This window comes from Hypanus sabinus, chromosome 22 (assembly GCF_030144855.1).
Source record: "Hypanus sabinus isolate sHypSab1 chromosome 22, sHypSab1.hap1, whole genome shotgun sequence".
Lineage (NCBI taxonomy): Eukaryota > Metazoa > Chordata > Chondrichthyes > Myliobatiformes > Dasyatidae > Hypanus > Hypanus sabinus.
The window spans coordinates 47,013,818-47,073,512 of record NC_082727.1 but is presented as its reverse complement, the minus strand read 5'-3'; the positions used below and the strand labels follow the sequence as shown (position 1 = coordinate 47,073,512).

Below are 59,695 nucleotides of genomic sequence, written 5' to 3'. Positions count from 1 at the left end.
GGCCATAATTGTACCATGCTCACTACCAAATATAATTATCTCATGTGAACTCTCTTCAGTCATGTTAAAAACAATGGTAAGTCCACATTTGGAGTACTGGATGCACTTGTCATCATCCTGTAGGAAGAATGTCATTTCATCTGGAGAGGGTGTAAAAGAGTTTCATGAGGATGTCAGTGAGACTGGAGAGTTCAAAATAAATTTATTATCAAAGTACATACATGTATATTACCTTTCAATTCATTATCTTGCAGGCATTTACAGTGAAAAATTAAATACAATAGTTTTATGAAATACTTTTTAAACAGACAAAGACTGACAACTAATTTGTAAAAGAATCCAAACCGCAATAAAAATAATGCTGCTGTAAAGTGAGTGTAGGTCATAGAACCAGTTCAGAGTAGTGGTGAATGAAGTTATCCATGCCAGGGCTACGCCATAATATTAATCCCTGGAGCATAGGATGCTGAACAGTGACCTAATAAAGGTTTGTTACATCACAAGAAGCACTAATCGATGCAGATATTGACTCAATGCAGGCAAATTGGATTAGTTCATTTAGAAAACTTGATCGACGTGGATAAGTTGAGCCAAAGTGCCTGTTTCTGAGCTCTATAACTATGTCAACACGCAAAGTGCTGGAGGAACTCAGCAGGTCAGGCTGCATCTATGGAGAGGAATAAGCTGTCAACATTTTGGGTTGAGATCCTTCATGAATACTGGAAAGGAAGGGGGAGAAGCCTGAATTAGAAGGTGCAGGCAATGGAAGGAGTAAAATTAGACGGTGATATGTGAAGCCAGGTGGGTGGGAGAAGGGAGGGGGATGAAGTGAATTGAGGTAATAGGTGGAAAAGTTAAAGAGCTGGAGAAGAAGGAATCTGATAGGAGAGACATGTGGACATGGGAGAAAGGGAGGAGTGACACGGGAGGTGAAGAGAAGAGGTAAGATGGGAGTTAGAAGGGGGAATGGGAAAAATTATTGGAAATTAGGAAAATCACTGTTCATGTCAAAAGGCAGGAGCTGACCCAAATGAGTATGACCAACCTGAGAGTGGCCTCATTATGGCAGTAGAGGGGTCCATGGACCGATATATTAGAATGGGAATGGGGATTAGAATTAAAATTCTTGGAAATACTACTTTTTGCAGATGGAGCTAAGGTGCTTGACAAATTGGTCCTCCAATCTACCTCGAGTCTAACCAATTTAGAGGAGGCTGCATTAGGAGCACTGGATACAGTAGATGACCCCAACAGGTTTGCAGGTGACTTGTTGCCTCACCTGGAAGAACCGTTTGGGGTCCCGAATGGAGGTAAGGAAGGAGGTGAATGGGCAAGTGTAGCACTTCCGCTTGTAGGGATACATGACAGAAGGGAGGTTAGTGAAGGGCGGATGGACAAGTAATCAGAGAATCTCTGCAGAAAGTGGGGAGTGTTGGTATTTGGTGGTAGGATCCTGTATGCTCTATATATCTGTGCTGTTGATCTATGTCCATCTAGTGTCACACCTGTGAATCTCACAATGGAGCATTCTAAGTGTTAAGATACATGCAGTCTTAAGTATTTTAAGCAATGCAGTAAAGCAACTGAAGGGACCTGCAAGTGTATGGTTAATTGAGAACCAAAGTTTCAAGAGTTGAACATTTGAAATTGCATATGTAATAAACTATAAAGAAGTGGGTCAGAAGAAGAATAGAAACATGAATGGCAGCAAGAAATGGCAGGATCTGGGCAAAAACATGATGAAAAAAATTAGATAGAAATTTAGGTTAATAGGTTTATTGGTAGGAAAGAGTTTGCCCAGTTGAAGAGTTATAAAACTCTTAAAAGAATTTTTAAAAAATGTTAACAAGGAAGTAAAACCATTTGAAATCTAGAACAAATGGCTCAGAATATTGTGAAGCACAGTATTCTTCAATGTGTTAGTTTGTTAGAATATTTCCTTCATTGTCTTGCTCTATTTTTTCGACAAGTAAATTGTTACAAATTTGAACTCAAGGAAAGGTGACATGCTAAATGACATCTTAGGACTGAACGTCTTAATCATTAAAGAGGAGAAATGATAGAAGCAAGAAAGGAGACCGGTGAAAATTATGGAAAAGGTGCACACACTTGTTGGATTAGAATATTCAGGATTTAGATTCAGATTTCCAGCATAAATGTTCTGTCAGGATCACTTTTCCTGGTGGAGCATTACTAACTTACTAGAAGGGGGCAAGTGTGTCAGTATATCTGACATAAAACAAGCTTGATCAACAATCAATGGACATGGCGCCACGGTAGTGCAGCAGTTAGTGTGATGCTATTACAGTTTGGTGTGTTCCGGAGCTTGGAGTTCAAACCTAGCACCATTCTGTAAGGAGTTTGTATGTCCTCCCCATGGAATGCATGGGCTTTCCCCAGGAGCCCTGGTTTCCTTCTGCAGTCCAGGACATACAGGGTAGGTGAAATGGTCATTGCAAATTGTCCCATAATCAGGGTTAGGGTTAATGGTGTTTGTCAGGGTTCGATGGGTTGGTACGGTTGGAAGGGCCTACTCAGCACTGTATTGCTAAGTAAAAAAGAACAACAAAAAAAAGTTATTTGGTCTCAGTCATCTATGTTCAAGCCAAAATTAAAAAAATCAGAAAATGCTGGAAATACTCACCAGATTTGTGGAATGAGAAATGGAATTAAGGCTTCAAGTCAAAGACCCTTCAGAAAGTTCTGAATTCTCTGTTCTTACGAATGGTCTTCAACCTAAAACATCATCCATTTCTGTTTCCAGCATTTCTTTTGTTTTTGTTCTGGAGACCAATAGCACTGTTGTCAGCTGTGAGCTTCAGAAGGGTAGGGTGAAATCAGACAGAGCAATAACCATGGGGGACTGATAGGGGGACAGATGGGAGATTCTGCAGCAGCAAAAGAGAGCTGGTCCACGATAGTATGTTGCCTCCCAGGTGCAAGGGTCCAGGATATCTGAGCGGTTGCAGGATATACTTGAAGGGGAGGGTGAGCAATGGAAGGTCGTGGTGCATGTTGTCTTGTCCATACCGCACCAACCACCACCATTGGGCTACAAACGTGCAGGAGCAGTGTGTGGTTAAGTGCCTTGCTCAAGGACACACACTGCCTCAGCTGAGGCTCGAACTAACGACCTTCAGATCGCTAACCCAAAACCACTTGGCCACATACCAACACGCGGAATCTCCCATTCTGTCCCCCATGATCATTGCTCTGCCTGATTTCACCCTACCCTTCTGAAGCTCACAGCTGGCCATAGTGCTATTGGTCTGCGGAACAAAAACAGGGTTGGTACCAATGACATAGGCAGGAGAGGAGTAGAGGTTCTGCACAGTAAGTTTAGGGCATTAGGAAGGAGGTTGAAGAGCAGGACCTCCAAGGTGGTAATCTCTGGATTACGCCCAGTGCCACGAGCTAGTGAAGGTCAGAACAGGAAGATAGAACAGATGATTGAGTGGCTGAGGAGATGGTGCAGGAGGCAGGGTTTCAAGATCTGGGATCATTGGAGCCCTTTCTGGGAAAGGGGTGACTTGTACGAGTGGGACAGGTTGGACCTGAACTGGAGGGGAACCAATATCTTGGGAGGGAGGTTTGCTAATTCTATTGGTGAGGGTTTAAACTAGATTTGCAGGGAGGTGGGAAACAAAGTGAAGAGGCAGAGGATGGGGCAGTTGGAGCACAAGTGGTGACAGCTTGTAGGGAGCTAATGAAGAAAGATAGGTAGCTGATAGAGCAAAGAAGCACTCAGCCAGATGGTTTGGGATGTGTCTATTTTAATGCAAGGCGGATGAATTTAAAGCATGGATCAATACATGGAACTATGATGCTGTGGCCATTACCAAGACTTGGAGGTCTCAGGGGCAGGAATAGCTGCTGAGTGTGTCAGGCTCTAGATGTTTCAAAGAGGACAGGAAGGGAGGAAAAAGAGGTGTGGGAGTGGTACTGCTAATCAGGGATAGTATCACGACTGCAGAAAAGGTGGAAGTCATAGAGGGATTGTCTACTGAGTCATTGTGGGTGGAAGTCAGAAACAGGAAGGGAGCAATAACTCCACTGAGTTTTTTATAGACCCACCAATAGTAGCAGAGACATCAAGGAGCAGATAAGGAGGCAGATTCAAGAACGGTGCAATAATAATAGGGTTGTTGTGATGGGTGATTTTAAGTTTACCAATATTAACTGGAATCTTCTTAGAGCAAAGGGTTTAGATGGGGTGGAGTTTGTTAGGCATGTTCAGAAAGGTTTCCTGGTGCAATATGTAGTTAAGCTAACTAGAGGAGAAGCTGTACTTGATTTAGAATTGGAAAATGAACCTGGTCAAGTGTCAGATCTCTTGGTGGGAGAACATTTTGGAGGTAGTGATCACAATTCTATCGCCTTTATCATAGTGCTGGAGAGGGATAGGAGCAGACAATTTGGAAAAACATTTAATCGGGTTGGGGGAAATATGATGCTATTAGGCAAGAACTGGGGAGCATAAATTGGGAGCAGATGTCCTCAGGGAAATGCACGGCAGAAATGTGGCAAATGTTCAGGGAACATTTGCATGGCGTTCTGCATAAGAATGTTCCATTGAGGCAGTGAAAGGTTGGTAGGGTAAAAGAACCATGGTGTTCAAAGGACGTAGAAAATCTAGTTAAGAAGAAATGAAAAGCTTATGAAAGGTTCAAGAAACTAGGTACTATTAGAGCTCTAGAAAATTACAAGGTTACCAGGAAGGAGCTCAGGAATGAAATTAGGAGAGCTAGAAGGGGCCATGAGAAGGTCTTGGCGAGCAGGATTAAGGGAAACCCCAAGGCATTCTGTAAGTATGTAAAGAGCAAGAGGATGAGCTGTATGAGAATAGGACCAATCAGGAGTGAGAGTGGAAACATGTGCATGGAGCCGTAGAAGGTAGCGGAGGTACGTAATGAATACTTTGCTTCAGTATTCACCAGTGAAAAGGACCTTGGCAATTGTGAGGATGACTTACAGCGGACTGAAACACTTGAGTGTATAGACGTTAAGAAAGAGGATGTGCAGGAGCTTTTGAAAGGTATTATGCTATATAAGTCACTGGGACTGGATGAAATATACTGTGGGAAGTGAAGGAGGAGATTGCTGAGTCTCTGGTGATGATCTTTGCATCAGCAGTAGGAATGGGAGAAGTACCAGAGGATTGGAAGGTTGCAAACGTTCCCTTGTTCAAGAAAGGGAGTAGAGGTAATCCAAAAAATTATAGACCAGTGAGTCTTACTTCAGTGGTAGGCAAGTTGCTGGCGAAGATCCTGAGATGCAAGATTTATGAGCATTTGGAGAGACATAGTCTGATTAGGGATAGTCAGCATGGCTTTGTCAAGGGCAGGCTATGCCTTACAAACCTGATTGAAATCTTTGAGGATGTAACAAAACATATTGATGAAGGTAGAGCAGTGGATATGGATTTCAGTAAGGCATTCGATAAAGTTCCCCATGCAAGGCTCATTCAGAAAGTAATGAGGCATGGGCTCCAAGGAGACCTTGCTTTGTGGATCCAGAATTGGCTTGCCTCCAGAAGGCAAAGGGTGGTTGTAGATGGTTCTTATTCTGCATGGAGGTCAGTGACCAGTGGTGTTCCACAGAGATCTCTTCTGCAACCCCTCCTCATGGTGATTTTTATAAATAACCTAGATGAGGAAGTAGAAGGGTGTGTTAGTAAGTTTGCTGATAACACAGAAGTTGGAGGTGCTGTGGATAGTCTGGAGGGTTGTCAGAGGCTACAGCACAATATCGATAGGATGAAGAACTGGGCTGAAAAGTGTCAGATGGAGTTCATACCAGATAAATGTGAAGTAGTTCATTTTGGAGGTCAAATTTGAAGATGGAATATAATACTAATGGCAAGACTCTTGGCAGTTTGGAGGATCAGCGAGATCTTAGGGTCTGTGTCCATTGGACACTCAAAGCTGCTGCAAAGGTTGACAGTGTTGTTACAAAGGAGTATGATATATTGGCCTTCATCAACTGTGAGTCAAGAGCTGTGAGGTAATGTTACAGCTATACAAGACCCTAGTTGAACCCCATTTGGAGTACCGTGTTCAGTTCTGGTCACCTCATTACAGAAAGGATGTGGATACTATAGAAAGAGTGCAGAGGAGATTTACAAAGATGTTGCCTGGATTGGAGAGCATGCCTTATGAGAATAGCTTGAGTGAACTTGGTCTTTTCTTCTTGGAGTGACGGAGGATGAGGGCTGACCTGATAGAGGTGTATAAGATGATGAGAGGAATTGATTGTGTGGATAGCCAGAGGCTTTTTCGCAGGGCTGACATGGCTAACATGAGGGGGCATAGTTTTAAGGAAGTAGGTACAAGGGGGGTATCAGAGGTAAGTTTTTCACACAGAAAGTGGTGAGTGCATGGAAAGCATTGCCAGTGAAGGTGGTAGAGGTGGATAAGAGTCTTTTAAGAGACTATAAGATAGGTACATGGAGCTTAGAAAAATAGAGGGCTATGCAGTAAGGAAATTCCAGGCAGCTTCTAGAGTAGATTACATGGTTGGCGCAACATCGTAGCCGAAGGGCCTGTAATGTGCCGTAGATTTCTATGATTCTATGCTTCTGTTTAAGGTTTACCCTGACTTACTTCAAGGTTTACCCTGGAGAGGAAATATAATCTCCAATTTCATTACAACCAACATTTCCTTTGTACACCTACCCAATTATTTATGCTACAGCTGATCTACATAAATATTAAAAAAATATTGCAGCATAAGATGTCAGAAGTCTTCCTGCAATTATTTAGGTTTTTGGGAAGACCACTATTTACAGTTTTGTGTGAAGTGCCCTACCTGTAAAAGGATAGAGAGTGTGTGGGAATATCAACAGACCAAGTCTTGAGATAAAAGGGTAGTACTCTGAAGAGTGGTTGAATACAATAAGCACATTTTTGAAGTTCTAAAGAGTGAAAAGTGATATCATTGAAACATTTGACATTTTTGGAAGATTTGACAAGATAGATGCTGTTTTCCCTGACAGCCTGGCAGGACAGCCACGGTCTTACTGAATGCTTGAGCAGGACTGAGAGGCAGAATGGCCTATTCCTGTTCCTATTTTTATGTTCTTCATTTATTTTGAGAAGGGAGTGGGTTAGAGTTTGATAAGGTTTGATGAAATTACACTCATTTTTTTCTCACTTAAGTATCTGCAATTTTTATAACACATTTCATCATGCATATGACAGTGTGATTGCACATAGTTTTAGAAAGTCTAATTCAATGGTTATTAATTGCATTGTTTTGCAAATTGACTATATGGCAGATAAATGAAATCTGCATCGAACTTGTCAAGATATAGATGCTTGTTCAGAAGTTGGAGAACGTAATCCAAATGTTACCCTATTTACAAAATCACATTTGCACAAATTACAATATCATTGGAACTTTTGAAAGACTGGTACGGTAGTGCATCGCTTCACTGCACTAGCTTTCACCAGAGCTGAATCTCCACCACTGCGTGTAAAGAATTTGTTCCTTCTCCCCGTGACTGCACGGGTGTCCCCAGGTGCTCCCACAATCCAAAGATGTTTATTTAGGGTTAGTGAGTTGTGGTCAAGCTATGTTGGTGCTGGAAGCATGGTGGTGTGAGTCCTGAGGCTCTTGTACCTTCTACCTGATGGCAGCTGTGAGAAGAGAGCATGGCCTGAGTATCTCTGATGATATATGCCGCTTTCCCACGACAGCGTTTCAAGTAGATGCGCTTAATGGTTGGGAGAACTTTTCCTTCGATGGACTGGGCCGAATCCACTACCTTTTGTAGGATAAGGCAGGAATAACTATAAATCTAGCAGAAAAGGGTCAGCATATACAGACATATTACAGAACATGCAGTTGGTGAGATTCAGACAAAAGCAATCACGGGATTACAATATTGCAGCATTATTAGAACACTTTTCTAATAATAGTGGAATAATAGATACTTAAAATGAAAGGCTCCATTGATCCATGAAAGATAATTAAGAGAACAATAGTAAGAATGGGTTGAAAGGAGCTGACAACACTGGCCATAATTTCTATCACAACAATGTAAAGACAGATTATTAGCACTTACTTCATCCTAAATCAGTACTCTGAATACAGAGACAGTATTGTGCACAAGTAACAGGCACATATATATAGATAGGACGCCCAAGACTTTTGCACAGTACTGCAGTTATTTCATGTATTGCACTCTACTGCTTCTGCAAAAAGAAACCCAAATTTCATGACATATGTGACTGATGATAACCTGATTCTGATATGGGTCTCTACTGTGGACTGAGAGTGGGAAGAGGGCAGAGATAGGGGAATCATGGTAAGGAGAGGGGAGGGAGCAGGAAGCACCAGAGGAACATTCTGTAGTGATCAATAAATCAATTGTTTGCAATCAAAAGACCTTGCCTGGTGTCTCAGGGCTGAATGTGTTGGCACTCTTACCACAGCACCCACCCCGGTACTCCTTCTCTGCCACCTGTTCCACGCACCTCCCACGGCACTTCACCCTTGGCATTTCCAACATTCTTTGCCCCTGCCATATTTACAAACTCGTGCCCCATTCCACGTTGACAAATACAGTACTCTGCAAAAGTTTTAGGCACTCTAGCCATATGTATGTGCTTATGACTTTTGCACAGTACTGTATATTCATTTTGGTTTCCCTTGCATGTAGGCCTCTCTTTCTCACTCTTATCCGGTCCTCTACTCTCTCCCACCCTGTCCCTTTCTCTTTGCTTCTCTATGTTGCTTTGTCTTTTTTGCTTTAACAAATAAAAAATACAAATTTTATTAATAAGCCAAATTATTCAGCTTGCTATTCATTAGTCTATTAATGCAGGATCAGTCTTCAAGACTTTTCATTCTCAGTAAAGAATTAGAGCCTTTTCATTTCCTACAGAAAGTGAAAATGAAGATCTATCAATTAATGTGTGAAAGGGGATCTGTCACCTAGAGTTAATAGTAAATTCATAGAATTCTTTAGTTCATCCTTCAGCAGGTATCATCAATTCCTTCAAGTAGATAAGTAGACTTAAATCTACTAAACTGTAGTAGATTGTACTTTCCAACTTTCAAAGCATTGCTGCAAGAGTACTGTTATATATCACATAGAATTACAAAATTTTGAAGATAACACAAAGATTGGTGGTACGTAGAAGTCCATTAAAAGATTCAGCAGGTTATTGATTATTTTGAGACATGGGCAGAGAAATGGCAGATGGAATTTAATCAGAGTAAGTATGAGGTGTTTTTGAGGTGAAATTTGATGGATCTCTATTGCTTTTCCTTCCCTTTCTTTCAAATCTCCCAATCCCACAAAATAGTTTTTGTTTTCTTCAGGGGATTATGTCACTATCTCTATCTAAATGGATGGGATAAATAGTGAAAATTCAATCATTCCTTGATTGCTATTCTTTAAATTGCACTGTACATCTCATGCTCAGGAAAAATCTGGAATCCATTAAAGTGGCAAATGCAATTCCAGTTTCAATCAGTCCATTTCAAAATGAAGTGTGTGAAGTAGACAATAAATGAACTTTGCAACATTTTGTAGAAAGATTTTTCCCTATTATTGATGAGAAAGAAGATCTTCATAAAAGTAAAATCTCCATATTCATAAGCTAAACTTGATTCTGCAGAAGTCAGCTATCAACTTTGAGTGGAATTGTGTTGGATTATTTTTACTGAATGAATACTTTGTGAGCAATGACCAAAATTAAAACTTTTGCTCTTCGTTCATCAGAAATATTAAGTTTTAGGTGTTTTTTATGTTATTTTCATTTATGATCCATATTTTCAACTCAATTTGTACTTTATAAAATCTTTACCTTCTTTTTATGTAAGCAGGTCAATATTAAAACCTAAAACAGTATGCATTTCAATTATTATTTAAAATATTATGAAGTTTATAGATTGTGAGAAATAGCTTGTCATGGCATTGCGTTTATTATGCTAAATTACAGACCTTGTCTAATTTAATTACTTTTAAAATGCTCTTCCCTTTATAACAAAATTCAGGTGTACGATGTGGCTTATATTTTAGATACGATTCTACTTGTGACAGAAAAAAAGGCAGAGACCTGCAATTTGTGTATTAAACCAGAAGATGACAGTGTGTACCACAGAAACAAAAATTGATGGCCATTTTTAAGTTCGCAGCCTAAACTCTGAGGGGCAGAATTGTAAAATCATTTGTGGCAAGCAACTTGGATTTATTTCTATCGATGAAAACTTGCTTATTCTCTAACAAAGATTATTTTTGAGAAAAGATATGTGATGCATCTGGTCATTTTGAGCTTGATTGCTTCATTACACTTAATTTAAATAAATCAATATTTACATTGTCTATCTAAAATGCAATAGAAATTTCTCAGAAAATGTCTCTGTTTATGCATGAGGTCCTTTATGAAATGTATACTATTATATTATAAATTATTTCCTAAATGGTACACATATAGCTCCATTTTGTTGCCTGCCACAACTTATAACTCGTGCATTCTATTTGAATTTCGTTTGTTTGCAGATTCATTTTTTTGAAAAATAAACAATGGACACATATGGATAATAAACCAAAAAAAAAGATACCTGGAGAACTTCATTCCCAGTTTTTCCATAAGCTTACTAAAAATAATGATTTAGATCCTTCCGTTTCTTCCCCCTCTCCCCCAATTCATTCATACTCACTCTCTAATAGAAATGAATACAAATTACTATAGTTGCTTTGTGTTGTGTTTTTCTTTTAACTGGAATCATAAACTTGTTCACTTTGGCTGAGTTTCTTTCAAAAATTAGTCAAGTTGAGTCAAGTCACTTTTATTGTCATTTCGATCATAACTGCTGGTACAGTACATAGTAAAAATGAGACAATGTTTTTTCAGGACCATGGTGTTACATGACACAGTACAAAAACTAGACTGAACTACATAAAAAACAACACAGAAAAAAAACTTCACTAGACTATTGGACTTCTTTCAAAAAAATCATTGGACTCTGGCATGGTGCCAGAGGAATGGAAAATTGCAAATGTCACTCCAGTCTTTAAGAAAGGAGGAAGGCAGCTGGAAGCCCAGTTAGCTTGACCTCAGTAATTGGGAAGATGTTAGAGTCAATTGTTAAGGATGAGTTGATGGAGTACATGGTGACACAGGACAAGATAGTTCAAAGTCAGCCTGGTTGCCTTCAGGGAAAATCCTGCCTGACTAACCTGTTGGAATTCTCTGAGGAGATTACAAGTAGGATAAATAAAGGGGATGTAGTGGATGTTGTATATTTGGACTTTCAGAAGGCCTTTGACAAGGTGCCACACATGAGGCTGCTTTTACTAAGTTAAAAGCCCATGATATTACAGGTAAGTTACAAATACGGTTAGAGCATTGGCTGATTGGTAGGAGGCAGCGAGTGGGAATAAAAGGATCCTTTTCTGGTTGGCTGCCATTGACTAGTGGTGTTCAGCAGGGGTTGGTGTTGGGACCATTTCTTTTTATGCTATATGTAAATGTTCTAGATAATGGCTTTGACATGGCTTTGTTACCAAGTTTGCAGATGATATGAAAATTAGTGGAGGGCAGGTAGTATTGAGGAAACAGGAAGGATGCAGAAGGACTTAGTCAAATTAGGAGAATAGGCAAGAAAGTGGCAAATGAAACACAATGTTGGGAAATGCATGGTCATGCGCTTTGCTAGTAGAAATAAATGTGCAGACTATTTTCTAAATGGGAAGAAAATCCCGGAATCTGAGATGCAGAGGGACTTGGGAGTCCTTGTGCAGAACATCCTGAAGGTTAACTTGCAGGTTGAGTCAGTGGTGAAGAAGGCAAATTCCATGTTAACATTCATTTCAAGAAATCTAGAATACAAGAGCAAAGATGTGATGCTGAGGCTTTATAAGGCACTGGTGAGGCCTCACCTTGAGTATTGTGAGCAGTTTTGTGCTGGCATTGGAGGGGGTCCAGTGGAGGTTCACAAGGATGATTCCAGGAATGAAATGGTTATCATACATGGAACATTTGATGGTTCTGGGTCTTTACTCACTAGAATTCAGAAGGATGAGGGGGGATCTCATTGCAACATCTCAAATGTTGAAAGGCCTAGACAGGGTAATTGTAGTAAGGATGTTTCCCATGGTGAGAGAGTCTAGGACAAGAGGGCACAGTCTCAGGATAGAGGGGTGCACTTTCAAAAGAGAGATGCAGAGAAATTTCTTTAACTGAAGGGTGATGAACTTGTGATTAATGTTGCCACATGCAACTGTGGAGGCCAGGTCATTGGGTGTATTTAAGGTAGATATTGATAAGTTCTTGATTGGACATGGCATCAGAGGTTACGGGGAAAAGGCTGGGAACGGGTTGAGGAGGAAATAAAAAAAAAGGTCAGCCATGATTGAATGGTGGAGCAGACTCGACGGGCCAGATGGTCCAATTTTATGGTCTTATGGAGTTAATGTGTCCTTATATATAATTGACTGGAAATATGAAGAAAGCAAGATGAATGTTCCTGCAATAATGCCATTGACAGTATTTTACAATTAGAAGTTCTATCATTGGAAATTTAAATGAAACCCCTCCCAATTTCATTTTACTTAACATAAATCAGAAACCCACTGATACAAGCCAAAAGAGCTTACATGTACACTTCTGGAGAGTATCAGAGGAAAAGTGGGAACTGTGGGAGGAAATTTCTGGCTTGTGCTTTCTTTTGAAAGCATTGCGATAAAAATCAAGGCAATAAATGCAACCCGTTCTGCCATGTTGGTCCATGGCCTTCTGTTGTGTCACAACAAAGCTACCCTCAGGGTGAAGGGACAACACCTTATACTCCATCTGGGTAGCCTCCAACCTGATAGTATGAATATTGACTTCTTCTGGTAATTTTTTTCACTCCCCCTCCCCTCTTTTTCTATTCCCCATTCTGGCCTCTTACCTCTTCCTCACTCACCTATCACTTCCCCCGAGTCCCCTCCTCCTTTCCTTCCTCCTATGGTCCACTCTTCCCTCCTATGAAACTATTTTCTCTCTAGTCCACCTGGCTTCACCTATCACATTCTAGATCCTTCCCCTCTCCCACTTTATTCTTGCGTCTGCCCCGTCCCATTCCAGTTTTGAAGAAGGATCTCGGCCCAAAATGTTAAATGTCCTGTGTTTATGATACAACCTACGGTTATATTTGAGATCTATTTTAAGAGGAATATAGAACATAGTGTATAGTGTAGGAAAAGGCCCTTCTGCCCAAGATGTCTAGGCTTGAACAATTAAACAAAATCTCTTCTGCATGTACTCCATTCTCTGCATATTCATTTGTCTATCTAACAATCTTTTTAACACCATTGTGTTTTTACCAGTATACCTGGCATTATCTTTCAAACACCAAACACCCTCTGTAGATAACTTGCTCTGCACGTCTCCTTTAGACTAGCTCCCTCTCTCCTTCAATTCATGTCTTCTGGTATTTAATGTTTCTACCTTGGGTATATGATTCTGATGATCTACCACATCATGCCTCTGATAATTTTATAAATGTAGCCCTTTGGCTTCCAAAACTCTGCAGAAAACAAATCAAGTTTGTTTAATCTCTTCTTGTCACTCACACCCTCTATGCCAGATAACATCCTGGTGAATGTCTTCAGCACCTATTCCAAACCTTTCCTGCAATGAGGCAAACAAAATTACACATGTTACTCCAAGTATACCCCAACCTTCAAAATGACATCCTACTCTTGTACTCGATGTGTCAACTGACAAAGGCATACCACATGCCTTCTATACCACCACAGCAGTTTGCAAAACTGTTTTCATTGTGCAATGGATTTGGACACAAGATCCCTCTGTACTTAAATGCTGTAGAGTGCTGTCATTAGCTGCTTACTTTCTCCTTATGTTTGAGCTCTCAATGTGTAACAACTCATGCTTGCTCTGATTAACGTTCATCTGCCATCTCTCTGCCCATGTCTGAAACTGATATATAATGTGCTGAATCTTTCAGGAGCCCTCCACACTCCAGCAATCTTTGTGTTGTCTGAAAACTAACTAACCCAAGATATCTCCTTGATGTTTTTTATACCATGAACTGAATGTACAAAATGCTAAGCAGAATTTCTTCTTTTGTCCATTTTGCTGCTGGATTTTAGGGCAGCTACGAAGGTCCTTTCCATCTCTGGTGGCATTTTCGGCTTCCTTCATTGTGTCAGTTGCTTCTTCTCAGTTGTCAGTCCTGCAAGACTCAGGATGTAGAAGGATTCTTCATTGCTGGTCCCGTAACAGTTTTGTTTTATCGGTCAGGGTTGTTAGCCCTAAACTGAATCACCGAACCTGGAGGTTTGGATGGACGACCGTTAGTCTGGCCTTTGCACTTTGACAGCTTTGGCATGGGTGACCCTTCCAAGAGCCAAAGCACAAGTTCCTGACACCAGCCAGCATAGCTTTCCAGGTCACTGGGGCACCCAAGCCTCTAAACCACGATAAGGTTGTGGTCTTCTTGGAGGTAAGCAGAACTTAGCCTCAGGTTAAGCTGATGTCTGAGATATACAGTAGGGTAATATACAGTATGAATGTCTATGGGAAATTAGGTTAAAAGGCTGACTGGAGATCCCTTGTTTTGCTTTTTTGTTTTTCCCATATCAGTATTAATAAGAGATAGTTTTCTTCAAATGAAACCTTCTAACACAAGAAAAGCAATAATTGTCTTACCAACTCTTTGCACTATCAAGAGTCCAAGTATTCAATCAAGTGAAATAATAATTTTCCAGTACTAGTTTCCAGTTCAGTTTTGTTTCATTGCCCAAAAATTGGATTCATAGCAGTAACTTTTTTCAGCATTAGACATTTGAAAGTATTTCTATTCTGTATGAAATGGTGTTTGTAACTATTGTCAGGTCAAATCCTACCAAACTTTTGTAAATTTGACAATATTTGGTATCATACAAAAATGAGGTGAATTAATTCTTTGTGTCATGTTCCTATTTGGAACATTGTCACATTTGGTAAGGTCGGAGTCAGAATTGTATATACCCACAAATGCACTGGCTCCCTCCTTTCTCTATCAACAGAGGCTGTCTTTTACATTGAATAATTCTAGATTTTTTTGTTTATTGTACAGAAGGGAAGCAAAAATACATAGTATATTTTTATATTTTGTTTTTCACTAGAATATCTTCAATATAAGTATTCAAATTTTATGTTAAACAGCATAAAGATCAAACATTAATTATTCATTTTCTGTCATTATTTAGTCAGTCACTTTCAAATTATCCAGCAAAGTAGCACAGAGCAGCACATTCTTTTGAGAATATATACATACCAATTTAATGCAATTCTTTATGCAAATTGGTATAAATAATACAAAATGCCAGCTTGTTTAACCACAGTCCATAATCTTTATTTATTATTTTCTTTTAAAATACTTACATAATTACAGTATACTGAGTTAGAATCAAAGGACCACAAAATAATGTGTTGCAGATGACACCACTTGGCCTATTGTGCCTGTGTCAGCCACTTGCAAGAGTTATCCAATTAGTTCCACAATCTTGTTCTTTCCTCCAGCTCTGCACCATTCCTCTTCATTAGTATTTATCCAGTTTGTTTTCTAAAGCTGCTACTGAATTTACTTCCTTTAGACTTCCAGGCAAAGTGTTATAAATTGTTATGAATGTAAAAATAAAATAAAAATTTCTCTCTTGCATTTCAGGTTCTTTTGTCAATTATCTTCCACTGGTATTTTCTGGTTACCAGTCTGCTACCAGGGGAACAGTTTCTCTTGTTCATTCTGTCAAAATCCTTCATGATCTTAAACACTTCCATCAAATCTCCCCTTAATCTTATCTGGTCAAAAAGGACAACAACTCCTATTTCTGAAGAATTTCCATGTTCTTTCAATTCCTTCATCCCTGGAAACATTCTTGTAAATCTCTTCAGATTTTTTTCTAAGGCTTTGACATCTTCCCTAAAATCTGGTGAAAGAATTGGCCAGCTGAGGATTAAACAGAGATTTACAAAGGTTGGAACTTTTACACTTAGTGTGTCCAAATATAAACCAAAGGAATTTGTATAGACTTTCAACAGACTTCTCAAAGTGCCCAGATACTTATAAGGACCTGCATATATTTACCCCGGTCTCTCTGACTTTTGACCTCCTCTTAAAATTCAGCATTTACGCTTGTAACCCTCAGGTTTGGCCAGCAGCTTAATCCAGGGGATTCTGGCCTCCTGTCCAGCCAAACTTGAGAAATCTTATTTGGATGGATGCTGCGTGATGTGTCCCCTGTTACAAGTCAGTATCATGAAATAACAAACAGTACACAATATGCAATTAAACGATTGAGCTTTATAATTCTTAATTTGACTACAGGTTAGTAAAGAAACAAAACAGAAAAAGGGCCCATTCTCATGAAACAAACTAATGTGCAATATTGGGAACTCACGGTTTTCCTGCCTGTCCGTTCTCCATCGATTTCCCCCCCCAGCATCAACTCCTGACCCCATTCCAAGTCCACTCCATCCTGCAGACTGCGACTTCCCCATTGTGGCATCTTCTCTCCTTTTTCTGCCAAGCAGAAGACCGTGAAACCTTTGCTTGGGCACATAAGAAAGAAAATCTTCTCCCCTCATTGGCCAGCGCACATTCCAAAGTCCCCGCTATCTCTAGTCATAACCCAAACACTGCAGCTACAGAGAAACCATTACATTAGCAGGGAAACCTCTCCCAGGGCATTACACTTTTCCCCCACCAAATTTAGACATGTCCTTATGACTTCGACATAATTTGCCAACCCTTCCTACAAAACACAAAGTCCAACCAGGTGTAAAAGACAGTGACATAGCTTCCCAAATTGGTAGGGGCCATGCACTCTGTTCCCGGTGCTCTATGGGCCAGTCTATCTGGTGGTCTCCTAATTCTCTGAGACCTCCATTCCCCCTCACCTAACTCTTCAGATTCATACACTACTGGGGACACCTGGTCTACCTGGCAAGGTCTCCCCTGGTCTCTCACTCGTGCCCACTGGCAACTTGGGCCCCTCTGTCCCATGGCCAATCCCTGCTTCATCCCTCGCAGGGTCTCACTGCAACTGCGGCTGTCCACAGATATCCACCCCCTACACCTCAATTTCACCTGAGAACAGGAGAAGGGCTGGGAGTCTCTTCCTCAATCAATGGGGAGTTAGCAAAAGGCAGCATATACCACACATCTAGGTCCTCATCCTCCGAAATCAGTATCCCTCTCAGGAGTGGGGGCCTAACCTCTCCGGCTGTTGGCCCTGCAGTCGCCCCACGTTTCCGCAGAGTCCTCATACTAGATGTAGGCTCCAGTTCGGGCTCTATATCTACCTGCACCTCTTGTTCCAGGGGCAGCGGGTGGTCCCAATGGAGAATCTTGACAGGCCCATTCCCTGTCCATTCTCTGGTTTCACCCGGAAAACTGGTAGGTTTGGCATATGGCTCTCCACCACATAGGGTGTAGCTGCCCAGCGGTCAGCCAACTTATGCTTCCCAGGTAGCTCCAAAATCCTTACGAGGACTCAGTCTCCCAGCAGGATTTGGGAGAAACTCACCTTTTGATCATACCTCCTCTGATTTCCATGATTCTGCTTGGCAGCTGCAACCCCAGCTAATTCATAAGCCATTTTCAGCTCTGTTCTCATATCTGAGTGATTCAGATAAGTCCTTGGTGGTGAGTCATCCTCATCAGTCCCAAAACAAAGGTCAATGGTCAACCTCACCTGGTGCCCAAGCATTAGATAGTGGCTTCATTTTGGGTACAGTTGTAACTGTGGACCATATATCCAATATGTCGACTTCATCTTCTTTTTCTGCTGATCAAGGTCCCAAGTATGTCTAGCAAGGTCCGATTAAACCTCTCAGTCTGGGGATCACCTTGCGGATGACAGGGAGTGGTCCTCAGCTTCTCAACTCCAAGCATTCCCAGTAACTCACGAATGAGTCTGCTCTCAAAATCCCATCCCTGATCACTATGCATCCACCTGGGGAGGCCATAATAAATGAAATACTTCTCCTGTAACACTTTGACCACCATGGACACCCTCTGATCCTTGGTAGGAAAAGCCTGCGCTTACCTGGTGTAGTGCTCTGTAATGAATAAGACTTTTGCCATGTTGCTGGCATCGGGTTCTATGGACAGAAAATCCATACACACCAGGTCCAGAGGCCCCAAACTCTGCAAGTGGGACAAGGGAGCTGCCCACGTAGGCAGTGTCTTCTGCCATATGCATTAATGCATGACTTGCAGTATTCTTTGACCTCCGACTTCATTCAGGGCCAGTAAGACCGGTTTCTGAGCAATCAATGTCTTTTCAACCCCCAAGTGTCCAGAATCATCATGAAGTGACTTCAATGCGGTCCTCCTATATTTCTCCGGCAGAACCAGCTGGCAGTGCCAAGGCCAGTCTGGGGGCGATGTGACCTGGTATAGGATCTGGTTCCACAACTCCAAACCAAGGCCATTCTCTCAGTATTGGAGGCATTGCTGCATGTTTCATCTTCTCTGCCTGAGCAATGTCACCCTTTTCAACCACTAACCAAATGGTACCAATGCCTGGATTATCTCGCTGAACAGCTGCTACTTCTCCAGAACTCAAATCCGGCAGCTGACTTGTCTTCAGAGCAGTCAAGTTACAGTAAGCTTGTGGAGTGGCGTCTTCAGAAGCCCCAAATTGATCCAACATTCGATCCTGCCCCTCCTTTCCCTTTGCCTTCAAGGTGATGGCAAATTGACACATGGCCCGGGGCAGGAACGCTCTCTCACTCTTCATCCCTGTCCAGTCCCTCATGTGCCTATCGGGACAAAGCATCAGTGTTCCTGCTTCCCGGTCGGTACTTCAGGCTGAAATCACAGGCAGACAACGCCGCCAACCACCGATGGTCTGTGACATCCAGTTTCGCCGAGGTCAGGATATAACGGGCTGTCTGTCCTCACCTCAAACTTGGCCCCGCAGAGGTAGTCACTCAGCTTATCCCCCACCTCCCATTTCAACACCAGATATTCCAACTTGTGAGTGAAATAATTTTTCTCAGAGTGCGACAGACTCTGGCTGACAAACGCAATGGGCCTCAACCTGATCCTGATACAGGACACCCTGTAAACCCTCTCGGCTGGTATCCATGTGCAGTACATATGCCAATCTGGGGTCCGCAAGAGCCAGCACCAGTGCCTGGGTCAGCAGCTCCTCCAGCGTCTGAAAATCCTCCTCACATTTTGCATCCCACCTCAGTCCATAGGGCTCTGTTGGGCTAAGATACTCTCCACCCTCCCTTTCTTCCCCAAAGGAGAGTAACCACACAGGAGCTGGTTCAACACTTTCGCGTAGCCCTTCACGAATCTCTGATAGTAACCACAGAACCCAAGGAACAAGCGCAGAGCTTGTTGGGGTCTTGGCCAAGCGGTCAGCACCTCTAACTTAGCCAAATCTGTAATTACTCCATCCCGTGAAATTATGTGCCCAACATAGCTAATAGATGTTCTGCAGAACTGGCACTAGTCTAGGGAAAGTTTTAACCCTTCAGCTTTCAGGCAGCCCAGCACCTTCAGTATCCTCACTTCATGTTCTTCCAAGGTGGATACAAATACTTTGAGGTCATCCAGATATACCAATACCTCAAGCAAGTTCATATCTCCACCGTCTTCTTCATAACCTGCTGGAAGGTTGCAGGGGCTCCTGATATGTCCTGGGGCATCATTTCAAAGTAGAAGAACCCCAAGGGACAAATAAATGCCATCTTCTCTTTGTCATGTTATGAATGTACCACAGCTCTGAGGGGCCGAAGGGGTGGGAGCAGCCCCCTCCTTCCGGAGAATCGCAAGATCACTATTAATTTGGGTTTCGGACCCAGGAAATGAGAGACAATGCAACGGTTTTGACCATTGTTCTTAGAGACACCTGTGTGAATTGCAACTCCCAGCTACGTGCCAGCTACCAGGGACGTGGACACCCTCGGGCAATGTGGGGGTGGGGATTGCATCACCCTACTTTGATGGACATCTACAACTCTGCAAGTCAAGCTAAAAGGGGACTGCAGGAGGCGGTACCCCAGCGACGCACCAGAAGGACAAACCATCGGTCAGCGCTCCTGTGCTAGCGGGAAGCCATTCAAAGCCACGTGCGTTCTGTTCACCTTTGCCTGGGGAGCGGGTGGCTGATAACACCGAAAAGGACTTTGAACTAACAACGGGGAACCAACGCTCCCCTGATTCAACGGAGTTGCTTCATAAAGACCCGGGCAAGTTTTCCCTTTCTCACCAATCTCTCTCAAACACGTGAAACCCAGCGATTCCCAAAAGGCTGAAGCCTGCAGACTTCTGAATGACTTTTATATCTCCAACGGACAATATATTATCCCCTAGACAACAGTAGAGCTTATTTCTTAATGATGATTATTACTATACCCGTGCTTTAGATTGTGTATTGACAAAGTATATTATCTGAATTAACCTTACTTTTGTGCCCCCTTTATAAATAAAAATGTTTGAACATAGTGCCATCAGACTTCAATGGACCTCTCTATCTTTGCTGGTAAGTTATCCAGTTATGGGATACGTAACAGTCAGCTTCACTCACAGGGATCTGGTAATATCCATTCCTCAAGTCCAGTACACTGAACCACTTCACATCACTCAGACAGGCCAGAGCGTCATTGATCCTTGGGATTGTATACTGGTCAGGGATGGTGCATCTGTTCAGAGTCCTTTTGTCCACACATATCCGTATTTTGGAATTCTTTTTTCTGGACACTGCTATTCGGGATGCATGGGGGTTTGGGACTCGGTTATGATTCCAGCTTCCTTCATCTTACACAAATGTTGCCGAACGTCTTCCAGCTCTGCAAGGGCCAGTTTCCGTGACCTCTCTCTGAATGGAGTGTCCTCGGTCTCCCAGATAGTGTGACGAGTGCCCTTGGAACAACCCACAGTGAAAAAGACACCTTCCAGCTTCAGCATCTTCTCTACTGACCCCCTCTTCCAACCGGCAGGAACTGGGGAGTCTCTGAAGTTGAGTATCTTAGCGGTCAACTTACTCCCTTTTCCAATAGTTTCTCCTCAGCTTGTCTGACAGGGGCACTAGACATTACCGTCACCGGGGACAAGTATGCCAGGGGCATCCCCTGCTTGAAAGTGACCTCCCACTTTGTAGTGCTCCTGACAATTACTGCCACCCTGCTCGCCTGTACAACTGAAGGCTTCTGCAGTTCAGGCCTCACCAGTACCCCAGCAGGAAATCCTGACATCCCTCATGATCTTTCAGAGTGTCCACTAAGAGGGCCTCGTTCTCAGGCACTTCGGAAAATTTGGGGGTCCCCATCACTCTCACTACTTCCCCGGACTGTAGCACCATTGACTTCGACTGGGTAAACCACACAGTCCCTCGTCTAAATTAGGTATCTGACCTATTACAACCACGTATTTTCCTCAAAAGCAGCTCAAAACATGAGATGCATGGACCATGTTCCCAGAAAACTCTCCCCTTCTCCTTGCACACCCCCATGAGCCTCTTCACAAGAGGGGTGTTGGTCCCCACCAGAATTAAAATGCCACCCTTCTCAACAGGGTCCAGACAAACCAGTACTAATGTACCAAGGACCTCAGACACTCTCACATCGGCCTCCGAGAACTCTAACTTCACTGACAAATAACCATCGTATGGGTAATCACTAGCACTAAGCCCCCAGATGTCCATTGCCCAGAATAGTGTCAGTGGTAAATGCTTCAGATACCAGTTGTAAAATTAACGGTACAACAGCGTGACTAGCAACCCGGTGTCGAGTATGGCTTTAGCATGAATACCCTCTATCCATAGCGACACTCTGGAGTGTGGTCCCACCTTCAGGAATAGGGCCTTTCATTTTCTGGGTTTCCTTGGCACATTGCTGGGAACGTGTTCCCCCAGAGACACCAGGCCGTTCCCTCACTGGGTGTCCTTTAAGTTTTCCCAACCACTCTCTCTGCTTAGGTACCCGGGAGCTCACTCTCCTTCTTGTGTGACACCGGCTGTCAGCGGTCCTCGGCATTGTTTGTCTGTTTAGGGCATCTGCACCCTCCCCATCAGCTCCATTAAATGGGGGGGGTGGGTTACAACTGCTGATAACAGTGGAGACAACTCAGTTCTCAAATCTGCCACAGTCTCCTCTTCCACTCAGCAGGATAGGCTATCCATGGTCTACCATGTACATATCTATTCACTGCACGGGGACTACTAACGAGGACTGTACCCTGCTGATGGCCTCCCGCACCTCCGACGTGTCATCCTCCTCCTGTACCTCTCTGATCAGCTCAACAAAAGAAGGAGAGGGGCGCATCTTATGAGACTGTCAGAGACCCCAAGCAATCAGGTCCTGGGACTGGGCGCCCTTGATTATCTGGTCCATTCTTAACTGATCTACCTCAGCTGCCAGAATGACCCCTCTGCTCCGCAAGCAATTCAGCTGCCTCTCTAGCCAAAACATGTAAGCAGAAAGCTTCTCCCCCTTCTCTTGACTCGTGCCCTGAAACCCCGCCAGGAGCTCCATTGGGCTTCCTGCTGTGCCAAAAACATTTTCCAGTGCTCGCATGCAATCGCTCATAGTTGCTAGGGGATACCGCAACCTGACAGCTCTCACAACGTCAGCAGCTTGCCCACTCACACTCCCAACCAATCTCTGTCGCTTCACGTGAGAGTACTGCCATTCATCTAACCACTGAGAGGCCTGCTCCACCTAAGCCTCATACTTCTCATCCCCTTCAGGTGTGGGTGTTATTCCAGAGAATAGGCGGAGTCTACCATAACTGGGACTTTGAACCTGAGCATTTTTCCATTTATTAGCTAGAAAGGTAAGGGTGGATGCTAACTCAGAATTCTCACTCCTCACTGGGGGTTGGGGACTAACTAGACATTCCAAATCTGACCACTCCTTCCCCTCATTCTTCAAGAATGATAGAACCCAGTCTTTGAAATCTCCGCCCCCAGCTATTGCTAAGTCAGCGCTGGCCTGCATTAAAACGAGAGCTGTGCCCACTATTTTATCAAACCTCCACTCACAATTGCAACTTTAACCGTACTTAACAGGTGAATTAACAATTCATCCTGAGTACAAATATCTGCCCCACTGGTTCAATGATCAGGGTAATCACACAGCATCCAACGAAATCAGTCTGGGACAAACCCTGCATTATTATGTTCCTCTTTGCAAATTAATCTCCCAGCATTAACTTCCATTTGGCACGTGCCTTGCCATTTCACAATGTGCAGTATATTTACCTGAATTCTTTTGATATTCTCTTCAATGTTGAATACATTTTGACTTTCATGTCTTCTGTAAACTCGTGAAATAATGCCATTGTACTTACGTTCAGTTCTTGTAGATTTGTCACAAAGAGGATGTTCCAAATCTGATTTCCAGAGAATGCCACTGCATAGTTTGTTTCAGTCTGCTATTCAGTTGTACCATCTGCTTTCTAACCCTCAGCCAATTTATTATGCATATCAGCTCAATTTTGTTGAAAATCTTGATGATAGATAACAATTATTCTTTGAAAGTCTGTATAAACTCTCATCAAACACACTATCCTCATCAATACTATTAAATATTAATTGTTTTTCAAGAAGGATTTATCTTTAAGAAACATTCCTACTATCTCGCATCCAATGCAATTTCTCCTTCAGATTAACATTGGTAGGACTCTTTATTGGTGTTCCACAGGGGCTGTATTGGGACAACTTTTTACATTATATGTCAATGATTTGGATGATGGAATTGATGGCTTTGTTGCAAAGTTTGCAAACACTATGAAGATAGGTGGAGGGGTGGGTAGTGTTGAGCAACTAGAGAGTTTGCAGAAGGACTTAGACAGATTAGGAGAATGGGTAAAGAAATGGCAAATGGAATACAATGTTGGAAAATGCACTTTGGTGGAAGAAATAAAAGCATATACTACTTTCTGAATGGAGAGAAAATGGAAAAATCTGAGGTGCAAAGGGAGTTGTGAGTCCTCGTGCAGGATTCTCTAATGGTTAATTTGTAGATTGAGTTGGTGGTGAGGAAGGCAAATGCAATATTAGCATTCATTTCAAGAGAACTAGAATGTGAAAGCAAGGACGGAATGATGAGGCTTTATAAGGCACTGGTAAACCCTCACTTGGAGTATTGTGAGCAGCTTTGGGCCTCTTAGCTAAGAAAAGATGTGTTTATATTGGAGAGGGTTCAGAGCAGTTTCACAAGAATGAAAGGCTTGTTGGAGTGCTTGATGGCTCTGGCTCTTAACTTGCTTGAATTTAGAAAAACTATGGGTGATCTCCATTGAAACCTAGCAAATTTTGAAAACTCTCAATAGAGTGGATTTGGAAAGGATGTCTCCTATGGTGGTGGAGTCTAAGACAAGGAGAGGCTGCCTCAGAATAGAGGGACATCTATTTAGAATGAAGATGTGGAGGAATTTCTTTAGTTAGAGGGTAGTGAATCTGTGGAATTGATTGTCACTGGCGGCTGTACAGATCAAGTCATTGGATATATTTAAGCCAAAGGTTGATAAATTAGACAGTGTATGAAGGGTCAAGGGGAGAAAGCAGTAGGGTGGGGCTGAGAGGCAAATGGAACAGCCATGGTGAAATGATGGAGCAGACTCAATGGACCAATTGCCTAATTCTGCTCCTATATCTTATGATCTTATTGTCTTATTTTCTCTCCTGTAGTAAAAGGCACATGCAAAGCTAACATTTAGATCTTGCTCCAGCAGAAGGTCCCTAGTTCTTCATTTTCCCAGCCTTCCTTTGACATCTAGGTTGACATTTCCAGTGTGCAGATGCTCTTTGCCATTTCCCTTTCACTTTCAGTATGCAGTCTGTTTCTCTTCTGAGCCATGGACCATTTATTATAAATCTTTTTCATTTACCTTTCATTTGAATTATAGGTTTGGATATGTTTGCTTTTCCTCTCCTGGAAAGGAATCTGATCTAGACTGAAAGTCTAACGCTACTCCCATTGCTTATTTTAATTGTAAACTTTGGTCCCCGTCCATCTAAAATGGACAACTTCTCACCTCACTGAAATTATTCCATTCCCTTTTAATATTTCTACATTTGACTGTTCCTGATAATTAAAGCTGATAGTGGAACAATTACTGTGGCCTAAATACCTAAATAATCCTCTGTAGGTGATTATTGCTAGTGACCTTATTGAATAAACAAACAATATCTGGCACTTAGTTTCTCATTGGCAGTGGTACAACACATGATAAATTGAAGTGTATTCCCAATAAATAACAGATTAATAGGCGAGGCAGACAGGAGGACTGGCCAGTATTTATGATTAGTCTTTTCTTCCAACAGAGGAACAGGAGGCTGGGCCTCTTTTAGGACATCAACATTTTAAATGCATTTTCTTGTTCATACTGATTAACAGTACTTGATTTATTATGTAAATTAAAGACATAGTTTGAAAACCAACTGCTTGTAACATCCATCAGAGGCAACTGACTTGAATTTTTGATTCAGGACTCATCTAGGGACATCAATGAGAATTCGAGTTGCAAAGATTTTAGTGAGGACTCAATTAGCCACTGTTGTGATGCAATTTCTGATGGAACAGTCCTTCTATAATGACTGTGCCACTTCTTTCTAAAGGATTTTTTTTGAAGGAAATAGCAAAGCTAATTCCTTTCCCCAGATATTATACGTTTGTACTTCAGCATAAGATTCTTTGTCCAGAAAATGATGGGCAAGCGAAAAAAGTGGTAAGAAAGAAATTATCTTGAATGATAAAGAATTGTACATTTTCATCAGATATATAATTATTGTGGCCTGTATTTTGTGGAAGTATGCCTGTACTGGTGTTTTTCTCAATAATGATTTATAATTTTTCTTTTAAACTTTAAAAAAAAGTAAAGTTTTAACATCTTTCTGATGTTCAGGGTTCCTGACTTTTTAACAATTCCAGCTAATCCTCCTTGTGGACAGGACTTATTTTTACCACCACCCTATGATAATTTCACAATACTGAATGCATATTAAATGCTCCAGTTCCAACCTAAGGCATCTAACTGATGTCCTACTAAAATGTATCCATATTCAGATTTCTCCAGATAAGTCTAATCTTTTTTTGGGAGTGAGTGGCTGATGTGGGTGGTTGATTGTAAATTCTGGTATAATGTGCTTAAGATCAGATTGTTCAAGCTTGAGCCTTTTCTATTTTATTTTGGATTTATTCTCAGAGACGTTCTACCTATTGGTCCCTTGCTGTAAATTTCCAGTTGATGATTGTCAAATATTATATGAAGAACAAATAGATTGTAAATTTTACAAACCCTTTCACCAATAAACAAATAAACAGACTTTACAGAGTGTTGCAGGATTTTTAAAAATATTAATGACATGACATGTTAATTCATTAATGATCCCCTTTAAAATAGTATGATCAACAAACATCAGAAACACAGATATAAAAATAAATTCAATATATTTAATCAATTTTATTTGGTCATGAAACATTCCGGTCAATTACTTTTGGAAAGTACAGATGTGAAAATGATAGCTCTGAAATGCTGCTCATAAATAATTGATTCCGGGAATAAACTACCAAGCGATAACCAATTAAGAGTAGGTTGTGCTGATCCATGACTCAAAATCAATGCAGTCAACAATTATGCAAACATTTCAGAAAATGATGCTTTCATTTCCTTTGTAGTTACAATGGTGCCGTCATATGAATTTCCTTTAGAAACCATAAATAGCTAGCATCTTCCATTTGCAGGGTAAATACACATATGTATGATATAACTAATCACATACAAATTAAGTTATTTTTGAAAATATCTGGAAGCTAAAAGTAGAGTTCACTTGTTATCTCTTTTCATATTTCTATGAATTTAACACCATAAAACGTAGGAGCAGATTTAAGCCATTTGGCCCATTAAGTCTGCTCTGCCATTCAACCATGGCTGAACCTTTTGCTTTTTCCTCAGCCTCACTTCCTGGCCTTGCCCCGTAACCTTTAATGCCACGTCCAATCAAGAACCTATCAATCTCTGTTTTAAATACACCAAACAACCAGGCCTTCGCAACTGCTTGTGGTAACAAATTCACCACCTTCTGGCTAAAGAAATTTCTCTTCACCTCTATTTTAAGTGCACGCCCCTCTATCCTGAGGCTGTCCCTCTTGTCCTAGACTCCACCACCATGGGAAGTATCCTTTCCACATCTACTCTGTCTAGGCCTTTCAACATTCAAAAGCTTTCAATGAGATCCGCCCCCTCATTCTTCTAAATTCCAGTGAGTACAGACCCAGAGCTATCAAACATTCCTCGTATGATAGCCCTTTCATTCCTGAAAACATCCTTGGGAACCTCCTCTGAATCCTCACCAATGCCAGCACATTTTATCTTAGATGAGGGGTGCAAAACTGTTCACAATATTCAAGGTGAGGCCTCACCAATGCCTTATTAAGCCTTCGCATTACATCCTTGCACTTGTATTCTAGACCTTGAAATTAATGCTAACATTGCTTTTGCCTTCCACACCACTGATTCTACCCGCAAGTTAACCTTTACAGTGTTCTGCACAAGGATTCCCAAGTCCATCTGCATCTCCCTGTTGGATGTTCACCTCCTTTAGAAAATAGTCTGCCCATTATTAAAGTGTATGACCATGCATGATCAAACATTCTATTTCATTTATCACTTTCTCGCCAATTCCAAGATTTCTTTTCCAAGATGGTGACGTGATGCAGCTTGCAGCGGCCACTCCGGAGCTGATTATCTGTTATTTGTGAAGTGGGGTGCCGTGCGCAATCATAATCAATTGAAAATGGATTTGGGAGCGCAGAGGAACATCGGGAAATCTCCAGGAAGACCTTCTTCATTGCTGCTGCTGCTGTGAGGTCCAGGACTCTGCTGGGAAGAACAGGCCCCCAGTCCTCGGGGTCGCATAGCTGATGGCCATTGGCGGGGCCGTCTTAATACGCTCAGCAGAGGATGGTGCTCAGAGAAGCTGTGCCAGAGGGAATGGTCGTCAGCTTGGAGGTTCAATGGACTGTGGTCCACTGCGGTCATGTCGCTTTCGGTGTGTGCTGCGTCTGCGAGGCTGGGTTTGACAGAGCTTTCATTGTGTGCTGCATCTGTGAGGCTGAGTCGGGCGGCATGGAAGTCCATAGCGGGGGTATTCCCTTCTGCCGCCGGCGTGGATTGGTGAGTCTGTCGGGACCCTGGGGACTTGTGGAAACTGTGCGGTGATTTCTTTTGAACTTATAGTCCTTTAACATCTTTGGACTATTTTTACTGTGCCCATGGTCTGTTTTTTTATATAAATTATGCTATTGTTTGCACTGTTGTAACTATATGTTGTAACTATGTGGTTTTGTGCAGGTCTTGTAGCTTTAGTTTTTGGTCTTGTTTGCCTGGTGGATTTGGAGCTCCTTTCCGGGGAACGCACTAAAACGGTAGCGCAATATTAATATGCAGCAGCCTCTCTGGACTCTGGATTAGGGATTTCCAAACGTTACATGGATTTTCTGGTGTAGTCTGTTTTGTCATATGCTTTTGTGATATCATTCTGGAGGAATGTTGTCTCATTTTTTAATTATATTGCATTTGTGGTTTCTAAATGACAATAAACTGAATCTGAATCTGAATCTGAATTCTCCTAATCTGTCTTAAGTTCTTCTGCAGTCTACCTGTTTCCTCAGCATTACCTGCCTCTCCACCAATCTTTGTATCATTTGCAAACCTAGCAACAAAGCCATCTATTCCTTCACCTAAGTCATTGATATGCAACATAAAAGGAAGCAGTCCCAACACCGACCCCTGCAGAGCACCACTAGTCACTGGCAGCCAACCAGACAGGGAGCCTTTTGTTCCCACTCACTGCCTCTGACCAATCAACTATTGCTCTAATCATGCTAGCAAATTTCCTGTAATACCATGGGCTCTTAACTTGGTGATCAGCCTCATGTGTGGCACCTTGTCAAAGGCCTTCTGAAAGTCCAAATATACACCATCCACTGCATCCCCTTTATCTATCCTACTTGTAAACTCCTCAAAGAATTCCAGCAGGTTCATCAGACAAGATTTTCCCTTAAGGAAGTCATGCTGACTTTGTCCTGGACCAAGTACTTCATCACCTCATCCTTAACAATTGACTCCAACATCTTCCAACCACTGAGGTCAGGCTAATTGGTCTATAATATCCTTTCTGCTGTACTTTTTTAAAGAGTGGAGTGACATTTGCAATTTTCCAGTCCTCTGGCACTATGCCAGTATCCAATGCTTTTTGAAAGATCATTACTAATGCCACCACAATCTCTATCGCTACCTCTTTCAAACCCTAGGGTGCCATTCATCTGGTCCAGGTGACTTCTATACCTTTAGGTCTTTCAACTTTTTGACCACCTTCTCTCTTGTAATAGTAACTGCACTCACTTCTCTTCCCTCAAACCCTTTAAATCTGGCACACTGCTAATGACTTCCACAGTGAAGACTGATGCAAAATACAAATTTAGTTCATCTGTCATCTCCTTGTCCCCCTTTATTATTTCTCTGGTCTCATTTTCTAGTGGTCCTATATCCACTCTCGTCTCTTATTTTTTTTTTACATACTTGAAATAGCTTTTACTATCTACTTTAATATTGTTCGCTAGATTGCTTTCATATTTAATCATGTCCCTCCTAATGATTCTTTTGGTTGCTCTCTGTAGGTTTTTCAAAGCTTCCCAATCTTCCCTTTTTGATTCTGCACCCTTAAAGCATGGATACTCACCCTGCTGGCTGCAATTTTGTCCTGTGATTCTCTGTCCTCTGTCTTTGTCCTCTGCACCAGCTTATCACCTACACATTTATCTGCCAATTCATCTTGTTTCTACCCTCACAAGCGCATGGCACAGTAAACAATCCAGAAATTACTACCCTGGAGGCCCTGCTTCTCAGCTTTCTGCCTAGCTTTCTAAATTCCCTCTTCAAGACCTCCTTGTATTTCCTTCTTATGCCATTGGTACCAAAATGCATCAAGACATCTGGCTGCTATCCCTCCCCCTCCAAAATGCTGTGGATGCAATACGATGTCCCTGACCCTGGCAGCTGGAGGCAACATACCACCTATGTGTCCCATTCACGTTCACAGAATCTCTTGTCTGTTCCTCTGACTATGAGTCCCCTATCACTACCCCTCCCCTCTTTTTCCTCTTTCCCTTCAGTACCACAGACCCATGCTCAGTGTCAGTAACACAGTCTCTGTGGCATTTCCCTTGGAGGTCAAACTCCACAAGGATAATAGAGAGGCCCTGTGCTAATTAACTATTCACATTTCCATTCCTCCCGACAGTCACCCGTTTACTCACCTCCCGCAACTTAGGGGTGACTACTTCCCTGTAACTCCATTCAATGATCTCCTCACTCTCCCATACAAGCTGTAGGTCATCCAGCTGCTGCTCCAGATCCCTAACACAGTCTTCAAGCAGCTGTAGCCGGATGAATCCTCATGCAGATTTATGTAGTTCCCTGGGAGACTCTAGGCCTCCCAGGACTCCAACATCCTGCATGAAAAACACATAATGGTCATTTACTACACTAGGTAGTCAAAGGAAAATAGGGAACCCTAACAGAAACTTACTCAGAGCCAATGCCTCTTTTAAGCCGAAGCCACCTTTGAGTCAAAGCCTAACACTCGTACTCTCACCACTGGCCTACACTCAGCAATGGTTGCCCCAACAATAGCCACCTCACTTGTCCCTTCTGTACCTCTAAACAAGCGTCGCTGACCTGTGAAAAACCTCATCACTGTGGTCTGCTCCTGCCACTTAATGGGCCAACAGAATTTAACACTAAACATTTTGTTTATTCTATTTTTCAGATAGTTCCTTAAGGTTTCAAGAGCCAGGGAAGATAGTGGGAATGACATTCCACTACCTATTAAATGCTCCCAATGGTGTGTGTCTCAAATAGCCTCTGACAACCAAGTCCAGCTTTTCACGTGCAGCTTAGTTACTAAGCTCGATGGAACAATTTCTGCTGATAGGAGAAGGGGCAAAGGAGAAGGTTTACTGAGCCTTAAATGTGGGCACAGGTTCATAAACAATGAGTATCGGGTGAAAATAATAAATAAAAATAAAGCAGATATGGCGGCTACTTCCAAAAGCTAGATGCACTTGATTGCTCAACAGATAACTGGATGATGTGTACTGAACAAATTGAGCAGTATTTTAAAGCAAATGAAATAGCCAATGAGAAATGAATGCCAGTATTGTTAAGTGCAATAGCTGGAAAGAAATACAGTTTGCTTGGAAGTTTAACTGGTCCATAAATAGCAAGCAAAATAAGTTTTACTGATATCATGAATGCAATGCACTAACATTTAGAAACAAAACAATTGTTGATTGCAGAATGCTTTAGGATTCATAAGTGGAATCCATAGGAAGAGGAGTGTTTATGTGGCTGAATTGAATTGTCTGAGTATTGTCATTTCAGTGACAGGATTAGTGATCAACTGAGATCCTTTAGTTCGAGAAATCTGACAAAAACATTAAAAATATCCTCTAACTGAAGCACAACTCACATTTGAAAGAGCAGTTGAAATTGCTGTGTCAATGGAAACAGCAGCCAGAGTCACAATTGAGTTGCAGTCAGGAATGAAAGTGAATGTGATCAAAATTGCACCATCTAAACAGAAATCTGCTTAGCTGAAGATGTTGTGTTATTCTTGTGGCAGGTGCTCACATACACCTAACCAATGCAGGTTTAAGGAAAACCTGCAGAAACTGCAACAAAGTAGGCCAGTTACAAAGAGCATGTCAGGCAGACAAAAGTAAATGGGAGGCACAGAGAAGAGACAGTTGCAGTTAGAAAAGAGCAGTGATCTGCATGCTGTTGAAGAAAGAGCTGATGATGAGAAAGACACAGGACTGAGTAGCCTTGAGATTTACAATCTGAAAACTAGCAAGCAAAATGGCTTACACCAGAAGTGAACAGAAAATTAATTAAAATTGAATTGCATACTGGCTCAGCTGTTTCAGTCATTCCTCAAGGTGAGTTTGAATGGCATTTCAAAGATACAGAGATGAAGCCTGTATCCAACTAAGAACTTACATTGGAGAATAGATAACTCCTTGGGAATGACATTTGTAAGAGTGAAATAGAGCAACCAATAAGTTTGTGCTTTATTGCTCAAATTTAGTTGTCATTTAATACTCATGAATACAAACAAATGAAATGCTGGGCTTGTATTTGGTAAAAACAGAAGGGCAGCATTGCAGAGCTGTGACTGGCTGAGACAATTTCAACTTGATTGGAGGTCAATCCACAATTTGCATGCCACGTCCTCTGAAACAGAGCTAGCTAAAACCAAGAAAGGTACTGAATGATACCACAGCAGTGTTCAAGGATAGCATTGGAAATCTCAAATATTTCAAGGGTAAAATGGCGTTAAATGAAAATGCCACACCCAAGTTTTACAAAGCCAGTCTGGTTCTTTATTCTATCTGTGATAATGTAGACAGTAAGCTAGAATGCCTGGAAGCTAAAGGAAATCTTTCCAAGGTTGAATGGACCACATGGGCAATACCAGTTGTCCCAGTAGCCAAGAAGGATGTGTCAATCAGGATCTGCAGTGATTTTAAGGTCACTGTCAACCCAGTACAGAAAGTAGATCAAAACTCTCTGCCCAGGATAAAGGATATCTTTGCAAACTTTTCTGGAGGGGAACATTTCAGCCAAGTGGACTTAGCTGAGGCCTGTCTAAAGATGGAGATGGAAGAAGTCCAAGGTGTTTCTCACATTAAATACTCACAAAGGGTTATATTGCTATTATATGCTTAAATTTGGAGTAGCATGTGCAACTGCACTCTGGCAGACAGCTGTGGACCAGGTGCTGCCCAGGTACTTAGTGTTATTTGAATGACATCATTGTTACCATGAGGATGACAAGGAACATATCCAAAATCTCAAGGCAGTGCTAAAAAGATTAGAACATTATGGGCTCAGAGTACGACATGACAAGTATGAATTATTTAAACCAAGCATCACTTACTGTAATCACACCATTGACGCACACGCAGTTTCACAAGTGTGCTGACAAAATTCAAGCACTGGTGGATACCCCAAGGCTAAAGAACATGTCTCAGTTGGGTCCTTTTTAGGATTTGTCAATTACTATAACAGGCTCCTGGCCAAACCTGGCTACTGTGCTTTACCCCTTGAACTCATTACTACAGATTGGGAAGAAATGGCAATGGACAAAACAGTGCAGTGCGGCTTTCAGAAAGGGAAAGCACATGGTGACGTTAGACACTACTCACACATCATGTTCACATTGTCCATTGAAGCTTGATTGTGATTCCTTTCCTTATGGTATCGGTACAGACATGTCTGATGTTATGAGTGATTAATGTGAATGCACCATACTCTTTGCATCATGTTATTGCTGTAGAGAAAAAATATGCACAGATTGACAGAGAAACCTTGAGTTTGCTTTGGGGTGTAAGACATTTCAATCAGTACCTGCTGGGAGAGCGTTTACCCTCATTACCGACCATCAACCACTGGTGTCCATTTTCAATCCACAGAAAGGTATTCCACTAACAGCAGCAGCACTAATGCAGAGATAGGCTCAGTTTCTTAAAGTACACAATTACAAGATCGAATTCAAGAAGGAAACTAATCATGTGCTGATTGTCCCATTTACCATTGGAAAAGGAATGCCTGAAGAATTTATGAAAGAGGACACTCTGCTTGACATATTCTGTCTAATAAATAAAAGTCTTCCTATTATGACAGAGATGATTCAGAGAGAAACCAGAAAAGTACACATTGTCTCAGGTCTACATGTCCCCCCAAAATATGACTAGAAAGCAATACATTACATATTTGAGTTGAGGCGCATTCTATATTGATTTGGAGTGTATAGCTAAGCAGGGAGAAGTGTACTTTTTTCAGTATTTCAGTAATATTTGAGTAATATTGTAAATATATTGTTTGAGTAAGCTTTCTTTCTTTGATTGCGTAGTTCATTATGGGTTATATGTAAGTATGTGAATGGCATACATAGTTACATCATCACATCATACATGAGCAGCTCAATAAAGACATGGATAAATAACTAAGTAGATAACTAAGTAAGTAACTAAGCACAGCCTGGCTCCTGCATTTTTCTTTCAATTAGTTTCTGGAGTTACAAAACTTAACAATATGCAAATTGACAGAGTTGTAGAAAGCAAAAATGTTTGTCTAAGGCTATTGCACTAGGAGGATCAGGCGGAAAGTTGGTCAGAGCATTGGTAAATGGAATATCATCCTATTCCATCATCCTGACAAGTACAAAGTGATTATTTTTGGAGGGTAGGAAGTACACTCTGAAGGGATCCGATGGGCCATTGAGATGCTCCTTGGTAAACTCATCCTGGACCCATTGCAGCACAGGATTTACTGAGTGACAGATGCTTTTGCACATTGATAGAATAAAAATTGTGTTGGCACGTGGCTTAAAGGGCAAGGCATCAGACTAGTAACCTGAAGGTCACTGGTTCGAGCCTCAACTGAGGCAGCGTGTTTGTGTACTTGAGCAAGGCACTTAACAACACATTGCTCTGCGATGTCACCAGTGCCGTTCCCTTGAACAACATCGGTGGAGTGGAGAGGGGAAGGCCTGCAGCTTGGGCAACTGCTGGTCTTCCATACAACCCTGCCCAGGCCTGCACCCTGGAAACTCCAGGCGCAGATCCATGGTCTCTCGAGACAAACGGATGCCATCACCACCAGAATAAAAATTGTCGTTTGTTGAGTTATTGGATGGAAATGGAGAGTACAATGAAGGAAATGGCTGTAAGTTGCATGGAACTTTCTTCATAGATACAAAAACCTCGTGTAAAGGGGGTTTCTTCTTTTTTCTTTGTTACTGTGTATGTAATCAAAATGGCTTCTTTGTTTTGTTAAAAGTAGGAATGCTTTGTTGCAAGAGAGTGCTGGAAACTTGTTTGGGTTAAAATTTACTGATAACGAGGATTGTATTCCTTTGTAAACCAATTGGGATTAATGTTGTTCTTTCTTTTGAGTCTGTAAGCTATTGTTGGCGGGCTTTTGGGGAGATCGGCGCAAGGGGGTGAGAGAGAGAGGATGCAATGCTGTAAGCTGGGCAAGGAATGGACCCCAAGCAGGGGTCCGAGGCCAGGAGGTACTCTGAGGAGAGGAGATGAAGCTAGATATGCTTGGTTGACCACTTCGGATGGTCCTGAGCTGCGAGTCGAGGAGTTCGGAGGGGATCGAATGGTGGCCAGAAGACTTCAGTAATTGAGCTCCAACGGTTGTGCACAAAGTGGTTTGGACTTTGATAAGTTTGGCGTCTTTTCTTTATTTTTTTTTCTTCATATATATTGTATCGTTATTAATTACTTAGTTATAGTAACCTTTATAAATTGTACTCATTTAATCGCTTATGGTGTACTGTCTGTTTTTGGGCGAGGCGGGGACATCACACAGCATCCACACCAGCTGGTTACCCAGTTTGGCGGGGCCGAAGGCTGCTCCCCCTAGACGGGAACGAGCTGAGCGAGCCTGAGGCGACCCAGGGGGTACATTTTGGGGGCTCATCCAGAATTGATTTCTGTGGAAGCTGTGTGATCACCCTCTTTAAAGTATGTCTGCGGCAAAGAGCTGGTGTGCCTTTGCGGGTTTGCAATTGCTGGTTATCACTGCGTGTGTGTTGGGTGGGGTGGCTGCTGTTGGTAGCTCGGAGGTCGTTGTTTGAGTTCCGACTAGTGCTAACGAAATGGTAGTGGGACCACGGGCTGTCTGTACTGTTTGGAGAGTGAGGAGTGACAGGTTGGGATGTTTCAGCAGTGGTAGGCTCTGCCCAGTTGTTGGAATAATGTCCAGCCCTAAAGGGGCGGAGGCGTGGGCGGAGCGGACCTCTCAGTTGTTGGGTGAGTGGCAGTGCTTGGCTGAGAGAAAGCAACAGGAACTGGTTGAAAGTTTGAGTAGGCGGGCTGGTGACGTTGTTAGTACTGTCAGGCGCAATTACCTCGAAGTGACAGCTGCCAGTTCTGGGAAAGTGTGGGAAAATGCATGTGGTTCGACTGAAAGTCAAATGCCGCAGCTGGGGGGTTTATCATATCCGTGGCAGGAGGTTGGTGGAAAGTTTTTAGGGTATCCCTTTTGGCTAGGGGGGCAGATAAATTGCTTGCGGTGCCAAGGGGATCTGTCAAGGGGATCAGTTGTTCCGTTGATCCGAGAGGTGTAGGGAAACTTGGAGGAGGCCCAGTGGGGGAACGGCTTGGGGTCTCTGGGGGAGCATGTTCCCAGCAATGTACCAAGGAACTCCCGAAAGGAGCAGACCCTATTCCTGAAGGCTTAGAGGGACCAAGCGCACAGGTGTTGTTACGGATGGATGGAAGTCAAGTTAAAGCCATCCTCGACACCGGTTTTATAACCGTTATTGGAAGCATTTACCCTTGATGACATTGAGGGCACTGGAGGTTTGGGGTACCAGTGCCGGTGATTATCCAGACGACGGTTGTTGGTCAGTGAAAATGGAGTTCTTGGAGGCAAAAGTGGAGGTGACTGAGGTTCATAAATCATTAATGCTGATGTGTCTGGACACTGTTGAGATGGGCAGCGTTTCTGTTCTAGAGAGAACCAATATCCTGCTGGTGCGCTTGGGGGCCTGCCCGGAGGAGGCGGGTGAGTGCTTTTTGGAGGCATTGTTGATGCACCTAGAGTTTCAAGCTGCTTGTGTGGACATGTGTAGCAGTATTGGGCCGATACCGAATTCAAACAAGAGCCAGTGGTGGTACGGCCTGGGGGAAGTATCTGAGGGTGAGACCCTCTTAGTGGACGCTGCAAAATACCACGAGGGAGGGGAGTTGACCGCTGAAGACACCTCGGAGAGAGAGAGGTTGCGGCGACTGGCCCCTGAAGCCATGGAAGATGTAGGCAGCGTGTGTGTGGATTATATTGCGTTGAAGAGGCGCACTGTCAGTGACCAGAATATGGCCCTGAGGGCTGAAGAGGCAATGGCCTATCTGAGTGGTGCGAAGTGGTTTAAGATGCTGGATCTGAGGAGTGGATGTTGCCAGATCCCAATGAGTGAGGCCAACAAGGAGAAGACGGCCGTTATAAATTCCCTAGGAGTCTTCCGGTCCGAAAAGATGCCACAGGGCATATTTGGAGCCCTTGCAACCTTCCTGCAGGGCATGTGGAAGACCATGGGGGATGTGGAGGCATTTGGAGTTTTGGTGTATGTGGATGATCTCTTGGTATTTGGATTTGCCTCAGGAGAATATGAAGTGAGGTCGTTGCAGGAGCGGCTGAGAACTACAGAGTTAAAGCGTTTTCTGGACACGTGCCAGGGATGGCGAAGGTCGCAGCTCGTGAGTGACTGTCTCTATGGAATCAAGTTTGAAATGAAGACGGAGTTACTGGAGAAAGTTGATCGGGAAGAAGTCATGAGGAAGAAAAAGCTGGAGAGAAGTGCAGTGAATACTGAACAGGAGGCTGAAGAGACTGCAGGAGCAATGCAGGCCACATGTTTCTGTTTGGAGAAGATCAAACAGCAGCTACCGATCGCAGAAATGAGGAAGAATACAGATTCAATGGATAATGTGCTTGATGTGTGGTACATGCTGCCTTTTGCTGACTTTCCCTCGATTGAGGAAGAGACCTTTGGCCCTTCTCCCACTGAGTCAGGTGTAGCGGGGAGGGTTAGCTGTGTGCAGTGGGAGGCATGAGTGAAAGGTTGAGAGAGGAGTTGGTAGTGGGCCCAAGGTATCCCCAGTTGTGTTCTAGCCTGAAGGGTTTAGTTGAGGGGGTACAGAGGTCTCAGAAGGATTAGGGAACTCCCAGTTAGTTGACCTAAGTAGCGCCTGAGGAACAGGGCGTGAGGTTTACTGTGTGGGGAGGAGATGCCACTGTTTGTGCTTGGGTTACGGTGTGTTGACAGGAAAGGTGGGGAGTTATTTAATAGTCATGAGGACATGACTTTTATCTGGTGGGGGAGAGTATAAAGGAGGTTTCTTCTTTTTTCTTTGTTACTGTGTATGTAATCAAAATGGCTTCTTTGTTTTGTTAAAAGTAGGAATGCTTCTTTGTTGTGAGAGAGTGCTGGAAGCTTGTTTGGGTTAAAATTTACTGATAACGAGGATTGTATTCCTTTGTAAACCAATTGGGATTAATGTTGTTCTTTCTTCTGAGTCTGTAAGTTATTGTTGGCGGGCTTTTGGGGAGATCGGCCAAGTGGGGGTCCGAGGCCAGGAGGTACTCCAAGGAGAGGAGATGAAGCTAGATGTGCTTGGTTGACCACTTCGGATGGTCCTAAGCTGCGAGTCGAGGAGTTCGGAGGGGATCGAATGGTGGCCAGAAGACTTCAGTAATTGAGCTCCAACGGTTGTGCACGAAGTGGTTTGGACTTTGATAAGTTTGGCGCCTTTTCTTTATTTTTTCTTCTTCATATATACTGTATCGTTATTAATCACTTAGTTATAGTAACCTTTATAAATTGTACTCATTTAATCGCATATGGTGTACTGTCTGTTTTTGGGCGAGGCGGGGACATCACACAGCATCCACACCAGCTGATTACCCAGTTTGGCGGGGCCGAAGGCTGCTCCCCCTAGACGGGAACGAGCTGAGCGAGCCTGAGGCAACCCAGGGGTTTACACTTGTTTAACTCAAAGTGTATCTGGTGGAGGTAAAACATGAAAAATCAGAAGTCTATGTGCAAAATTAAGTCTTTACTTTTTGGTTGCCTGAATTGCTAGAGGCTGTTTTACTGCTGCATTTCTTTCAACATTCAGTTTTTCCCCATTCTATAATTATATTTTAAGATTTTCAACCACAAAATTTTCAAGAGTTCTCCAAGACTAATGAAAGAGTTAAAAGTAGCAGAGCCTACCTTTTTATAAAAAGGCAAATCATCTTCTGCTGGTAGGAATGAGCTATTTTGTTATATTGATTCTGGGTTGATTGCTAATAATCCTTCTGCTTTAGGAGGACCTGCAATTTAAGAAAGTTATAATTTCATTTCATTTCAACTATCATCACTTTATGACAAAATCTAATTTTACTTCAGTCTAGTGTGATATAAGTTATTAAAACCAACATACAAGTTGTATACTAGTGTTAAATCATATGAACCTTTATTTAAGGAGAGTTCCTCTGAAATGGAATGAACCACATTTGTACTCATCACATGCTTACATTTAATATTTTCTGTAAAGAAATCCTCTTGATCTAGATTAAGTAAAGGCAATTAAAGTTATGAATGATGGAACAGATCTTTTAGTTTTCCTACAAGACATATTAAATAGTTCTCTGGAGGCAGTTTGTTGGTTACACAAGCTACCCATGACTTAACACAATACCAAAACACATTTTCAGACCTAGGGCCAAAGCTTCAGACTTGGCTGTATTAGATTCAATACCACACTCTATTAACCTCCATGTGTTGCTGGAAAGCTCAAAGAAGATTGGTAAACAGAGCTAGATGAAGTGCAAAATAAGCAAGATGTACAAAGGGGCTACTGTTGGTGGCCTATGGCCCAATCAGGGTGATGGGACTGCATATCATTACAAAGGAGCAAAATGTAAGGGAAAATACATGAATGGGAAATTTATATACAATGGTTTTGATTTACTCTTGCAAATCCTTGCAACAGATCTTGAAGTGGAAAATAATACACTAAAAATTAATTCAGTTATATTAACATACATAATGGTTATCATACTTGTGAGCAGGCGGTTAAAAGCGGGAATGTATCATGAATAGAATCCAGTTACAATGGATGGGAACTCAAGCTGTCGATAGTGAATGAAGTGGTTCAAGCAATTTGTCATCTGCCTGCTACTCCAATCCTCACTCACAAATGGATTTTTAAAGTCTGCGTTCTAATTTCCAAACATCCCAGCAAACTACCATTATTTTATTTTCTGGGTTTTACAACTATGAACACTCCAATAGATTTGTAAGTGGCTGGCTTATAAAATCTAACGTAAATATTTCTTTGCAAGCAATGCATGAAATATGTTGAGTAATTTCAGTATAGGTATTTGTGCACTGTTCTGTGAGTGATTTTAGTGTTTAATGTCATTCGGAACAAGATCACAATTCTGGCAGTTATTTACAAAACCCAACAATAAAGCAGGTGACTTCTGAAATATCCTCTTTGGGTGATCCTTGCCATTAAGATTAAGAATGAACCTCATTGTCACCACTATGATATTGAAGAAAAAGTTGCTCTTTTTCAACCAGGTGGCAAGAGTGGGGAACTGGGCAAAGTTGACTGGAAAAGGACTGTAGTGTTCTCATTCAGGTGTAAGAACTCTGAGCTAAACACCGAGGTAAACCGTAGTCAATGAGGGTACGATCGCAGTAAGATTAACCGTTTACTGTTCACTCTTCCACATTAATGTATAGTGAAAACTGTTGCTAAAACAATACAAAATATATACAGTATTTGTTTCCTTCTTGGGATCACATTTACATCATAAATACTTGTAAAAGTAAAACTACAACAAACTATATTACATTAAAGTCTCATTAACGTACAACATATAGTCAGAATCGACCTACGTCATCAACTGGCTTTAAATACACTTCAACACAAACTGTTCAGTAACGCTTTCAATAACACAAGGAAATAAACTTTATCAACCATCATTACTTTTAACAGAAACAGCGTTAACATTTTTACTTCAACATATCGATTATCTTAGGAACTTACTGCATTGCTTCTATGATGTTTCTTAGTGCGTAGAATGAAAACTTTTCTCACGCTGATCCTGCACACACAAGCCCCCTCCTTCCCGTTTCTCCAAACCAGTATTTTCCCACAAGAGGCGGCGAAACTGGGTGTGACGTCATTGAATGCCGCGATAAATCACAGACAACGAATTTACTTTCAACAACCTTAACTTTAGCTAGAAAATAATTACAAATGAATTACTAAAGTGAAAATGTAAGAAAGCTAAACAAATGCCTTAAGGGCAACACAGGGACATTTGTAGAAAAAACAGTAGAGCAGCAATGGCTGGAGTTTCTGTGAAAAATGAGGGAATGGAAAGATATATTCCAAGTAAGAAGAAATTTTCAGAGGGAAGAAGGACACTATTGTGGCTGACAAGTGAAGTCAGAGCTAAACACTACTATGGTATTAATGGATTTGTGGCTAAATTTGCTGACGATACAAAGATAAGTGTAGGAGCGGGTAGTTTTGAAGAAAGCAAAAGAGAGGGTGTACAAGGAAGTCAGAGCAAGTGGAAAAATAGAGGATTGGGGAGCTTTTAAAAACTTGCAAAGAGAAACTAAGAAGGTCATACGGAAGGGAAAGATGAATTATGAGAGGAAGCTGGCGACTAATATCAATGAAGATGCTAAAAGCTTTAAGTATATAAAGGGTAAAAGAGAGTCAAGGGTAGATATAGGACCAAAACAAAATTATGCTGGAGATATTGTAATGAGAGATGCAGAGATGAGACAGGAACTGAATGCATATTTTGCGTCAGTCTTTACAGTGGAAGACATCTGCAGTATACCAGACATTCAAGAGTGTCGGGGAAGTGAAGTTTGTGCCGTGAAAATACGACTGAGAAGGTGCTCAGGAAGCTTAATGGTCTGAGGGTGGATAAATCTCCTGGACCTGATGGTATGCGCCCTCAGATTCTGAAGGAAGTAGCTGAAGAGATTGCGGGGGCATTAACGATGATCTTTTAAGAATCAATAGATTTTGGCATTGTACCAGATGACTGGAAAATTGCAAATGCCACTCTGCTATTTAAGGAGGGTGGGAGGCAGAGAAAGGAAACTATAGACCTGTTAGCATGACATCAGTAGTTGGGAAATTGTTGGAATCGATTGCTAGGGATGAAGTTACAGAGTACCTGGAGGCACAATGTAAGATAGGCTGAAGCCAGCATGGTTTCCTGAAAGGAAAATCCTGTCTGACAAACCTAATGCAATTCTTTGAGGAAATTACAAGCAGGGTAGACAAAGGAGATGTAGTAGACATGGTGTACTTGGATCTTCAGAAGGCCTTTGACAAGGTGCTATGCATGAGGCTGCTTAGTAAGATAAGAGTCCATGGAATTACAGGGAAGTTACTAGTGTGGGGGGAGCACTGGTTGATTGGCAGAAAGCAGAGAGTGGGAATAAAGGGATCCTATTTTAGCTAGCTGCAGGTTACTAGTGGAGTTTCACAGGGGCAGGTGTTGGGACCATTGCTTTTTGTGATGCATGTCAATGATTTGGACTATGGTATTAATGGATTTGTGGCTAAATTTACCGATGATACAAAGATAGGTGGAGGAGCAGATAGTGTTGAGGAAACAGGGACCCTGCAGAGAGACTTAGATAGTTTAGGGGAATGGGCAAAGAAGCGGCAAATGAAATACAATGTTGGAAAGTGAATGGTCATGCACTTTGGTGGAAGAAATAAGCAGGCAGACTACTATTTAGATGGGGAGAGAATTCAAAATGAAGAGATGCAAGGGGGCTTGGGAGTCCTTTTGCAAGATACCCTAAAGGTTAACCTCCAGGTTGAGACAGTTGTGAAGAAGGCAAATGCAATGTTGGCGTACATTTCTAGAGATATAGAATATAAGAGCAAGGATGTGATGTTGAGGCTCTATAAGACACTCATGAGACCACACTTGGAGTATTGTGTGCAGTTTTGGGCTCCTTATTTTAGAAAGGATATACTGACATTGGAGAGGGTTCAGAGAAGATTCACAAAAATGATGAAGGTGGAGCAGACTTGATGGGCCAAATAGCCTACTTCTGCTCCTATATCTTATGGTCTTATTGTCTTATGGTTGACTTGAACCACAGCTTTCTTGTTGAACCATTGCCTAAACATCAACTCTGACTTACCACAGCCAGTAAGAACTACTGTTCTCTCAGTGAATGTAAAAGAGATCATCACACTATCTTGAAGACCAGGAATGTGGTTCTGTTTTTGCTATTTGTGATTGCTTGCTGTGGACTTCCTGTGAAACTGTCCAATGTACAAGAGGTTAAAAACTTAAACAGGTTGGGAGGAAATATGTGGGGATATAAGTGTATAATGGAATATTAGGCACCTAAACTTTCTAAAATTGAGTTTTGTGACCTATTAACATTTTAGTCTTATATGTCCACCACTTTTTTCTCCCATGTGTCGTAAAAATTCCCATCTATTATTTACTTCAGATTAAAAGCAATTTATACTATGCATTATTTTATTCAATGTAAAATGAGTTTATGGGAAAGGTTAGTTTTTTTTGAGCTATCTAGCTGGAAAAATTGGCTGCTTTGAACTTTCAAGGTGGTTGAAAGGATTTCATCTTTTGCCTTTCAGCTATGTTCTGTCCAGTTTTTAAGCCTTTATGTCATCTTATATTATTTTGGAATTGTGAATCAAAATTTATTAAGCATTCTCTTTAGATAATGGAAGAATATTAAAAAAACAAATTCCCATTTTTGTAGACGTGGATGGAAGGTGGCTTTGAATCAGTGGCAGCTTCATAGGTATATTTAATCCTGGTTAAATATCTCATACTACCAAGCATGGACTCTGTCAGGATTGGCAATATGAGAAAATGTAAGTGACTATTGAATTTGATTCAATAGATGCTTTGAAATAACTCTATAACATTCATAAAGTAAATTATATTCTATAGTATCATTTAGTTTATTACGTCTAAGGATAGAAATTGCATGCTAAGGTTAAATCACAAGAAACCCTCATTTGATGAAAATTATAGTCAATCTAAACACTCCACATTTCTGTTGATTGTATGCTTTGGCTCTGTCTTTACTGAAACAAAATCCCATAGACCTTGGTGAAACGGATGCAAGACAAATAGAAGGTTATAGCCTGTGTAGGAGGAAAGGGTTAGATTGATCACGAGTAGATTTATATAGTTTGGCACAACATTGTAGGCTAAAGAACCAGTACTGACCTGTACAAAATACAGGTAATTTATCAACCCAATGATTTTAATGTAAATTTGTTAAAAAGATTTAGGTATGTAGTATATTAAATGGCACCCCTTAAACAAGATGGCTGCCCATAGTTAGGCCCTCACCAGGATCTAAAAGCAAACTGCTGCAGATGCTGGACACCTGCAATAAAACCAGAAATGCAAGAACACTCAGAAGCACAGTCTGGAAAGGCACATGGAGGTAATATTTCAGACTGATGACTTTTCACCGTGGCAGTTCTAATGCAAGGTCATTGAAAAGTTAACTGTTTTATTCTCAGTAGAATCTGAGGATTCCTCCAATCATGATCTGACAATGATCTTCTGATGTGCAGTGTCCACTTGTGCTTTCAGACAGACACCAAAAACTCATGATGCAGAACTACAAACAAAATAATGGAATTCTTTCCAGTGTTCTGGTCAATACATATTCAGCAGCCAATGTAACTAAAACGGGTTATTTACTCATTAACCAGTTACCATTTTGTGGAGGCTTGCTGAGTATACACCAACTACTTTGGTTTCTACATTGCAAAAATAAACTCGATGACTATGAAGCATTTGTGGTTTCCCACATACGTGAAAGTTGCTGCAAATGTCCTTCTTTAATTTGCAGTCATGCATTTTGTGCCTCTAGTACTTGCTATAATTGTGGAGTTTCTTGTTAATATGTTACTACTATTTGCTCTTCAAGGATAGTACTATGTGACAAGGACCCCTACATGCCTTTTACTTTGTTGCAGTGTTCTAAATTTGATTTTACGTTCCTACATTTGTTCATCATGACTTATTAATTGGGTGGGGGGGGTGGAGATACAGTACGTCTCTACCAAAGGATGTGTAAGGCGCTCCTTCCCTCTGCTAGTCTGCGGGTCACCCTTGGGCAAGATTTTGCTCCAGCTTAGTCCCCTTGATTAGGGTCTTATGAGGCCATGGGAGCAGGTTGGTCGTATGAGCAGTTGGTGCATTTTACAAGTCTTGGTTATGTGACCACTGACTCCAGGCAGATAATCTCTGAAGATTATTGATAATGGCTGGGGTCACCCATCTTATAAAGTTACTGCCCAGAAGAAGGCAATTTCAAACCACTTCTGTAGAAAAAGATTGGCAAGAACAATCATGGCCAAAGACCATGATCACCTACAACATATGATATGGCTCATAATAATGACGGTGATTTATTGACTACTAAGTATTGTACATGATCTTTTGAAAGTGTATAAAGCAGACAAGACTAAACAAGAGTGCATGATTACTCCGCACTTTCCATTCAATTGTGTCATTTTTTATTCAACTTGTAGTTTTTAAAACTGATAGAATGGAGGTAAATATAGCCATTGATAGTCGAGAGCATTAAACAGTTATGATATCAGCATCCTGTTCTCAGTGCATATAATTGTTTCAATGGAAGTCAGATTGGAGAGAACCTCGATCCATTTTCTAGTGGGCAAAAATCCATTGTACAAAACAGTCAATAGCTGAGCTTTGATTGAAACTGATTTTGGCGATATCACTCAGAGAGAGGTAAGGATGAGTCAATCGGGAATCAAAAATGGAATGTTAATTGGATAAATGAGTTGTCTCCTGAATGTAGGACTCAGAAGCCCTTTGGCACCTCACAAAAATAATGCATTCTGCTGTTGATCTGGGTCTCATGTTGTAAATGGAACCTCCTGCCTTGGTCCTCTTTCTTTGATGTTATCTACATCATATCTCCTGTCATTAAATGTGCAAACTATTGTGCTGCATGTATCTCTGAATCTTAATATTTTAATTTTCAGAAGTAAAAGTTTTAATGACCTACTGCCCAAGTTTTTCTATCACTAAAGATGTTTCACCTGTTTATATAACATTGTTCTATCTACAATTTTTGCATTGATGTTTAACTGATTATTTTATCTTAAATTTATTAGCAAATTGTTTATTAAGTCGGTGGTAGCAGAACATTTCATTCGCAATGGCCATTGGATTGACTTCAATGGCATAAAACTACTGTGCCACACCAATGGCTTTTGGGACTGTCTGGCAAGTGAAGCCATTGAAATAAAACTAGAAGAAAAGAATTTTAACAAAGATGAAGGTCTTGCTCTAAGTAAGAACTGGCATTCGATTGTAAACAAGGTGGGAGAGCAGAAACTTGATTGGATTAGGACTAACCAATCAGGAGGGATGGATGATGGGGGTGTAAATATCACCAGACAAGACATACCCGAGCATCATCCTTGATGAAGATGGCAGAGGGGAATTTGTCATTGAAACAATGGTTCTAGTCGATACCTGTAACTGGTTAGAAGCTCGAGAAGAGTTTATCCATCATATATGCTGGGAAAGCAATAGATCCTTTTTTATTTAATTGTGCTTTATACATGTCCTGTAACTCATTCAGATAGGTGAGTTACTGAATACTTAAACATAAAATCATTCATTTCTTTAAACTTAGTAAGACCTCATTCAAAATATGTAAAATTATCATATTAACTGTGCTAACATTTACTTTGGTCTCATACCTTAGTTTACATTTTGCACTTAAAAATAAAATTAATTTTCTAAGCTGAGTTGGCCTGAGCAAATGGCAAATAAGACTGAAAAAATGCAAGACCTGAATGGAGATTACTTTTAAAAAAAACAATGCTTGCTTTTTTCCATGAGAATTAGATCATGAAAGTGCAGGGTTAGCTTTGAAAACAGCCAGGATACTGCAGGAAATGCATGGAGAAAAATAAAAGAGATTTATTAAGGATGCTGACAGATCAAGGCTAGCAATCTGAACAGAGGTGATCTGAAAAGTTCAGTTTGGAACTTGACTGAAAGTCACATGTCGTGATGCCTGCAGTACTGAAAATGTTTGTGTCATCTTATAGAACAATGTTTGAATGTGTGTTTGAACTTAATGTTGTTTAGTAATGGATGGTCCTTGTGCTTTTCAGCTACAGTAAAAGAAACATTGATTTAGAAACTAACTCCAATTACATATGGGTGTTCAGAAGAGATAAAAGGGATTCAAGAAAGGAGTAAAAGTTATCTTTAATAAATGAGGCTTGACTTGTACTTTACAGCATCCTAGAAGAATTATCTTAGGACCATGTGCAGAATTTTAAAAAAGTGGCCAATATGTATGTGCTGTAGTTACAACACACAGCCATGAAGGCACGATTTTTAGCAGAAATGTAAAAAAATTCTATCCCACTGAGTGTTTATTTAACATTGGCTGAGTTCTTTAACTTATCACAAAATCATATAAATAATATTTTAAAAAGGATTTTGTTATCTGAAATGATTGATAGAACAGCTGTTGGGATTTTACAAGAGGCTTTATTATTCTGAGCTAAAAAGTGGAAAATACAAGAAATCATTCTTGTAATGCTAATAATTCTTGGTAGAAAAGCCATTGGAAACATTGTTACATGAGAATCAAAATTTAACAGAAAATGTTGCAAATAGTAGAGTTAATGTGTTTTTGTGGAAAGAAATACTGAATTAATTTGGGTTGAAAACTCTTAATCAGAACTGCAAAGTAGAGAATACAGATTAGTTTTATGTTGCAGAGACAGTTGGGGAAAGAAGGCATGGGATAAAGGGAATATTATTAATATAGTGAGACTAACATTGTCAAGGTGATCTTGATGTTTATACAGCTGACTAGTTAAGAGATTAAAGGCGATAGTTAGGAAGAGAGAAAGCAGACAAAGAGATATATTAAAGTTGTTAAATATGGACTGGAACAGTTGCTGAAACCTGAAACCTAGAGGAGAATGCCAGAAATGTCCAGTAGATCACATATATCATTTGCAGGGAGACAAATTAAGTTAAGTTGATGGGTGGATAAACCCTGTGCAGGATTGGTCTGTTCTATTACAGATAGCAAAAGTGAATTATCTGAAATTGTTTTCTGTAAATTTAGTATTACATCTGGAAGGCAGCAACATGCCCAGCTTGAAGATGAGATGCTTCTCCTCAAGCTTACTCTGAACCTGATGGAACAGCAGAGAGATCACAGACAAGTAGATCACAGAGGAGAATTAAGGATTGCCTAATCTGCATTTGGTTTCTTCTTTATGAGGAGACAACATGACAAACACCACCTTGCAATGCCTCAGATTCGAAGTGCCAGTGATTTTCTACTTCATCTGGAGGACTACTTCAGTCCAAGTTCAAGGTATATTTATTAACAAAGTATGTATGCATTATATAGTCTTGAGATTTGTTTCATTACAGGCAGCCACAGAATAAGGAAACCCAAATGAATCCATAAGAAAACGATCATCAGACACCCAATATGCAGAGAGAGGAAAAAAAAAAACAAATTGTGTAAACAATAAAAGTAAGCAAATAGCATTCGGAGTGGAAGTGAGTATACAGACATGAAGCCCAGAGAAGGCCACAGCCTCAGTTCGGTCCCTGAATACAGGGAAAAGAGGAGAGAAAATAAAAACAGTTAATGCATCTTCTGCTGTTGCATAAGATGCAAATTGATTGGTAGAGATGGAAGACTATACCATGGTGTCAGGAGGAAAATTATCCCTTAGGACAGCTGAAAGGGGAATGGAGGTGAAGATGTGTTTGACAATGAAATTCGGTTGAAGGAGGTGGAAATTGGCAGGGATGGTGAAGTAGAATGTAAGGGCTGGGGAAATCTATCCTTGTTCTGCTTAGGAGCAGAACTTGTACAAGGCATTGGTGAGGCCAAATTTGGTGTATTGTGTACAGATCTGGTCACTGAATTATAGGAAAGATGTCAACAAAATGGAGAGAGTACAGAGGTGATTTACTAGAAAGTTACCTGGGTTTCAGCACCTAAGTTACAGGGAAAGGTTGAACAACTTAGGTCTTTATTCTTTGGAGTGTAGAAGGTTGAGGGGGGACTTGATAGAGGTATTTAAAATTATGAGGGGGATAGATACAGTTGTCATGGATAGGCTTTTTTCCATTGAGAGAAGGTGAGATTCAAACAAGAGGACATGAGTTGAGAGTTAAGGGGCAAAAGTTTAGGGGTAAAATGAAGGAGAACTTCTTTACTCAGAGAGCAGTAGCTGTGTGGAATGAGCTTCCAGTAGAAGTGGTAGAGGCAGGTTCAATATTGTCATTAAAAAAAATTGTATAAGTATATGGACAGGAAAGGAATGGAGGGTTATGGGCTGAGTGCAGGTCGGTGGGACTAGGTGAGAGTAAGCATCTGGCATGGACTAGATGGGCCGAGATGGCCTGTTTCCGTGCTGTAATTGTTATAGGAGCGGTGGGAATGCGATCAAAGATGCAGGACACAGAAGAGATGTGATTGAAGGCCCCATCAACTTTCACCGAAGGTCAGCCATGGCTAGATGATAAAGGAATGCATCTCAAAGGACATACACAGCACATCAGAATGTAATGAAGAACTAGGAACTGCTAGGATGAAGTACGGTGGAGCTAGGGTGGGATTCTGTGGGCTTGAAGAGGGAATTGTTTGTAACACTTGAGAAGAAGATGATGAAGAAGATGAAAATATGATATATTTTTGAAAATTTGGCTCCCATACCTACAAAAGATGGGATTAAATATATAGGTCCTTTGAAGATAAAATTATAAAGTAATTGGGGAAAGTAAAAATAAATATTAAAATTATTTTGAACTCCATGGAGCATGTGGGGATCCTCCGATATCCAGGCAATCTTTTTTCTTCTTTCTTTCTTTCCTTTTTTTTTCTTTCTTTAGATAAGGGTTAGGGAGGGAGGGTTAAGGGGAGGGGGGAGGATCAATATTATTTTTCTTTTTTTTTCATTACATTTATTCTTTGTAATTTTCTAAAAAATGAATAAATAAATAAAAAGAAGAAGATGGAAAAATCCCAGAAGGGAAGAGACGAGCCAGATTTTCACTATCTGAAAGTAAAAGTGGGATGGGAATTAGAAGTGAAACTTTCAAATTCAGTGTGAGTGTAGGAAGCAGTAATAGTGCAGTTGTGAATGTACCAGTAAAAGAATGTTGGTGGGAGGAGTGGGGGTGGGGTTGGACTGAGTATGACCAGAATAAAGTACTGCTCCATGTATCCAACAGAGAGACAGGTAGCTGGGGCTCATGGAAAGTTATTTCAGAACACCTGTGATGTGGAGAAAATATGTCAGCAATCGGGGCTCAGATCTCACTGGAGGGACTGGAGGGAGTTTGCCTGTTCTCCCTGTGATTGCATGGAGTTCCTTTGGGTGTTCCAATTTTCTTCCGCATTACAAAGATGAATAGGCTAGGAAGTTGTGGACATGCTCTGTTGTTGCTGGAACCGTGGTAACACATGCAGGCTGCCACCAGCACATCCTCAGACTGTGTTGGTGTTTGATGCAAATGATGCAGTTCACTGTATGATTCAATGTTGCGATGTGCATGTAACAAATAAAGCTGATCTTTACTTTCTCAGTCCCCCAGTTTTGATGAAGAGTCTTTATATTTGACTTTTCTTTTCACAATTGCCACTCAACCTGCTAATCTATTCTGCATTTGCTGACTTTTATTTCAGATGTAATTCTTTTGATTTTCAGTTATGTAAATCAGGCTTCCCTGTCAAAATCACAAGGCTTAATTTGTAGATGAGCAATTATTACTTGAGCACAAATTCATAATTACAGCAGACTATTCCATCTTTCTTACCTCAGAAATAACCATGTTATTCTATCAAAAAGAATAAAGATTGAAAATGATAATTTTATTTTTGACTCCCTGGCCAAAGGTTATCTCCTGTATTGATTATTCCTTGTGTAAAAAAAAATCTATCTCTTTTCCCAAAAATTAATGTTTTTGTTTTACGCCTCATGAACTACTGTTGAATTATTCTGAAATAGATTGTCTTGTTTATATCATTTTATGTATTGTAGATTTTTTAAATAACATTCCTTTCTCAATTATATATACTTTCAAGGCTAAAGAAAATTCTGTTTTCTCTAACCTTTCCTCATAACTTAGTTTTCTGAAAGTAGTTTTTATGAGTCTTTTCTACGATGCCTCATAGCCTGAATCTTCTCCTTATTTCTCAGGAATCAACAAAGCAATTATTATCACAACAAAATAAATAACTGACTTTGCATAATGCCATTAATTAAAAAAATTCCTAGATATTTCACAAGGGAAAGAATGTATGTAGACACAGCTCTTTTGGATTGACAAATATAACCAAACTTTGATTGAAGAACGTTCGTACAGTAGATTGTTAAATGATGGAGCAGGAAGTAATGCAGTAATCAAAGAAGCAAGAATGGCTACATTTGATGAATCTGCCACACATCAAAGGGTGGGAGGAATTTGGAAAGCAAGTCTGAGGTGTTAGAATCATGTTCTTACAGAAGTATGTACTGACTTTCCGTTGCAAACATATGTAGAAGTAAAGCTTATCAACGTCAAAGTATTCAATGCAGAAGGAAAAATTATCTTGGAAAATGTTATAGGTGCTTTAGGATAATGGTGTAGTAAGCCAGGAGAATAGATACAAATTTTGAATTGACCTTGGAACCCATTAGAGTGAAGAATGACAGGATGGACTGCAACGTGATGCAAATAAATGACAATTGTGAACCAAATGGCAAAGTGTCCATTAAAGATGCATGAGAAGAAATGAATTACTCTGCTGAAAAACAAATTGGAAGATTTGAAGAACTTCATTTCTATTTGCTCCAGCTAAGAAATGGTATATTTGACAAAATTTCAACAAGGCGTAACATTCATTACTTCTTGGTTGAACAAGTAATGCTTAACGCTGTTTACAGATGTTAATGAAATAATCCACTTCTGGCTTAAGTGGTGCAATAAGACAGTAACCTTTGCCTTCATCATTTTGTCTGCACATGTTTGCAACTGTAAGGGTGCACTTTCAAAATGATATGACTCAAACTTTGCTGACTTACAATCCAGACACCAGATTCAAAAACAAAAGGTTAACCATTATCTTTAACCCTTTCTCCAAATCTCAGCCCCAAAAATATTGTCAAGATCCCCTTTTTATAAAAAAGTGGAATTATTTTGTAAACTTAAAATGCAGTGCTACAATTAAAAATTGATTTATACCTTGAAATTTTGCCCTCTCAGAATTCCACTATCAAAATATTAGCCATAATTTTATTTTCCAGATGGCAATGAACTTACAGCATATTCCCATTATTTTATGGTTTGATTACAGATTTCCAACAATTATTATTTTTACTCCTTCACAATTCATATCTTTATCATAAAAAATCAAATGTAAATTATTTTCACTTTCATTCATAAAGTACTCAGCATACATCATTACCTGTACAAATGCCATTTACACTTGTGTACAAGAAAAAGTTAACCTCCTCTCATTATGTGAGGTTAATGCTTTTGAATTCCTTTATGATGCTCTGGATGGGCTTTGTAGCAGGTGGTAAAGCAGATGTAGTTTCTTTTATGTCAGTATGGTTACAGGTTGTCCATGCTGGTGGAGGGGATTTAAATTATCTTTTTAATTAGCACCAGTAGGCTGGAGCATAATTTAAGTGTGGCTGTCGAATTGGGAAGAAGTGCCCAATTTAAGTTCTTTATAAGGATTTAATGATGCCTGGCGGTTACTCTTTCATCCTTTCTGAATTAGTAAAGGCTCTGTAGTGTAACTGTTTCTACTCATCCCTCTATCTTAAAGGTAAAATTCTTTCCTCTTTCACATTTAGGTCTTTGGTGTTCATTCAGGCAGACTACCATTTAGGGTATTTGTTGTATTAAAACAAACTGGTCAGTATTGAAATCAATCTTTCTGTTCATCACCCTTATTGATATTTCATGAGATCAATACTATTTTGGTACTTACAAACATTGTTGTCAGTATAATCTTAGTATAGTTATATAGCTTGAAGACAAATGCTTAGGTGATGGACAGGTGATGACATCTTTTTGTCACTGACGTAAGTTTCTTGTCTGTACCAGCAAAATCAGATCATGTCAGGGGGTATCAGTTAGAGAAATTAAGGAGTAACACATTTGCATCCTAAATGCCTTTCAGTGTCTCATTTGCAAGTACTTTTTAGTACTTGTGTTAAGCATCCAGAATCTCAGGGTGCTTAACATTATGAACATCAAACATGTTCCTTCCATTTCTTGAAATGTCTACTTCCTCTGACGTTTGATATAGAAGCCTCAAAACTTGCTATGCTTTGTATCAATTATATAATGTGATATTATTGACCCAATCCAAAAGAAGGTTTAACCCAATTTCATAATTTAATGAAATAAAAAAAAAGTCCTGCTAATCAATTTAGCTCCTCAGAGAAAGGGAGCACTTCACCTATCAAATGCCAGTAATTTCTTTCAACAATCAAGTCGTACTTTTCTTTACTATTTCCTGAGGTCATTGGAATTGTTTCTCTTTCATATATTTAACTAGTTCTCTTTGAAATCTTAAAACTAATCTGTATCTATCATTAGATTTGACAGAGCATTTTCAAATTCAACTATAGTTACATATTGAAATGTTCATCTCCTAATCAAAGTATCCTTCAGTTCACCACAGGAAATCCACTTACTTATATTAATTTCTCTGCACCATACACATGTATAATAAAAACTGCACAGTATAATTTAAAAAAATTCCAAGGATGATATTCTTTCAATTATTCATTAGCTGATCTCTATTTTTTTACCTGTACTCAAATTTCCATGAGCAAAATAGTTTTCTGAAATGATAGACAACTTGTCTTCTAATTTACTACTTCATTTGACATTCAGAAGCTACAGATTCCACTCTGCAAGTGAAGTTTTTTGTTAGTACTTGGCATAATTCTTTCTGATTAAGTTATTAATAATGCAATAATGCTACCCTACTTTCCAGTGATAATTTTGAGTAAATCATTTGCAGTTTTTGAACATACAATGATGCCATAACCACGGCTAGAAAACTCTAAGCTTCTCATATATTCCTGGGAGAGTAAGAGCAAAATTTTTACTGCAATCTTCAAGTGAGAACAGTGCACGGTATATAACTAGCTCAGAAGACTGACATTATTTATGTCTGTTCATGGCAAGGGTTGTGCTTTCCAATAATTGCTCACTCAGTGGAGGAAACAACCCAGTTCAGAGGAAAACACACCCTTTTCTTTTAGAGTAAGAATCAGCTGAAAGAAGCTACTCTTCAAGAGAATAGCTCTTCTGCACTAAAGAAGGGCAAGTACTATCTTAAAGTGTACAGAGGCTCCTGAACGGACTGAATAAGTTTTCTATAAAAATAACAAACTTTGTTTCATTTAGTATGAGGGGAAAGCATATGGCTTCAAGTGTTTGATCTGAACCAAAACTGGTTCCTCATAGCCTCGTATGCTTATCCACAACCTAATGGAACAAATGTCCCAGTTACAAAGAATTCCAGGGTTGATTCTGCAAATCATACCTTAGTGTACCACTGAGTTGTGTTCTCTCTATTCTCCTATTTTCTCTGTGTACCCAATGACTGCGTCTCCGGTGATCTGTCAGCTAAACCGATAAAGTTTGTGGACGACACCCCTGTCAATAGATTAATCACCAGAGGTGACAAGTCCAAGTACCACTCGTAAGTAAACAAGCTAATGTCCTGGTGCTTCTTCACCTTGGAGCTGAATGGCCTCAAAGCCTTGGAGATTAATATTGGCTTCTTGAGAAATGGGTCTCCTTTCCACTCTCTCATCGTCAACCACTCTAAAGTTAGCGCTATTTCAACATCCAGGTTCCTAAGCCTCATTATTTTGCATGTGAGAGAACTATATGCTGGCTAGAAAATGAATCTCTGGGTTATATATAGTGACATATATGTACTTTGATAATAAATTTACTTTGAACTTGAATCTCCTTCATTACTAAAAGGGTTTGGCGAGGATTTAAGTGTGGCAGATGGTAAAATTCCATCTTTCTCAGAACATCCTGGTAAATTTCCAAACTGCTATCATAGGGAGCAACCTCCCACAATATATGAAAACAATAGCAAACTATCAGGTAAGCAGAAAAAAGCATTGGCTGTGGTTTACCATCACTCTAGGACCTGTATATGTCTGGGACAAAGGAGCAGATAGGAAAAATGATGCTATCTTAGAAATTTCTTCCCCTAGGCAGCTAATCTGATCAACTATTTTATTTAGCTCCTTACCCCACTATTACTCCTGTCACTGCACTGTAAACACCTTAAACCACTTTTTATAACGCTTTTTAAAATGTAAATACATGTTGGCATTTATGCATTAATGTACATTTTATTTTATAACTGTACTTTAGCCTCTAATTTCATATTTATATAAGTCTTCAATCTTTATAATTGTTGAATCTTGTTTTTTGTTGCATGTCACTTCAACACACCACAGCAAATTCCTATAAATATAAATGTATATGGTGAATAAAGTTGATCATTGAGTCTTAGGTGAGGAAATATAGCAAAACAAAGCAAGACTGAAGGGTAACCAATGAATGGAAGTTGTTCTATTGTTTAAATCATTTCCTAGTGTTATGTGAGATGTGGTTTACACATTTATCTATTAAACAAATGACAATCTGTAGCCATCTCACTGGGGCTTATATACACATTTGACTCGTTGGCTAACTCTGCTAACAGCCACACTATTCACTGGTGAGAAGGCTACCTTTCATAAACCATATATGTCTAGGGTCACTAGGATTTAGACTTCAACCAGACAGGAAGATTGGGAATTCGGATCAAAGGAACCTTGATTTGAACAAATGCTTTGTAAATACTAAGAATGCACAATTATCAGTTGCCAAGAAATAACAGGTTGTACACCAGCGTAACATTATAAAGCAAGTACATTTACCAATTTTGAGCTTTCTCCAAGTTAATAGGTAAAAGAAAAGAAGAAACGTAAAAGGTACAATTAACCCAGTCTAAATGTGCACGAACGTTGGAGCTCATGTCTGTAGTGGTCAGCTGTACTGCTTTACTCATGGTGCTAAATTCTCATCACCAGTCACAGGTGTAATTTTCTTTCTTGGACTCATTTGTCTTGAGAAGCACTCCTGCATCGAGGTCTCCCTTTGGACTGGATCATCTCAGCATCTTTTCTGGTTCTCTCCTCTTCGCATCTCCTGCCAAAAGATCATCAACCCAACTACTGTCCATCAGAAATCTTTCTCTGCCCAGGTCTCTCTAGTACCTTCTCTCTATCCAACCATCCTGATTAATTGGTACAACACTTCTAAGTTGAATAACATGGCTCCTTATCTTTCAGTGAAATCAAAACATTCTACCCCAGGACACACTGCTTTTGCCGAAAACTGCTAGAACCTCACAGCATAGCAGTAGAAATCTTAACCAGGGCATTAACACATATATAGCATTTAATAGTTTTACTTTACTTCATGTAAATACAAGCATTTACTTACCAGGTGCAGTTAAATGTACCTTGTTCATTTGCAATTATGTTCGTCATTATTTTGCGTGCATAGCAAAGGCATCCTCTCACTAAGTGCCTGTATGCACTCACTATCTTCTATAAGGAGAAAGCAACAGTGAAGCTGGTAGGATCTTCAGTGAGACCCCCAGTGGGTGGAAGGGGGGGCGGGATCTAAATTAAGGTAGATTACTCCTAAAGTAGCAATTACAATATGTCATTAATGTGTGGTCATTGATACTGCTGGATAAGCTTTCCCAAACTTACATGTGTGTCTCTTTCATTATCTTGTCACCTTGCTGTACATTTCTTCCCTTTATCTAAGAATCTCAACTCAGCCAGGCTTGTTTAACAGTCAAAAGGGTGTGATGCACCATCAATAACTCACTCTGAGACGTAAGGCGAGATATCGGCTTTTATTGACTGGAAGAAGGAACAAGCAGTGAGTGACAACCATACTACATCCTGGAGACTGAGAGGCCGGGCTCAGGCCTCGATCGCCTTTATACAGGGGTATGTGGGAGGAGCCACAAAAGCAGTCAGCAGGGGGTGTGTCCAGACATGTATATGTAGTTCACCACAGAGTGAAGACGTATCATCACCTCATTAAACATTACCAGCTCTGGTGTTAATCCAATGTATAACTTAGAGGTAGTCTTAGACGCCTGATGTGCTTATGATTTGACACCAGTCAATGAGGTCAATAAGCAGGAAAATAAGAAAGTCCTTTAAATGTTCAGGTTACTCTCAGAGCTTCCTCCATGTGTTATTCACCAAGGGAGGCATGGCAACTCATGGAGAAGTTACCATGCCCATCACTGACTTCATTTCACAAAACTTGATGGTGTTTTGTGTCAGTGCTGGTGACATAAAAAGCTACAGCCTATATAGTATCAGTGAGTATCAGTCTGCATTGGACTGGAGAGTCCGGTATTGAAGAGCTTAACTTAAAGTCTTCTGCCTAGAGAATGTGTTCACAATGAATGGAAGTTGTTCTGTTAATTAGATCTGCTATTATCTCTCAGTATACCTCATGGTGGCTGTTAGCCCACCAGCCTAGACTGCAGCTGTTCCTGAGATGATAGGGTCCAAAGCTGGGCTTTCAAGCTCATGCCTTGGGTCAAATTAACCACAAAGCCATTCCAGTTTCCTTTAGTGAAAGCCAGCAGCCTTCCAGTATATTGCACTGGTCATTGGAATAGCTCTGTGTCGGCATACCAGGAACAGGCAGACACCCACACAAGATGGGTGCTGAGTAATTGAATTTTTAAGGAAGTTTTCATGCTTCCATATCTAAGTTAGATTTTTTGATACTTTCATACTGGTCAGCAATAGGTCATATTTTACTTTGGAGCAAGGTTGGAGAGTTGTTATTTATGGATACCAAGCTGGAGAAGGATGTTCTATCCTGTCTCTTTCTCTTCCTCCTGCTCAACAACTGCTTTCTGCGGAGCTGTTGCTGACAGCTGTTGATCAGATTGTGCAGCTGATGGCACCAGCCACAGACCTTGACATCTTCTCTTCGAGCATTGTTAAAGTGGTTTCCAGGCAACAGAATCATTATTTTAACAAGCCAGTGGTCTGCCATATTACATTTTCTTTGGCAGTAAGGCATTCATCATTGTCTCTTGTCTACTCATACTGGAATAGTGCACCAGGATCACAAGGCTTGCTGCCCAGTATCATGCTTGGGATTGCCACGGTGATACAAATGCAGTGGCACAGTGGAATGAAGGAATTATGCAGCCAAAACTGACCTGAGTGTAACATTGTCACACACTAGCTGCATATCGAGAGAATGAAATTCCTTTTGTTGTCGTACATCTCAATGAACATGCAGTTCAGTGCTACTCTGGACTATAATTAGCTGTGTGATCACTTTGCCTTCCATCAAAAAGGAATTAAATATATGCAATTCTCTTTGAAGAAGGAGCCTCAGAGACTTAATTTATATGGGAATAGACAGCAAACTGTGAGTCATCCGAAATACCTTCAGCTCGAAAGGATTCCATTCAGAAGGGAATTTTATTGATGCCCGAGAGAGAAAGAATTGCAGGGCTATGGAGAAAGAGCAATAGGGACGAAATATGAGAAAGAATGAATGGTTCCTGCAGAGAGACATTATAAGCTCAATGGACCAAATGGCCTCCATTATTGATGTTAGGTTTCTATGTGTATTTCAATGTATGAAAATTTATCCATGGTGACCTCAGCAGTCACTGGCAATGCAAACGTCACCTTGCTCTGTGGCTGAGGCTGTGGAAAAGAGCATTTTTGATCTCCGTTTTAGAAATTCACTCACAACCTGTTTGTCACTGGGGTTCAGGAGGGAACTGTTCTCAAGCACCCTATGCAAAAAAGCCTCCTGCTGGAATCCTCATCTTCTTCCTTTCTGATAATTCAGCAATTTGCCATATCCTGCACTTCCTTTGTCTCAGCATACTAATGCATCTTTATCTTGAGTGAAACTGTTTTAAGTAGAAGCCTTGAGGTTAAGCCCTTTAGTTCCTGACTCTGCACCCAGTGTTGACCTCTACAACCTGAAACAATTCCGGGAAGCACAGCTAAACACCTATAATGGCATTGAAAGATCCAGCAGAAACTGAAAACTAATTTGCATGTAGATTACTTCAATTAAAAAGGTCTGCTGTTTGCTGTTGGATTTGTTCAGCTGTGTGAGACCAAGGAGTGCTTGTTTGAGCTCTGAGCTCCAGGATGCAGCCACTAGCTGCTGACAGGAAATATAACTGCTTACTATGATAAATAACACATTAGTTATCTTTTGGATATATCTGTGCATTGCAGATTGGGTGACATTATCGCTTTCCCCTTTGGCATCCTGAAGTGAGTGTGCTGGAATTTTTGGATTGTTGTGTTAAACTAAGTTTCTTTTCAATCTGCTGAACCTTTATTCCATGGAGTGCAGGAGAATAAGGTGTGACCTCATAGAAATTTATAAAGTTATAAGGGGCATGGGTAAGATCGATGGTTGTAGTCTTTTCCCTGGTTTTGGAAGAGTATGAACTTAAAGGGCACAATACAAGGGGGGGGGGGAGATTTAAAACAATTCTGAGAAGTATCTTCTTTATACAGAGTGAAAGGAGTACCTGGAATGAGCTGGCAGAGGACATGGTTGACTTGGGTACAATTGCAACATTTAGGTGGCATCTGGATAAGTATAAAGGAAATGGGCTTGGAAGGTTATGAACCAAACACGTACAACTGAGACTAGTAGGGAGGATTCTGTGGTTGGCATGCACCAGTTGGGATGAAGGACCTATTTCCATTCTATCTTACTCTATGACTGTATACATTTTTTATGATAATATTGCCAGAAACATTTGGGAATGCAGTTCTTAAGCAAGGTCATTGACATAAAGAGTTCAGAATCATAAAGCACCAAAGCACAGAAACAGGCCTTTTGGCCCATCTAGTCCTGGTCCTCTGTCTAATCCTATTTACTGTACCTAGGT

The 59,695-nt window shown here is 40.7% G+C and overlaps 1 long non-coding RNA gene across 1 annotated transcript; it reads right to left on the bottom strand.

Annotated features, from left to right (window-relative positions):
• Positions 1–15,346: 15,346 nt before the first annotated feature.
• On the bottom strand, positions 15,347–40,986 carry LOC132379586 (uncharacterized). Its single transcript, XR_009507480.1, has 4 exons — positions 40,653–40,986; positions 38,825–38,925; positions 33,240–33,364; positions 15,347–15,951 (listed from the first exon to the last, which is right to left on the bottom strand). It is a non-coding gene; the product is annotated as an uncharacterized LOC132379586 (long non-coding RNA).
• Between the last annotated feature and the right edge of the window lie 18,709 nt (positions 40,987–59,695).